The following is a 72089-nucleotide window of genomic DNA, read 5'->3' as shown; positions in this document are numbered from 1 at the left end:
TTCAATAGAAAATAAAATGAAATAAAAACGGTACTTACATTGGGTCTATATTATGAAATAAATGCACATTTCCAGATACCAATACAGACACAATTATTTTTTTTTATTTTTTATTTTTTCCTGAGGATAAAATGTGTAATTTTGGCCATTTACACTATATTTAAAAGTCATAATTAAAAAATTTTTTTTAATATTTAATATTTTATTTTTCTTTATCATTTATAAACAATTAAGATTTTCAATCTTTTAACAGATTTTAATTTAAAAACATTTATAGCAAACGTTGTGACTGAGCGCTGTCTTTAACTGCTTGTATCTTTCAGCATTTTTTGCACGTTAAGATGAGTGGAAAGAGAAATAGAAACGTAATTATAGTTCATTTTTGTCACTATTAATCTTATGAATGCAATAGTTTTCATGGAAAATAATAATAACATTTCTAGTTTAGTAAAATACCTTTCATTTAAATTTGTATGTATCAATCCTCTCGATACAACATCAGTATTAGAAGTATAGATACTTTAGGATTGTTCTGCACATTTTCTTTTCTTTTGGTTGTTTAATTTGCCTGTGAGGAAGTGCTGCTGCCATTTCAGGACTATTTATTAAAGCCTTTAGCGTTCACAAATCGATTGGCCTTTGAAAATAGAAGATTAAACTAACAAAAACATTCAATCTTTTTCATATAGATACATCTGGCCCGTGCTGAAGGCTTCATTAAACGCAGTCTGTCAGTGTTGTGATCTTAACCTTGTATTGAAATGAGTGAAATGCATGACTGAGTGTTAAAGACATTGTCTAGTTGATCTGAGCCCTACAGGGCTTGTGTGTCATGTCGGAAGTGACGACATGATGATTCTCACTGACAGTGAATTAACACTCCTCCCAGACCTCATCCTAAGATCAATAAAGATCAACATGCATCTGTGTGTCCTTTAAATCCCTTTAATTACAAGCGTAACTGGAAACATGCATATGTGCTGCGTTCTTTTCTTACTTGGAGATCTGTTTAAATAACATTCTTAAAGGAATAGTTCACTCAAAAATGGAAATTCTGTCATTGTTTACTCTTAAGCTGCTCCAAACCCGTATGACCTTCTTTCTTCTGTGGAACACAAAAGGTGAATGTTCCATAATGAAAGTGATGAGAACTGGGGCTGTCAAGCTTCAAAGTGACAGAAAAGCACTGTAAAATTATCCTAAAATTTGTCAATATGACCCGTGCAAGATATTTTAAGTAGTTCTGTGTGAAGAACAGAGCAAACCGATTCAAGACATTATTCACTGAAACTCTTGATATCTGCCCTAACTGTCCTACGCATGTTCATGCGAGAAGTAATATCGTCTGATTCATAAACATATCATTCTTTTAAGTCTTTTCAATGGTCCAGTTAACAAAGCCAGTCTGAAAGATCTATTTACAAATTGGACTGATTCAGTTCACCAGTTCGACTCACTGACTCGATCCAGTCACAGCGGTTAACAGCTCACTGGAGGGGAGGATTATCAGTGACTCAAATTTGGGTCTGTTTACCACTCAAAGCCAAAGGCGTAGATTTGGCTTGAACATTGGGGGTGTTGCAGCATGAAGGATTTACCCATGTTTCCATTGATCATGGGATAAATAATGGAGGGGTTGTACTTGCTTGTTTTGACTAGGAGGTTACTTCCCCCCGATTCCCCAATTTGGAGCTTGAAAGCCCCAGTCACTTTCATTACATGAAAATGTCACATTTTATGTTCCATATAAGAAAGGAATTCATATGAGTTTGGAATGACAAGGGTGAGCAAATAATGACAGAATTTTCATTTCTGAGTCAACTAACCCTTTAATATCAAGTAAGAAGAGTATGAATGTGAATGTGATGCTAATGTGTGTTTATGTGTGTTTATTTTTTTCTGGAAGTGTAAAAAGCAATGTCATCTCTTCCAGAAGCAGAGGAGCTCTATCAGAAACGTGTTTTGACAATAACAGGCATCTGCATCGCTCTTCTAGTGGTTGGCATCATGTGTGTGGTGGCTTACTGCAAAACAAAGTAATTCACACTTTCACTGGTTTTAGTTTGTACTAATGTTCCTGGAGTTTTACTGAAAAACTAAAATGAGCAATATGAATGATTGAAACTCCTCCACTGTGGTCTAAGAGCTATGTGTGTTTTTACCCATGTAGAAAACAGAGGAAAAAACTGCATGATCGTTTGCGGCAGAGTTTACGAGAGCGAAGTGCTGCAGCTAAAGCCCCTCAACACCCGCACCCTCCCCCTGAAAATCTGCAGCTTGTCAATGTGAGTATTATCACATGATGGGAATTATCAGATTTAACATTACATAAATGTAAGGTCATTTGGAAATGTTACTGCTGAACTGTCTCGCAATCATATTTTCTCACCTCAGGACCAAAGTGCAGGGCATGGTGACATTCAGGACGCATCAATATTCTGATTGGTGGTCCACAAAATTAATTTTTCATTGACAGTTTCTTAAACTTTTACCCCCAGTCAAAATTTGTGGTTACAGTCTTGCAAAGTACTGTCATTAGTTATTTATTGTTACTAAATGTAAGCCTAATACTTAATGTGACATTGTTTCAACCCTGTTCCTGTACGTTTGGAAATTATAGGGTACAGCGGTGCTAAAGGCACACCTTAAGCAAAATGTGCTTTTTTCTGGTCACAAAGTATATCAACATTTCTTTTTATTGAATATTGATGGAGCAACATAATTTGTGTGAAAATAAATAATAACGGTAGGTTGTTTATTAAAAAAAAAAAATTAAGGTGGCAAGGGAGGCTTTTACCACACACTATAAAAGGCCCCCAAAGGGGTTATAGTTGTATCGTGTAAATAACGGGACAGTAGTTGAACAACAGTTTGCTGTTAATTACATATGTAGTTCATCATGGCACCATTTCCTAAGAATGACAGTATACACAACATTTCAGGGAACATGATCTTGGGTTTGAAGTCAACAGTCAAATAACAAGTAAACAAAGATTTTTTTTTTTTTTTCAATAATCAATGTTAATGAAATGAAACAGAGTTTCCAGATAAGACCCTGTCCAACTGTGCATTAACATGTATTTCAGCATTACATGCCGAACAATATGATCCCTCCTCATGTGCATGTGATGGACAAAGAAGCAGAAACATCTCTGTCCACAAATGAGTTCACTTCAACATATCCGTCAGCCGCTGTCACTCGCTCCAACAGCCAATGGTACAGTATCTCAAAAACTCAACAACGTACACACTAGATTACTGGACTGAAATGAGAAGATATGAGAACAGAGTGCAACAGTAGAGATCCAGAAGTTACTCTAACATCTCAATCAAGTTCTACTCAGTGAGTTTGATTTGTTGTGATAATGTAGAAACTTTTCAAGACAGACCTACCATAAGCTCTGAGTTTATTAAGTGATGATATATGATTCTGTTGAAGCCACAAGCTTATTTAATTTTTGAAAACAATTGTTTAATTTGCAGGACTCAGTGTGAATTACACTGTAAAATTTACTGTAAAAAACTTGCAGCTGTCAATACATACATAACACATAATCAAATGTGATGAGTCACACAGGAACTTCTGGGAATGACCAATTATTGTTTTTCACTGTAATTTTAACAATAGTTTACTGTAAAAATAGATGCATTCTCTTGTTAAACATAATATAATTTTTTGCAGTTAACTACAAGGTAAATCTATTAAAAAATATTTTACTACATGCAATACCATCCTGGTTACTTGCGTAACCTCCGTTCCCTGATGTAGGAAACGAGACGTTGTGTCGATGTAGTGATACTAGGGGTCACACTTGGGAGCCTGAAACACCTCTGGTCTTTGATAAAGGCCAATGAAAATTGGCAAGTGGTATTTGCATACCACTCCCCCAAACATACGGGTATAAAAGGAGCTGGTATGCAACCATTCATTCAGGTTTTGTGCTGAGGAGCCGAGACAATGTCCCGGCCATTTCAGCAGGTAGTCCAGCGTTGTGGCAGGAGGGACACAACGTCTCGTTCCCTCCATCAGGGAACGGAGGTTACACAAGTTCCTTATCTGTCACTCACTCGACGTTGTGTCGATGTAGAGACACTAGGGGTCCCTATATGAAACGCCACAACTGGCTGAACTGTGTTACGTGAACTGGCGGTGTGTGACAGGCAGACCACTGTGTGCCTCGTAGCCAGCGCACCAGGCCGACACGTAACCTCCCCCAACACTGTTATGAGTGTCGAACGGCCCTTCGGGGACAAGTCGACTACCCAAAAGATAGAGACAGGCTAGCCCAGTCGTGGCCTCTTATCCTCTCTTTATTTTATTTTTCTCTCCCCAAAGAAAAGAGTGAAATTTGTTAACCGACTGGGGCCACCAGATCTACGTCGGGGGGGTGGGGGTTGCCACTCCCAAGGGGAAGACACAGCAGAGACCACACCCCGCCCGGGAGGGGGGGGGGTATTTTGAGTGGAAATACGTCACATGGTCTTGCTGAGCTTTATCGGAAATATGTCATGTGGAGAAGTCCCATTGTAGGTCCTACCCAACGGGGGAGGAGTTTCTACAAACATGGTGACTGGGGCAGAGGGGCCTCTGCCCAAGGAAGACGCAATTTACCAACAGGGAAACGTATTAGAGGAAGATATATGTCGCATGGGGTTACCTATGGGGATCCAACACATGCGGAGCACCTACCCCAGTACAGGGCTTAGTTAGCACATGTCTGATCTGGCAGCGAGTTTCTCCGCAAACTCGTCTGCCACAGGGCTCGGAGGAAGTCATCCAGGGAACACAGTTTGTGAACACTACTAGGAGTCAACAGCGCATGTCTTCAGCTCAGGGGAGGTGAAAGGTGCTATGCGCAAGCGATACACCTGGCCAGCTGTCCCGGACTTATCTGCTTGTGCCTGCCACTACACGGGACGAAACCGGTTCCACCCGGAGATTGTAGAACCTCGCAAAGGTGTTGGGTGTTGCCCAGCCCGCTGCTCTGCAAATGTCTGTTAGACAGGTCAAGGCCCAGGAGGCCGCCACACTCCTGGTAGAATGGGCTCGTAGCCCTGCCAGTGGCAGCACGTCCTGAGCATGATATGCCATTGCTATGGCGTCAATAAGCCAGTGGGTGATCCTGTTCTTGGAGACAGCGCTTCCTTTATGCTGTAAACCAAAGCAGACAAAGAGCTGCTCAGAGACTCTTAAAGCTCTGCGTGCAATCCAAATAGATGTGTAAAGCGCGCACTGGACACAGCAATGTCAGGGCTGGGTCTGCCTCCTCCTGGGGCAGCGCTTGCAGGTTCACCACCTGATCCCTAAAAGGGGTTGTGGGAACCTTGGGCACATAGCCCCGCCGGGGTCTTGGGATCACGTGAGAGTAGCCCGGACCGAACTCCAGGCATGTTTCGCTGACAGAGAACGCTTGCAGTTCTCCTACCCTCTTGATGGAAGTGAGCGCAGTCAGGAGGGCAGTCTTCAAAGAGAGCGCCTTGAGCTCAGCTGACTGCAGGGGCTCAAAGGGGGCTCCCTGTAGACCCTGAAGGACTACAGAGAGGTCCCATGAGGGAATGAGGCGCGGTCTGAAGGGATCTGCTCCTCGTCCTCCCTGACCTTGCACAGGGTCTGTGCAAGTAGGCTCACTGGGGGAAACGCATATTTGCATAGTCCAGGGGGCCAGCTGTGTGCCAGCATGTCTATATTGAGAGGTGCCTCGGTCAGGGCGTACCAGAGCGGGCAGTGGGAGGATTCTTGGGAAGCGAACAGGTCTACCTGTGCCTGCCCGAATCGACTCCAAATCAGCTGGACCACCTGAGGGTGGAGTCTCCACTCTCCCCTGAGGGTAACCTGTCGTGACAGCGCATCCGCTGCAGTGTTGAGGTTGCCGGGGATGTGAGTGGCTCGCAGTGACTTGAGGTGCTGTTGACACCAGAGGAGGAGACGGTGGGCAAGTTGTGACATACAACGGGAGCGTAAACCGCCTTGACGGTTGATGTATGCCACTGTTGCTGTGTTGTCTGTCCGAACTAACACATGTTTGCCCTGGATCAATGGCCGAAACCTCCGCAGGGCGAGCAGAATTGCCAACAACTCGAGGCAGTTGATGTGCCAACGCAGCCGCGGGCCCGTCCAGGAGCCGGCGGCTGCGTGCCCATTGCATACAGCGCCCCAGCCCGTTTTGGAGGCATCTGTCGAAGCACTTACCTGGCTCCTTGTGACCACCGCCGGAACAGCCTGGGACAGGGAGTGAAGAAGCCTGTCCTCGTGACCCATGGAGACCGTCACATTGGGGTTGGATTTGTGCCACAGCTGGGCGCGCAGGGGCGGGGAGACCACCGCTGGAGCGCCAAACCTGCCAAAATGGAATGGTGGACGGTGGTCGTGATGACGGCCGTGCGCACCAGGTATTTGACCCAGGGAACAAGGAAACTGCTCTTTTGCTGAACTCTTGGGTACTGCAGCCACTTGGGCATGCAGCGAAATTAAATGAAAAGGTAACAAAAGATTCTCCTCCCGGCCCTCCACCGGGGGATGGAGTGGTCTGCTTACCAGCTCCAGAGCAGCGGGTTTCGTCGTCCCTGGGTCGCCTGTCTCAGGGGTGCTTTGAAGCCTTTTGCGGGTTCTTGGCAGCCGGTCGTGAGATGGGTGCCGTCTGCTTCCTGCGGTGGGCTCCATGCTGGGGCCACAGGGGGACGCCCTTAGCGACGAGCAGATGGGGTGCGGGATCTTGAGCCACGCCGGGGCAGGATGTGCCGGATAGCCTCCGTCTGCTGCTTCACTTCCGAGAACTGCTGGGCAAAGTCCTCAAAGGTGTTGCCGAACAGGCCAACCTGGGAAATGTCGGCCTCTCCCATCTCTACCAGGTTTAGCCAAAGGTGGCATTCCTGGACCACTAAGGTGGACAAGGTGGACCTTCGTCGCCCGGAGAGCGAGGTCGGTCGCCGAGCGCAGCTCCTGCATCAATCCCGGGCGGAACTAACCTTGTGCAGGGACTTGCAGGAGAGCCATGGCGTGCAGGGCGGAGGTGGCTTGTCCAGCGGCACCATAGGCTTTGGCCGTCAAGGACGACGTAAACCTGCAGGCCTTGGATGGGAGCTTTGGGCGCCCACACCAGGTGGCGGCGCTCTGCGGGCATAGGTGCACCGCGAGCACCTTATCAACTGGGGGGATCACCGAATAGCCCTTGGCCGCCCCACCATCAAGGGTAGTGAGGGCGGGGAGCTGAAAGATCGGGACCGGGCAGTAAAAGGTGCCTCCCACGACCTTGTCAGCTCCTCGTGCACTTCCGGGAAGAAAGGAACTGGGGCAGGGCGTGGCTGTGAGAGGTGCCGCGGCTGCCCGGGAAAGCATGTCCGTCATCTCCATGTCAGCCTGTGACTGGGTGATTGTACCCGAGGGGGGAGCCCAGCTGAGGCTTCCGCGTCCGACTGGACGAGCCCGCTCTCCGATGCTGCGCTCGAAAGCTCATCACCTTCGCGAGCCACGAACAATTTTCATTGGCCTTTTATCAAAGACCAGATGTGTTTCGGGCTCCCAAGAGTGACCCCCTAGTGTCACTACATCGACACAACGTAGAGTGAGTGACAGATAGGGAACTTTATATATAATCAGCTCAACTGAACTGAGGCATTAGAAACTTGTGTAAATAATGTTTGGTTTTGTTGGGTTCTCACAGTTGCAGTAACGGGCAAACAGAAAGCATGGGTTCTGACAGTCATGCAGTCCTGGTGAAGTCATCACTGGAGAATTGCCGACACGGGACACCCAGTCACAGAGGGCGTCTGAACGCTACAGGAGGTGTCCACCAGCTCCATGATTACCTGAAGAGCTCCAGAGAAACCCAGAGCTCCTGCAAAGACTCGCCCTACAGCGAGAGGTACCGCACCATACTGTACTATCTCTTCACAAATACAGTATCACACCTCACACTCATGCTGTAGCAACTGATTGATGAAAGTGAGGACATGTAATGATGTAATGATCCGTTTTGGGGAGTAACTAAATAAAATAACTACTTGTGCATTGTTCAGTAGGTGACAGTAGCTCAGCTGTTTTTCTAAACAGTGAAGCTTTTCCAGTAACAAGCTGTGGTCTAGTGCAACAAAACGCTACATCACTGTTTTAAACCAATTATGTTGTGCCAAGAAACTGAGGCAACAATCAAACACACTCTCCTAAACTGTCAACAGAATTAATGCGTTAACACATGCGATTAATTAAAAAAGTTTAACGTGTACATTTTCCTTATTCGCAAATAACACATTTACTGTTAAAACAGCATAAACACTGGTGTAAAGGGCGGAACCTATGCAATGTGTCCGCCCGGAGTCATTACACTGACGCACACACCACTAACACACAACATCACCAGAGCCATTCTACCAAGGTGGGCCTACAAGCTTAGCATAAAATAGCATGTTGCGGTGGTCCCATAGACATTCTATGGGTGGAACGGTCTAGTTGAATGTTACGCTCTCTCCTATGATAGATCTGCGGAGGTTGTTATCTCAATAAATACAAGAATCTCTGACAGCGCTTCCCTGGCAGTGATAAAATGATGTAGAAAGGACCGCTTAATGTTATTTGATGTACAAACAAGCCCAGATGGGACTTGTGATAGAAATCAAGTATTTTTCAGCCTATGTAAGGCGCATTTTAATTACCACAGAAGCACGTCAAGTCTTAACTATCACTAAAATACAGAATGAGACATGTTTGTTTGCAAGCGCTTTTCATGGTGTTCAAAGCGGTGTTGATGCGAATCATGAATGCAGCTTTACAACTGCTGTAGGAAAGCGGATAGTCACAGTCTACCGACAGATTATTATTGCAGAGGATGAGAGTTTAAGAGATTTAATGCCCATTGCAATGAACATGCAACCTATGGAGAGACTGGTTCTTTCAATTATTCAAACTCTCACTTAGACTTTGGGAAACGTTTAATGTTACTTGAATTGGTGCTATTTTAGTACATTTCTATCTTTATATTGTGGAAGGCCTTGTTTGGAAAATGTTGATAAAGCATTATATTGCTACATATTGATTTGTTTTCTTTTGTAAGAAGGAAATAAATGCATTTTGACAAGAAAAGAAGTATATATAGTGTGTGTAGCAGCCAATAATGTAATAACTACCGTTAATGTAATAACTGCCAATAACGTAATAAATGTTCCATTCTTTATGTAATAAAAGTCAATAATGTAATAACTTACCAAAAATGTAATACATTTCTGAACCAATAACGTAATAACTTTTTGCCCATAATGTTATAAGTTCTTACATTATTGGCTGGGTTAATAAAAAAAGAATAAAAATGTGTTACATGATTGGTAGTTATTACATTATTGGCTGCTACATGTGTCAAATTTCAATTTATGGCTAAGGTCGCATTACTCTACATTAAGGAGTCCCTTAAAATAAAGTATTACCAAAAAATCTTCTTTAAATAGCTTCAGTATAGTCAGCTACTTTTTTATAAGCCGGTAGTGTAGCTAACTACTTTTTAAAAAAAGAGTATCTTTGCTGTAGTTTAACTACTTTATGTTATGAGAAGCTTATAGCTTGGGAAGTTACAGTTTCACAGTAGCTTCCCCAACACTGATGCTGCCAGCCTAAATAAAGTTGTTCATTCATTCCCAAAAATATTGTCACCTTTGCTTCCATTGAAGTTAGCTTCTTTTTATTACAAGTTTGTAGTTTAGCTAACTACTTTTTAGGGTTACTTAACTGTACTTTAACTATTACAGTTTCAAAATAGCTTCCCCAGCCCTGATAAGGATAGTACTACACTAGTCATGATATATAAACCAGGTGTGTGTTTCTTCCTCCAGGTACATCTCAGCCATGACCACACCCACCTGTCTGTCACCCATGGGGCTTCTCTCCACCGTGACTCCCTCCTCACCTCCCTCCGAGATGTCGGCTCCTCTCTCCAGTATTGCGACCTCTGTTCCGTCCATGGCAATGAGTCCCTCAGGAGAGGAAGAGCGTCCCCTGCTGTTCCGGACACCCCCGATCCTGCGTGACAAAAACCAGCCACTGAAGTCGGGCCATGCGCATCCTCTACGTAACTCTGCGCACTACAACCATGGCCTGGATCTGCTGAGCCCGCCACCTAGCCCCTTGCACATCACAGGAGATGAGGAGGACAAGCGTTTACCGCAGTACACGAGCAAAGCTGCAGCGGCTGCTTCGTCCTCACCCCTGCACAGCCCCCCTCACCAGAGTAACAGAACTCAGCAGGGCGGCCCGACGGAGCCGACCAGCATCAGTAACTCTGAGAGCAGCAGCTCTGAAAGCGAGACGGAGGACGAGCGAGTCGGTGAGGACACGCCGTTTCTAGGCTTACAGATCCCGCTGGCCGCCGGTTCCATGGTTCTGGACGGGCTGGAGGGCAACAGAACTAACCCTGCCCTGCACCTGTCGCCACACGATGACCTACAGTGTAGACTGAGCGCCATCATGGTCAACCAAGATCCCATAGCTGTGTGAGCGATGCATTGAAGAAAATTAACTACTAAAAAATCACCACCATTTTCTAAAATAAAGTATTGGAGGGAAATTATTGCAAAAAGTAAAACTTTAACTTTTATTTTAGTGATGTAGTGAAACAAAGACTTTTATAAATTCGTGTACAAAATGTGTTTGTGTCATGGAAAAAAGTGCCATTCACATGTAGCTGAGGTCACAATATTTCAATGGCAGAAAAAATATAATCAATGGTGCCTTTTAATTTCAGTTTTGGAAAAAGAGAAGCTGCATTATGACACTGGGCCATATATTCACGAAAAAAAAAAAAAAAAAACTCCACCAGCACTACATGTAGGAATCATTGATATCTGATTTAAACAGCTGTGGTAAAAAAAAAAAATTTGTTTTTATTCTCGCTGATCAAAATTCCTAGATTTTGACTTGAGTCTAAATATGTGCGGCTGCTGCATTACAACTGAAAATTGAATGTACTAAGTCACCCTGCAGTTCTTTATTTTACTTTTTCCACTGCAAGAGCAAAAATAGAATGAATCAAAAATGATATAAATGAAGAATTAATTAGAAAAAATGCTAAAAAAGACACAAATCATATCAAATCTGCTGTTAAACAAACATAATCATACCATAGACACTGTTGTTGTTTTATATAAAGTATATCAGACATTAGTTCTATGAGACAGTCATTAGAATTTTTTACATGTCATTTGTTGTTTTTCCATTTCTTTTCGATGACTCATATGGCTCACTTTGTCGATCATGTTCATTGGCTTCTCAAGCAATGCATCATGGAACGTTCTAGCACCAAGTTATGATACTGACTCTGTGTTATACAGCAGATGGCAACAGCTTTTTATTCATATTTCTTTTACTCTAATAATTATTGTCCAAATCTTTTTTAACAATGTCTTTTCATAACCATGTAGAATGTTACATTATATTCAAAATGTTCCTTTGTGTCATGTTTATGTGAATATGTGTTATTAGTTTAAGAAGAAATCACCTATTGTACAGAATTTTGTTATGTTCAGAGTGGTATATTTGAGAGACAGATGACGGGTGCGTGTGCTGTTTGCTTTAAAAGATTACTACAGTAAATTATGTATTCACTAGATTTTACTGACAAAAAAGTCTCTAACAATCTATCCAGCTTGCTGAACAGAAGACCCGGTTACACAAACAACACTTATAACCTAGGGGTTATGATGTTCACTGCTCTAGTGTGTGAAGGCCTTGTCCCCAAGTTTTATCTTTCATTAAATGTGGCCCATTTTGTTGTATTTATTTTCTTTATTTATTTGTTATTTATTTATTTATTATCTGGGCCTTATGTAATCTAGCATCTATAAATCTATATTTTAATAGCAATGAAAATAACAGATATTTGAAATATTTGGATACATTCACAAACCTTATTTTATAGTGTTTCTTTTTTTTTTTTTTTTTTTTTTTTTTTTTCATCATTCCATGATATTTCTGCATTGTTTTGCCATTTAGGCCTAGACTGTGTTGTTCAGTGTGTCATTCAAAACTCTTGTTCAAAAACAATAAATGTTCAACTTGACAAATATCCATGAACTTGATTGTACAGTTAAGCTGAACGGTTTCTGGGACACTTGAAAACACCCCTTATTCTGTTTGTGTTTTACCCAAGCCTTTATGTATGTTCTGTCCACCTTGAGAGCTGGTTGATTTTGGAAATGATATAATGTGATGATGGCTGCTTTAAACATGATGTCCTTTCTTCACGCCATACTTTTGTTTTCAGCTATGACTATTTATTTACTGTTTGGATATTCCAATCAAGGTATAAGTGTTCAAGCAGATATATTTTGGCCTAATCACATTGTCAATGAAGGAGAAGATACTGTCCATGAAAAAGAATAATAATGTGTTGTTCTGATATCTGCATGTGCACAGGAGGATGAATGCAGGCATGCATTGCACAACACAAACAAACAAGCATGGTCAGACATGTCAGTCAGACATGACAACAGTCAAACCATAAACAAATGTCCATTTCACCTGCTCTTGTGTGAAAAGCTCTATAAAATTTCTGGACGATATGTTTGATAGCATTTTGTTGTTTCATCTATTTATTTATTTTTTTACTATGTTATTCTCCACACACACTGTAAGCTGTTGAAGTTTAAAGTAGTTAAACTCTACTTTTGAATTGTATATCCTGCAATTATCTGTGACATGGTTAGGGACCAAGCACCAGTGGCACTGTTCGTTGGCACCTACTGTATCTGTTAGTTTTCTTATAATTTTGTCTACACCCATATGGTTAAAGTTGGTAAAATTTGGCACATTGATTTGAGTGTGTCTCAGTATTACTGATACAAATTTTGGGGTTGGTCTCTCAAACATTTTAGCACCTGCAACCATTCAAATTTTCATGCATATTTTAGCTAATAACTTTGAACCCAATGGTCTAGAATCAGAAATAATTTTTCCTCTGATTTCTTGGGTCTCTGAGTGTAGGAGAAGGAGTTTGTGTGGTCTAAAAGGAGAAATTTCTTCTTTTAGACCATACACACAATAAACTACAATATTAAAACTCAGTCTTGAACAACAGCGCTGTACTTAAAGAAAAAGTCACTGAACACTAAAATTATAAACATGGAATAATCAAGCATACTAACTTGATGGGTTTATATTCTAATAATTAAGTTCTACTGCTCAACTGCAGTCACAGTCAAGGAGCAGGCTAAACAGATGGCATATAAAATTAACCAATATGGTGCATAAGAAATGGTATGGAATGGTTTTCTGCCATTATACATGCAATTACAAAATATTTGTTTGAATAAACAGTATCTCATGAGATTAAAAATACCCAATGGAAATAGATTAGTATAATTTTATACATTAGTATAATAACTTTCCTGCTTGAGTGCATAAACACAACATGGAGGCTCTCACAAGGCTCCACTGAGTCACCCCTATTTTGCTGCCCTTCCTGCCGTGACTTATGTCTCTGCAGAACAAAAACTGGCTTTTCCCAGTGAGTGGGCATTTTCAAACCATTGAGATTCCCTACTTTCATTGGATAGTTTGCCCATGCTGGTATGGAAATGCCCATTGATTACTACATTGAGACTACATATTTTCATTGGATCGTTTAGAAATGGCCACCATGGTTTGAAAATGCTCACAAATTGGAAAACACCCATTACTGTTCTGCAGAGACCTATACTTGTTCCTACCTATTGCAGTTATCATCTGGAAAAGGTGGTAGTTTGATGAGGCAAGCAACAGTTCAAAGATAATGTTTATTCTTGATTTGGACATTTGCTGAATGAACACAGCCATCTTCTCAAAGGTAAATTGTTCCCACAGGGCTTAAGGGAGCTGATGGTCACTGGTGTCATTGGTCCACTTGTGGCTGTAGAGTGGGCAGGTGATTCTTCATGAAGCTGCTCCAAAACTAATCTGGCCATATTTGTGAGTGGTACCATCTCCTCCAGTTTAGCATCTCTGATACTGGTTAAACTGTCTGTGGTAGGGGTGTGTCTGGCTGTCCCATCAGCAGTTGGTGCTTACTGGGTCATGATCATTCGAACCAGAGCAGCAATACCCTATTATTTAAGCCCTGTGTATGGACTCAACCTGAGTCTTCTGTGAGTATCTGAACTCCTACTCTGGTGTGCAGAGCAGCCTTTACTATGTGGATTTCACATTACCAAAAAACTTGTTACCATTGGAGATTTGGACTCCTGGCACATAGGCTTTCTGAAGCTCTCTATCACCACTCAGAAACTGGTGTCCTGATCAGCCAGAGTTTTAAAAGAAGTTCCATATTAAGCAAACATACCTGAGAGCCATCAGAAAGAAGACTACTTCCATCTTAATCAGCACCTTCAAGTGAACACAATGAGTAGTCATGCAATTAAAAATTATACCCTAGCTCAGTTCATTGCTTCTCTGCCATTTCACCAGGAAAGGACCAAATAATCTACTTCTCTGGAACACTGGTTTCCTGACGCAGAGTCAGGCTGGTGGGAGATCTGTCATTGTTGTAATCCTCTCGTAACATCTGGCATTCTTCACAAGAATGCTGGTGGTGATATATAGCTTTTGTTCCAGTATGTTCTATAAATATCTGTGAAGACCAGAGCTTTCTGTCATAGAGTAATGGGGTGTTTTTGGATCCACGACTTAAGGATGTAAGGTGTCAGGACTCAGGTCTGTAGCATGCCACACATATCCTCCCACATGATTGAGTGCAGTCATTTCAGCAAATTCTGGTGATAGTGTAACCAGGCCTGATTCTCTTCTGGCAAGCTGTCAAACTGGGTTTGCCTTAATAAGATTACTTAAGCTTTCCGATATTCTAATGCTCCTGGGGTGCCTGTCTGTTCTGCTGCTTTGTACTGGAATCTTAAAGTGGCGTCTATAAAGTCTTCAAAGGTTGAATATTGACTCAGCTGGGGTATGAGTAATACGAACCATGTGTTCATTGAATAGATTAAGTGATGCATTTTTCCAATATGTTAGTAAGGCAGTGTTTAAACCTTTAAGGGTAATGATTGAACTGTAAAGTTAATGATTAGGAGTCTTTGAAGTCCATCCAAATATTGGCCATAGGGATGCAGGCAGTGGTCAGTAAAGTGTACTTTGCTGTTTGGCCCATATAGGATTTAGTTGGCAGTAGTTTATTGTCTGTGTATTGCAGTGATGATTACTCTTGGCACTAATTAAAATGTATACAGGACACCAAAGTATGTGGTGATTTTAGATCACATGTCACTTAATGTGTGTATGTGTTTGTGTTTATGAATGTCATATGGCCCCTCCCACCATGCTCAGGGCACCAGCTAAAGAATTTCACATTAACAGTAAAAGAATGATCCAAATGGATGATTCAATAAATTAGAATATGTACTGTAAATTGGAGGGAGTTGGTCATCTGATTATTCTGAAGGATTTGTGAGATTCAGCCTAACCTATAGAGCCCTTCAGCATCATCAACACAACGTGGACACAGTTGTAATAAAATGTATTTTATTTACAAAAAGATAAACAAGAACAACTAACAAAACTACGAAATGTACTTGTAACACAGTTCAATGGAAAGGAGGAGGCGAGAACCAGCTTAACAATATAAATAATATTTTAAAAATAAACTTAACCAAAAAGACAAACACACACACAGGTGTCGGACAGCTGCCCGTAACTCTCTCTCTGTTGCACTGCTGTCTCCGGTCGGCTTTATCCCTCTCGGGCTTAATCAGCTTAATTAGGGGCCGGGCCGTGATTCCGCACACCCGGCCCTGCCCTGCCACATTCCTCCCTCGTTCTCTCGGGCCGGGGAGCCCCTGGCATGACATACATCCCCCCCCCCTTTCCCTGGGGGGAGGCGTGCCTTTCCGGCCCCGTCTACCGGCAGGTCATCCCCGCCTTCCTGTATCTGGGAGGGTGACAAGGGGAGGGAAAAACAAAAACAAAACGAGAGGGAAAGGCCAACATGGAGCGACAGTGGGAGAGAGAGAGAAAAACAGTTATTTATTGTAAATACGGTTCTCAGATGCCGTAGCTTGGTCCTCGGCCACTCCTCCACCCAATAGTGGACAACAGCCGCACCTCCCCAGGTGGATCGGAGGCAGTCCACCGGCCCCTGGCGAACGGAACGCCCCACCGCATTTTTGGTGGACGGAAGGGGTCTCCCCTGCCCCTGGCAGCGGCCCTGACCACTCCAGGCGGTCGGCTAGGAGCTCCTCCTCCCCTCGCGGTTGGTGGCCGTTCCTCCGCTCTCAGGCGGCCGGGCTCCTCCGTCCCCCGTTGGATGGCCGCGGCTGCTCCGTTGGGGTGGATGATAGTGGCAAGGACTCTACTACGGCGCATCCCTCCTCCTTCCCGGGTTTTGGCACCAGTGTAACACAGTTCAATGGAAAGGAGGAGACGAGAACTGGCTTAACAATATAAATAATATTTTAAAAATAAACTTACTACTGCCACATTACTAATATGCTAAAAGATACTACGGATGGATAAGAAAAAGTGCATAGGATGGAAAGATGTAAATGTTTGACATGTAGTGACACTAAGGGTTTGATCTTGAGAGCCCCAATCACCTTTGCTTAAATTAGAAAAGGCCAATGAGAATTGGCGAGTGGAATTTGCATGCCACTCTCCGCCCCGGACATACGGGTGTAAAAGGATATGGTGTGCATCACTCATTCAGAATTTTTTCTTCGGAGCCGAATGCATGTGTGTTCATCCTCTCACTCTTTGCTACGCTGCTGGATTCTTATGGCGCATATCAGCGGTCACCCTCACATGGTTGAGTGCTGTGTTTCCCCAGGGTGCTACAGCAGCCTGAGACTGCAGGTGCTAAAAGAGTATATTAGAAAGAGTATATTTCCTTCTAAAAGAGCTCAAGCAAACGCTTGGCGTCTTTTTAAAGATGTCCTTCCGCGTTTGCGCTACTGGATGTGGCTGTTATCTCTCCCCTCCAGATACCCATGAAATCTGCCTCGAGTGTCTGGGGTACCAGCACGCCGAGGCGGCTTTCATGGAAGGGTTATGTTCTCATTGCGAGAACATGCCCATGAGAATGTTGCGGTTGCGGCTCTCTTCCTTCTTCATGAAGAAGCAAGGGGCCACCACGGCTGCTCCCCAACCCGGTCTGTCCAGGGCTGATGCTCAGCTGGCCGGGTCGGCAAGCACCACGGGCGATCTGGATGTGGACATGGGAGCATTTCCGCCGGCTCCCACCTCCCATCCCCCAGCACGCTCGTTCTGTCCGGACAAGCTGTCGAGTGATGCAGGTGGTCTGCCTCAGGGCGGGTTTAATGTGTTGTTCGCAGCTCGCGACGAGGATGAGCTTTCAGTAGCAGCATCAGAGTGTAGGCTTCTGCTATCGGAAGCGGACGAATCTTCTGAGCTCCCACCCATGGGTGGTAGAGAACAGGACGAGTCGGACGCTGAGATGGCAGCCATGCTTGCCCGGGCAACTGCGAACATCGGGCTGAAGTGGAACCCTCCACCATGCCCTGAGTGTTCGTGGGTGGATGATTGGTTTCTGGGCTCGGATCGAGACTCACGGCCGTGCCCCGCCCCGGTGCCTTTCTTCCTGGATGTGCACGAGGAGCTAACAAAGTCGTGGAAGGCAACTTTTACTGCCCGTACTTGCTTCGCGGGCTCGTCCACTCTGACTATCCTCGATGGCGGAGCAGCTAAGGGATATGTTGAGCTTCCCCAGGTAGAGCGTGCCGTAGCGGTGCATTTATGCCCGCAGGGCGCAGCCACCTGGTGCGACCGACCAAGACTCCCTTCCAAGGCCTGTAAGTTCTCTTCCTCTTTAATAACGAATGCTTACAAGGCCACGGGTCAGGCCACTTCCACCCTGCACACCATGGCCATCCTGCAGGTCCACCAGGCCAAGGCGCTAAAAGACCTGCACGAAGGTAGGACCGACCCAGGGCTGATGCAGGAACTGCACACTGTGACTGACCTCACCTTACATGCGACGAAGGTCACGGTGCGTGCCCTGGGGTGGATGATGTCTACGCTTGTGGTCCAAGAGCGGCACCCGAGAAAGTCCGCTTTTCTTGATCCCCAAGGGGGATTTTTTGGCGACACCATCGAGGATTCTGTCCATCAGTTCTCGACGGTGAGAAAGCAGACGAGGCAATTAAACACATCCTGCCACGGCCCGACCAGGCTGCCTTCAGGTCACCCCGTCTGCTTCTCACCAGAGCCGTTCCCCTGCGGTTCCGGCCCCGGCTCCTGTACCATCGGAGCCCGTAAGCCGGCCTCAGAGAAAAAGATCTTCCCGCGGGAAGTCGGCTCTACCTGCCCATCAGTTGGCCCCCAAGAACCCCAGAAGGGCTTCTAGGCAGTCCTGACATGGCCCGCCCAAGGATGAGGTGACCGCTCCTGACCGGTCTGGCCCGGGACATCTCTCCAGCCCCACCATTGCCCCTGGGCCAGCGTGTAGTGAGTATGACATCACTGAGTGCCCTCTGGGCCTTGTCACCCACATGGTCAATAAAAGAGCAGTTTCCTCATTCCCTGGACCATCGCACTCACAACGACCAGGTGCTGGAAGTCTTTCCGGTCAATCAGGCAAATGCGAGTATTTCCTGTTCCTTCATTCTCCGTCAACAGACAGCCGCAGAACAGGTATGTGTGCTGGTCTCTGAGGCCGCTCGCCCACCCCAGTCACTGGCCACCGTTGCGGGTTGTCTTCCAGGTGGGGCGCCTGCTCTGCCTTGCCGCAAACCACCATGCCCGGGCACGGTAAGTCCAGTCGTCCCCCTGGTGATGCTGTCACGGAGGCTGGAGGCTTGGTTAGAGCTCTCCAGCCCCTCACGGTGCCTCATCAGGACGATTCGCCTTGGCTACGCGATCCAGTTTGCCAGACGCCCGCCCCGGTTCAGTGGCGTCCTCTCCACTACGGTGCAGGGCGATGGTGCCTCCGTCCTTTGAGCGGAAGTTGCCACCCTTCTGGTGAAGGGAACAATAGAGCCCGTCCCCATAGCTGAGTTGCGCAAGGGCTTCTACAGCCCTTATTTTATCATTCCCAAGAGAGGGGGAGGGTCGCACCCAATCTTGGGCCTGCGTGCTCTGAACAAGGCCTTACACAGGCTTCCGTTCAGGATGTTAATGCAGAAGCGCATCCTGGCGTCAGTATGACATCAGGATTGGTTCACGGCCATCGACCTGAAGGACACATACTTTCACGTATCGATCCTTCCTCGACACAGACCCTTTCTTCAGTTTGCTTTCGAGGGATGAACATACCAGTACACGGGCCTCCCCTTCGGTCTGTCCCTGTCCCCTTGCATCTTTACTAAGGTCGCAGAGGCTGCCCTGGCCCCGCTGAGGGAGAAGGGCATATGCATTCTCAATTATCTCGACGACTGGCTAATCCTAGCTCACTCGTGAGATCTATTGTGTGCACAGGGATCTTGTGCTTCAGCATCTCGACCGACTTAGGCTTCAGGTCAACTGGAGAAGAGCAAGCTCTCCCCTGTGCAGATCATCTCTTTTCTCGGTATGGAGTTGGACTCGGTCGCTCTCAGGGCACGTCTAACGACCGAACATGCTCAGTCAGTGCTGACTTGCCTGAACGTTCGGAAGCAGCTCTTTGTCTGTTTTGGAGGACAGCAGAAGGGGAAAGCTGTCTCCAAGCAGAGGTTGGCCCATTGGATTGTGGATGCCATTTCTCTTGCATACCAGTCTCAGGAATTGCTGTGCCCCTTGGGGGTCCGGGCGCACTCCACTAGAGGTGTTGCGTCCTCCTGGGCACTGGCAAGGGGGGCCTCTCTAGCAGACATATGCAGAGCTGAAGGTTGTTAAGTTATAAAAAAGTTTTTAAGTTATAAAAATTGGGCTACGCCCAATACCTTTGCAAGGTATATAAAACCTTGCAAAGGTATTGGGCGTAGCCCAATTTTTATAACTTAAAAACTTTTTTTATAACTTACGCCTAGACCTGGTTTTGACCCGAGTGTACACCCAACGGGCGGCCGGTTGGGTGTACTGCTTGCATTGCGCCTTTCCCCTTTTTCAAAGGTGATAATGTGCACTTTTTGTCCACAACAGTTCCCCGTACCGGTGAACTCCGGACGCCTCTTTAATTCTTTAGCACTGTCCGGCGATGAACTCGGGGGAGGAGTAACGCCACCAAGCCCAGTACTTGTTCCCCTTTTCAGGTGAGCCCATGTGCTTGGGCTCAGTGCTCCATGCATGGTGATTCCCCTTTGGTAATCCCGTATGATGAGTTTCCACTGTTCGGTTTCCCCCTTAGGTGAAACCTGTGTTTCCCCTAGTCAGAGCTTTCTCTGTCTTGGCCACTGTGCTGCGTACCCTCTCTGTAGATAGGGTCCTCCTGTGGTATCATTCCATATGTGTACTTCCCCATTGGAGGTATGCTCCACATGTTTACCTCCCTCCGGCAGGATGTGGTCTCCGTAGTGATCTCCTTCCTGGAGAGGGAAGAGCACTTCCAAGTGCTATTCTAGAAAGTGCTCGGCGGGAGATTGCTTAACAGCAAATTAAGAAAGGCACCACCGGTAGCCTACTTGGGTGAGTGCCTCCTCCCCCCTTAACAGGGCTAGGGAGATGCCTTACCTAACTCACTGGAAGGTCACAACATGGTTGAGCACTCGCTGCGAGGCACGCAGCAGCTTGCCCATGTCCACTCTTCCACGCCTCGTGACACGGTTCAGTGCCTGCGGCATTTCCTATAGGAACCCCTAGTGTCACTACATCGACACAACTTCAAGTGAGTGACAGACAGGGAAAGTCTTGGTTACTGATGTAACCTCTGTTCCCTGATGGAGGGAACGAGACATTGTGTCCCTCCTGCCGCGGCGCTGAACCGGCCGCTGACATCTCTCTCTATCGGCTCCTCAGTTTCCTCAGTTTTCCTTTGAGCAAAGACGTTAGGGGGGCAGAGATGAGACTGTAGTTGTGGATAAACATCCTGTAGAAGTTTGCAAAACCCAGGAAACGTTGTAGCTCCTTAACAGTGTTGGGTCTTGGCCACTCTGTGACTGCCTTTATCTTGGAGTCATCCATCTCAACACCTCTATGGCTGATGATATACCCTAAGTATGGGTAACATGGAACTCACATTTCTCTGCTTTAACATAGAGTTGGTGTTTCAGCAGGCGGGAGAGGACCATTTTAACTTCTTTGACGTGTTGTGCTTTATCCTGGGAGTATATGTGTATGTCGTCAATGTAGGCGATGAAACATCTGTTGAGGAGGTCTTTGAAGATCTCATTGGTGAATGACTGGAACACAGCTGGTGCATTGGCCAGGCCATATGGCATCGCCTGGTATTCATAGTGCCCCCTAGTGGTGATAAATGCGGTTTTCCACTCGTCTCCCTCTCTGATACGAATCAGGTTGTATGCACTTCTCAAATCCAGATTTGTGTAGATGCGTGCTTCACGTAGTTGTTCTAGGGCAGATGGAACAAGAGGGAGTGGGTACCTGTACTTGACTGTTACTGTGTTCAATCCTCGGTAGTCTCATGGATGGAGCCCTCCATCTTTCTTCTCAATGAAGAAAAAGCCTGCTGCAGCTGGTGAAGTGTAAGGACGAATGAACCCTGAAGCTAAAGCCTCCTCGACGTAAGTCTCCATGGCCATGGTTTCAGGTCTTGACAATGGATAGGCTTTGCTCCTCGGGAGTGCCATGTTGGGTAGTAACTCAACAGTGCAGTCCCATGGACGATGAGGAGGTAGATGGGTTGCCTTGACTTTGCTGAATACCTCAGTGAATTCAGAATACTCCCTGGGGACCTGGATTTGAGCTTTGTTCTCAGGACTTTCGACACTGGTAGTCAAACATGACATGGTGACTGTGACATGAAGACAATTAGACTGAAAATAATCTGACCATTGTTTTAACTCACCCTGGTTCCAGGAGATGATGGGATCATGGATTGCCAGCCATGGGTGACCCAGGATGAGAAGATACTTGGGTGAGTCGATGATATAGAAAGATATGATCTCTGTGTGAAACAATCCAACCCGTAGTGTCACTGGAACAGTTTGGTGAGTGATACCTGTGCCTATAGGTGCATTATTTACAGCAGTAATGTTAATGGTGGGTATACAAGGTACTGTAGGGATATGGAGCTCTCGTACTAGACCTTGGTGAATTAAATTCACAGTAGCCCCTGAGTCGACAAGTGCAGAAACAGATTTCAGTTTATCATCAAAGGAGAGCTCAGTGGGAAGAGAGAAACTGTGGTTTGTGGGAGATTAAATGTTCATGGCACTCACAATAGTTAAGGAGTCTTGACATTTCTTGCCTTTGTGAGGGCATGTGGAGTTTCGATGATTCCCCTCACCGCAGTAATAACACAGTCGCTCCCAATGACGACGATCGCATTCTTCATCAGAAACTCTGGTATGTGTAGGTGATCTGCATCGGTTCAGGAGCTTCAGGGCATGCCTGGACTTGACTATGGACTGATTGTTGTGACTTGGAGCTAATATTTGAGCGTGGTGAATTGCGCAGTAAATTATCAATCCTTACTGCCAATGAAATTAATTCAGTGAGAGTTGAATCCTCACCCTTACATGCGAGTTTGACCTGCAGATTGTAGTTCAGTCCCTCTCTGAACACAGTCTTGAGTCCAATTTCATTCCATCCACTTTGGGCTGCTAATGTCCTGAAGTGTATGGCAAACTCAGCTGCAGAACGTGAACCCTGGCATACATGAAGCAGCTGAATAGAGACATCTTTACCTCCCTCTGGGTATTCAAACACTTCATGGATCTGGGAAGCGAAGTAATCAAATGACTTTTGAAGCCGATTATCACTCTCCCAAACAGCTGAGGCCCAGTCTAGCGCTTTACCGGTAAGTAACGTCATCATAAATGCACATTTCTTGGACTCCTGACTGAAAGACTCTTGTTGATTGGAGAAATAGTCTTTACATTGATGTAAAAATCCCTTACATTTCTGTGGCGAGCCATCAAATTTATCAGGAAGAGCGAAACTTACGGGTATAGCTTGTGGAGATGGAAGAGAACAGATATAGCGGGTTAGGTTCTCATGTGCAGCTCTTAGGTGGTCCAATTGTTCCTAGAAATTTTGGTGAGCGAATGCAGCCTGGAGCTGAGAAACTTCCGCTGGATTCATTGGTGGCGAAGTATTCTGTAAGGGACTCGACATGGAGGCGAAGGTAGAATCCATATGCAAGAAGTTTATTATAATCAGCAAACAAATCCAAGACACTAGGCAGAGACGTAATCATTGAAGCAGGCAAAGTAGTCGTTACACAGGTAATCAGTCCAACCAGGCAAACAGAGCAAAACAGTAATCCAATAATGGTAATCCAGTGAAACAGGCACAATGGTCATAACAAGTAGGCAAATAAACAGGCAATGAAAATAACGCTTGGTAAGGCAGTGAAACTGGCAATACTTCGCAAAGTCACAATGGAAGAGCATGGCTATTTATATGGTTCAAACAGGAAGTAACCATAGAAGAAACAGTACAGTGTCAGTATTCTGGAGAGGGCTCCCACTGGTGGTCGGATGAAGGGATACCAGCCTCATTCGTTACACACTACATTGGTCACTTACAATTATAACATAATTTTTTTAACCTAAAAAAAATATACTTTCAAAAAACAAGAATGCACATACACATCAAACTAAAAATTAAAAATCCCTCTCCACTGCCCCTCCCTGAGAACCCTCCAAAAAAACCAAATATCCACCCCACTTCCTATCAAACAAACCCCATTTTCCCAGCCTTCTAAAAATCACCTCCTCATATGCTGCCACCTTGCCCATATCCCCGCATGATCATTTGTCTGCCAACCATAACTCCAGCTAGGACCCAACTTTTCAAGTGGCAATCCCCAAAATTAGAAGAGAGAAGTTGAAGCTCCATCCCCCAGACTCTGAATTAACAGGGAGTAATACACTGATGCCTCATGACCTTTTCCAAAAGCAGTAATCACCACTTCTAGAGTATCTGCCCCTTTAGGAGGCAGATGATGATAGAGAGAGGGCCATGTCAGCGGCCGGTTCAACGCCATGCCAGAGGGACACAACGTCTCATTCCCTCCATCAGGGAACAGAGGTTACATCAGTAACCAAGATATACCCTGTCTGTCACTCACTCGACATTGTGTCGATGTAGTGACACTAGGAGTTCCTATAGGAAATGTCACAGGTGCTGAACCGTGTCACGAGGTACAGAAGAGTGGACACGGGCAAGCTGCTGCATGCCTCGCAGCGAGTGCTCAACCACGTCGTGACCTTCCAGCGAGTTAGGTAAGGCGTCTCCCTAGTCCTGTTAAGGGGGGAGGAGGCACCCTCACCCTGTGCAATAGTGGAAAGGATGCCATTGCCCAGAGGGCACCCTGCGATATAATACTTACCATGCGCTGGCCCAGGGCAATGGTGGGGCTGGAGTTCACCAGGGCCAGACCGGCCAGAGTCAGTCACCTCATCCCCGGGTCGCCCATGCCAGGGCCTCGAAGCCCATCTGGGGTTCTTGGGGGCCAGCTGACGGGCAGGTGGAGCTGACTTCCCGTGGGAGGATCTTTTTCTCTGAGGCCAGCATACGGGCTCCGATGGTATGGGAGCTGGGGCCGGCACAGCAGGGGAACAGCTCTGGTGAGAAGCAGACGGGGCGCGGGACTTCGGAGGCCTGAAGGCGGCTGAGTCGTGCTATGGCAAGATGTGCTTAATCGCCTCGGTCTGCTTCCTCACCATCGAGAACTGATGGCCGAAGTCCTCTACGGTATCGCCAAAAAGCCCCCCTTGGGAGATGGGTGCATCGAAAAAGCGGACTTTCTCGGCGTCACGCATCTCCGCAAGACTGAGCCACAGGTGCTGCTCTTGGACCACAAGAGTGGACATCGTCCGGCCCAGGGCGTGCGCCGTGACTTTCGTCGCCCGTAAGGCGAGGTCAGTCACAGTATGCAGTTCCTGCTTCAGCCCTAGGTCGGTCCTACCCTCGTTCAGATCTTTCAGCACCTTGGCCGATGGACCTGCAGGATGGCCATGGCATGCAGGGTGGAAGCAGCTTGACCCGTGGCCTTGTAAGCCTTTGTCATTAATGAGGAGGAGAACTTACAGGCCTTGGAAGGGAGCCTTGGTTGGTCGCGCCAGGTGGCTGTGCCCTGCGGGCATAAACGCACCACTACGATGCACTCCACCTGGGGGAGCTCGACATATCCCTTAGCCGCTCTGCTGTCGAGGGTAGTTAGGATGGACGAGCCTGTGAAGCATGTACTGGCAGAAAAAGGTGCCTTCCATGACTTTGTTAGTTCCTCGTGCATTTCTAGGAAGAAAGGCACCGGGGCGGGGCATGGCATTGAGTCGTGCTCCGAGCCCAGAAACCAATCATCCAGCCGCGAATGCTCAGGGCAGGGTGGAGGGTTCCACTTCAGCCCGATGTTCGCAGCCACCCAGGCAAGCACGGCTGCCATCTCAGTGTCCGCCTCATCCTGCGCTCTACTGCTCGTGGGAGGGAGCTCAGAAGATTCATCCACTTCCAATAGCATAAGCCCACCCTCCAATGCTATGACCAAAAGCTCATCCTCATCGCGAGCTGCGAACGACACATTAAATACGCCCTGAGGCGGACCGCGTGTATCGCTCGTCAGCTCTTCAGGATAGAACAAGCTTGCTGGGGGATGGGAGGTCCGCAGGGGTTGAGCTGGCGAAAACGCTCCCATATCCGCATCCAGATCGCCCGCAGTGATTGCTGACCCGGCCGGCTGAGCATCAGCCCAGAACGGAGCGGGTCGGGGAGCAGCTGCGGTGGCTCCTTGCTTCATGAAGAAGGAAGTGAGCCTCTACTGCAACGTTCTGATGGGCATGTTCTCGCAATGAGAACATAACCCTTACACAAAAGCTGCCTCAGCGTGCTGGTGCCCCAAGCACTCGAGACATATTCCAGAGGGGAGAGATAACGGCCGGAAGGACATCGTTAAAAATACAGCAAGCGTTTGCGCAAGCTCTTTTAGAAGGAAATATACTCTTTTGAATATTCTCTTTTACCATCCGCAGACTCAGCCGCCGAAGCGCCCAGGGGAAGCACAACACTTGACCGTGTGAGGGTGACCACTGATATGCGCCGTAGAATCCAGCATCGTAAGTGAAAGGTGAGAGGATGAACACAAGCATGCATTCGGCTCCGAAGAAAAAATCTGAATGAGTGATGCATGCCATCTCCTTTTATTCTCATATGTTCGGGGCAGAGAGTGGCATGCAAATTCCACTCGCCAATTTTCATTGGCCTTTTCTATTTTAAGCAAAGCTGATTGGGGCTCTCAAGATCGAACCCCTAGTGTCACTACATCGACACAACATCGAGTGAGTGACAGACATGGAACTCTTTCATACTGTTTTTGAAAGAAATGTTTTTTTGGAAATTTGTTCCACTATCACAGCTGTAGTGAAGTTGCTGGGAAAAATCTCTTTGAAGTGGAATAAGCAGGTCATTTCATGGCTGCTTGCAGCCACGCTACTCAAGTAGAAGCTGAGGACATTTATCTGAATTGAGAAATGGTCTCATGAAATATTAAAAGCCTCTAGAGGGTGTTCTCTAGAGGAAAATAGAAAAGATGACTAGCTGTGAATCCTAACATATAATAATATGTGTTGCCAGTACTCAATGTGGTAGTAAAATGTATTGTGTGTTCGTGTATGTTTGTCAAAGGGGGAGTTTCTTTCATCTTACCACAGCCTCTCTGGCGAGCCTAAGGGCTGACTCAGATGTTGACCAGCCCCAGCGTTATGTGCAGTTTAAACGGGAGAAGAATTAAAGTCCCAGAAAAGTCAAAAGTCCAATCCCTCCATACAAACGGAGAACAGGGGGAAGAGAGGAAAACAGATGGCTTTTCTGAAGGCACAGGGATGCACGTCCACTTCTCCACGGCTGGTTGGGAGCGTCTCTCAGCTTCACCACCTACTGACATCAACACTGGATTGGTGCCCCACCTGGTCAAAGTCCTCTCTTAAATAGGCATATCCTCTTCCGGCATACAGAACCACAACTGATATCAAGGTACTCCCCCCAATCGATGGAGAGTGTATTGTTTAAGTCTGTCTGAGCACCTAATCTATTCTTAACACAAGGCAACATAAAGAAATGTGGATGCTGGTGGAGTTTGTATGTTCTCAGACCAGTGGTTCCCAACCCTGTTCCTGGAGGCCCCCCAACACTACAAATTTTGGTTATCTCCATAATTAAACACACCTGATTCATCTCATTAGCTCGTTAGTAGAAACTCCACTTCCTGAATTGGGTCAGATAAGGGAGAGTTTTTTCAACGAGCTCATCACAGTGCCTTCTGGGATTGCCTTGTCTGTGAAGGACACATATGATAATCCGTTCTGCCAAAATGAGATATCTTAGAAGCCAGCTTACTTTTTGGAATAGACTTCATGGCAGAAGCACACCTGTGATGCCTTAAAATGCTGCCTCCAGAGGTAGCTTTCTAGGTTAAGAACAGAACCCTTTTCCTATATTTCCAGGGGTTATTGTTATTCTGTTCTCTTAGACATTTGAGACACTAATGCAGTTATGTGCATATTCTTCATTTGCATATATCATGTTTCAATATCTGTGAATATTTCCAGGTTTGCTTTTCTCCTTTATCTTTTCTAATTAGTATCTATTGGGACACCTTGAAGTGCATCTCTTGTAAACTTGGGTTAACCAAGAAGGGTTGAGTTTCTCTCATACTAATGACTGAAGTTTTAGCAAAGTGACTGTGCAATTTGCAGTGTGCAGTTATATTTAAATATATTTCTTAACATAGAACAAAGCTGCTGGAGGGTCCAGGGTTTCATGTTGAATATAAAATGCAGGAGTGGTGTGGTATGAAACCCTGGACCCTCCAGTTCAGATTGTTCAAAATTTGGAAACACAAGTGCTCTTTGTTATACTTTTTCTCTGTCCTTCAGCTTTAAGTAATTTTATTTTGCTTAAAATAACTACAGTGCCCACCCACTTTTTCAGCCGTCTTGTTTCCAGAAGTATTTTTCACATTAATTTTTGCAATAGGGATTTCATAAAATCCTTTATAAATGAGTTTTCAGCCATGAGCTAAACCAACCAGTTCCCAGGTAAGTCTAATTACAAACTTTGTTTTGAAGCAAAAAAGTATTTAAAAATGGACTAAATAAATTACTTAAAATCTTTCATAAGGCAATGAACTACAGTCCAAAGGAGAATTGCAAATAAAGCAATCAAATTAAAAATTATTATTTTTTATTTATTAAACTATTGATGAAGTTGTTGATTATAGGTATAGAATCAATATCTTTTAAAATTATTGCAAAATATTCAGATACATTTTTGATTTCATGTTCAGTCATGAAACTTTACATGGCACAAGCTGATAGATTCTTTGAACATGTAATCTGTTAGCCAATCAATTTGCACACTCTCTATTTATCTAACATTTAAATCGCCTTGGTTGTAGGTGAGCCAGTTTCACTGCAGTGTAATACAAGTGTTTTCTCTTTTAAACCCTCCTCCCCTGCATCACAGGTCTAGATCTGTATATCTTATGTCTTACATGCTCAACTTAGCATGTTTTTATATGTACTGTAAGAGCAGTAGCAAGTCTTCTTACTTGTTCTGAAGCAGCAGCGTAACCAGACCTAGTCTGCCAAGAAAAAAGCACCAACTTGTCATATCCATTATAATACCTTATTCAGAGAGTTTGCATGAGTTGCGGGTCACATCTGGGCTTCTTTTGTCGTGGTTTGTTTGCCACGAATCTCTGGTGGATTTTCCCCTCAGAATCAAAGGAAGTGTTGTTCTTCACCAGGAATTTTGCTATTGAACATGATTAAAAATAAAATAATTATAATTAATAATCAACTGCCCTGTGGAAACATTTAATGTGACTTTTATTTCCGACTACTGCACTCTATTGTGACTACAGTGGAGGTGGGGAGTAGGATTTAATGAGCATGCTTTCAAAGCATGTTCTTAAATAATTGATCTTTCTTTAGACTGAATACTACATCATTAGAAATGTTTTAAACATTTAAACTGTAGTAAATGTTTTAAACATTCTAAAAGCATTGTCACAGGCAAAGTACTTTATATTTTTGTTTGGTTTATGTTTACCATATTAACTGACTTGCCTTCAATTAGTAAATATAAACAAAGTCATAGAATGCATGGACATGATACTTACTACATATCACATACTACTTCTGATACTCATGTTGGCCCTGGACCCCTTGAGAACTACAAATGTAACTATCAGTGCTAGCGGTAAAGTTTTCAGTTAGGAAGACCTGGTGCTCACCAAGATCGTGAAACAACAGTTGATATAATCAGAAGTTCAGAAGACTTACCTAATTATCTCTAATGCAAGTTCAAATGAGACACTAACTAAGACACAACAAGGGTAACTTATTGAGGTGTTGCTTTCAGCCAATGGCATTCACCCACAAAATTAAAACTGGAGCAGTTTAGCCTGTTTGTTGGATACCACTTTGATTTCAAGAGGAAGAGGAGAGACTTTGCAAGGCCATGCTGGAAGCGCAAATTGTCCCACCTCTCACCATAGAGCGGATTTACTTTTTGTTCTTTTTTGTCTGTACAAAGAATGATGCAGTCCCATGTGGGTTGATTACTGAAGCCTCAAAGGATACCTATTCCTCCAACCAATGTCTTGATGTGCTTTGAGGAGCCAGCATCATCTTTACTTCAAGCCTACAGTCTGGATGCTGGCAGATTTCAGTGAGTGCACTGCATAGAAAAGAAATATCATTCATCACCTAGTGTGGTCTTTTTGAACACACTAATATACCATTTTGTTTGTGGAATGCACCTTGCAGAGGGTGATATTGCTTATTTGTTGTGGCCTTCACAACTGGCTGGGGTATTGGCTATTATGCGATACACACAACAATTTTGTCAGTACTTTCTTTGCAAGATGTTCCTTTCCACTTCCACAATATGGCGGGGTGCATGGGCTGAGTGGCTAATCCAGAGTCAAACAACAGTGATAAATTTATGTCTAAATTAGTAGACACTTTACTGTCTGTATTTATTATTCTATATGAAAGTGTTGTATGTATCTCATGTGTAAATTCCCATTTCTTTAGTATTTATTTACTGTACCCACTGGTCATGTACTGTATGTCAAGTGTTGTCCTTGCAAGATCTGTCGTGTTAAATGTTTCTGCATTGTGGCTCAGGAGACATGGAGTTTCTTTTCTACCCCTGCCTTGCAGGGAAACAATAAACACACTTGACTTTACTGCACAGATCACAACCTTATGTTACCTTATTCCTTAAGAAACACTTTGATGAATGACTGATGCACTGGCTGAAAGAGGTGAGCTAGTGTGACATTGAGCAGAGAGCTGAACAATACCTCTGCAATGCCAAGTCATGATGGTAAGAGACTAAAAGAATGTGACTGCTGTCAGGCAGGAAATAATGTCTCTGATCTGCCATGCAGGAGGACAGGCTTAAGGAATATATTAATGATGTGGTGCCACTTGTACAAAGGCACATGGCATTCAGTGGGGGGCGGTGCCACAAACAATGGTAACACAGGTGGAGAAGGCCAGCCAACTGCAAGTTGGTTAAAGCCCCAAGTGTGAACTGGCTGCCACCACTTACACTATCAATGAACAACTGTCTTGAGGACCAAAGAGTGATCCAGATACATCAACAGCATTGATGATCTTTGCATGCATCAGAGATTACACCAAAAACAATTTGGTCATATGCTTATTGTATAGTGGGAAAAGTTCCATTCTGTGCAAGGGTGAATGCACCTACCAGCAGCATCAACATAATAAAACAAGGACTTAAAGTTGTGTTTATTCTATGCCTTACTGTTTGTGAGTTTGCAATAAAAAAAAACTACAATTTTCTGGAAACCCATTTTCTTCCCATAATTGTAATAGTGCACATGTCCAATCTCCATGCTCATCACACATAATTCTAGCACATCCTCCATACTCATTTCTTTTACTTTTACTATTGTTTTCACCCATCTTTGCCAGGTATTTTAGCTTCAATTTAAACCAGTAATCACATACACCATACAACCTGTTATATATAATTATTTAAATCTATGCCATCCCAGACCACAACTCAAGTTTTGATATTCCAAACAGCCAGTTATTTATTTATTATTTCAATCTATTGGGTCCTGGACCACAACTTATACTGTCTCAGACAGTCACTTGACCAATGTGTCCCAGACCATCATTGGTAGCTCGTCAGCTCACACGAGTTTTCCCTATTGCTGGACTGTGTCCTCACCTGTGTCAGAATTCTTTTGTCCTCTGGATGCCGTATCAGGAACCCCACGATCTACACATTACAGGCATCCGTCTCCACAAACACCTTCGACTACATCATGGTGTGACAGACTCAGGGACCCAGTCCCTGGCTGCGTAGCTTTACCTGTTGTAATAGATCAGGGCGAACCTGAGTTAGCATCCCATCCTTGTCGCCAAATTGTCATGGAAATTCTCCACCTGGAATTCACATGAGTGAGAGTGTTCCAAACACACATAGGACACAGCGCAGTCTTTTCCTAAGCGCATTATTTGTTCCACCTGGCTGGGGGGAGAAGCTCCTGTGTCTTCTCCCCAAACACACACACATGGCAGGCTTATATAGGTTGTTAACATGTTACATGTGATTTGACTTCAGCAGATTTATCATGTGATACGAACTCAGCAAATTGTTTGTTATGGATGTATTGTATATCCTTGAGCAAACAAGTTGTCATATGATCGGACTTCAGTGGTATGTTCGTTTTAACAAGGAGATATTGTCTTTTGCTTAAAAAACAGATTGGTCATCCATTTCAACTCATAGGGCTGCTCTCATACTGCATTTTCTAGCTTAAAGTATGTTATACATAAATAATAATGTTCTAATATACCTAACTATTATAATTTCTTTCACACAATCTTTTGCAGAAAGAAAATTATAAACAAAAGAAAAATACTCAGTTCCAGCAGCAATCCAAGATGTATCCAAGCAGTATTCAAGCTTTGCTTAAAGGTCCATGCAATCTATTAATCCAGGCTATTAGATTAAACTCAGTGTGTCCAACAGACATAAACCATCTGTGTATAAACATAAAAAAAAACAACAACCAAACAATGACAATGTGCTAATACTCTTAATGCATGTAACACTATCTTTAAAGAAAATACAAATATACTTACATCGAGCTTTAGCACAAACATGTTCCTCAAAATAAGGTCAATGAAAGGAGATATCAATGAGGAGGAAAGCTTCACATTTTTAGCTTCTCAAACTTCCTACCTTCCACTCCTCAGCTACCTTATATTGGGTTGATACCTTACTCAAAATCTATCTATACATCCATCCACCCTCAACTTAACTTAACTGACTGAACAATGCAACTGAAAAATCTGTCAGTCTCAAAGTAGATGAAGCTCCAGGTCACAACTATTGGTGACGTGGAACAATGGCAGTAAGAAGGTGTTTAGCAGCCGGTATGAAATTGTCCTGAAATTTCGCCATGACAAGCTGTTACGAACCACCCCAACAAACTCAAAAACACATTCGTTTTGCCCAGAGTTTCTTCTAAATGATGTCACACTCGTTCGTTCTGCGATTTCGTATGAAGTGTGCCAGGGCCTTAAACCTGCATAATAACCTTAGCCTCTGAAATGTTTCTAAAAAACTAAAATTGTGCATTTATTAATTGCATGCCATCTGTAGGATTTCAGCTACATATTAGGGATGGGCGATACCACTTATTTTTTAATGTTTTAATTTTTTTGCAGTTTCTTGGGATAAAATGGGTAATTTAAAATATTATTTTTAGAAATAATTCATCATTATTTTTTTTTTACATTTGTGAGCCTGAACAGAAAATGATTAGACTTCTGTTTTGATTACCCTTACAAAAATTAACCATGGTTTTACTACAGTAACTATAGTTTAACCATGGTATTTAGTTAAAATATAGTTCCCTATCTGTCACTCACTCGATGTTGTGTCGATGTAGTGACACTAGGGGTCACTCTTGGGAGCCCGAGACACCTCTGGTCTTTGATAAAAGACTCCCGTTCAAGATGCTGACGCAAAAACGCATTCTGGCGAGCGTCCGGCATCAAGATTGGTTCGCGGCGGTAGACCTGAAGGATATGTACTTCCACGTCTTGATCCTTCCTCGACACAGACCCTTCCTGCGGTGCGCGTTCGAGGGTCAGGCGTATCAGTACAAAGTCCTCCCTTTCGGCCTGTCCCTGTCTCCTCGCGTCTTTACGAAGATCGCAGAGGCTGCCCTTGCCCCGTTAAGGGAAGTGGGCATGCGCATTCTCAACTATCTCGATGACTAGCTAATCCTAGCTCACTCTCAAGACAGGTTGTGTGCACACAGGGACCTGGTGCTCTCGCACCTCAGCCGACAAGGGCTTCGGGTCAACTGGGAAAAGAGCAAGCTCCTCCTGGTTCAGAGCATCTCTTTTCTCGGATTGGAGTTGGACTCAGTCTCCTTGACGGCACGCCTTACAAATGAGCGCACCCAGTCGGTGCTGGCCTGTTTGAAGGCGTTCAAACAGGGAACAGCGGTTCCACTGAAACTTTTTCAGAGGTTCCTGGGGCATATGGCATCCTCGGCGGTGGCCACCCAGCTCGGGTTGATGCATATGAGGCCGCTTCAGCACTGGCTCCAGACTCGAGTCCCGAGATGGGCATGGCACCACGGGACACATCGCGTAGCCATCACATCGGTCTGTCACCGTCTTTTCAGCCCTTGGAACGACCTCTTGTTTCTACGAGCAGGTGTTCCTCTAGAACTGGTCTCCAGGCATGTCGTGGTCACGACAGATGCCTCCAAAACGGGCTGGGGTGCTGTTTACAATGGGCACGCAGCCGCCGGCCTCTGGACGGGCCCGCGACTGCATTGGCACATCAACTGCCTCGAGTTGTTGACAATTCTGCTCGCCCCGCGGAGGTTCCGGCTGTTGATCCAGGGCAAGCACGTGTTAATTCGGACAGACAGCACGGCAGCGGTAGCATATGTCAACTGCCAAGGTGGTCTGCACTCTCGTTGTATGTCACAACTCGCCCGCCGTCTCCTCCTCTGGAGTCAGCAGCACTTCAAGTCGCTGCGAGCCACTCACATCACGGGTGAAAGACCTGTTCGCCTCCCAAGAATCCTCCCACTGCCTGCTCTGGTACGCCCTCACCGAGGCTCCCCTCGGCATAGACGTGCTGGCACACAGCTGGCCCCCTGGCCTATGCAAATATGCGTTTCCCCCAGTGAGCCTGCTTGCACAGACCCTGTGCAAGGTCAGGGAGAACGAGGAGCAGGTCGTCCTGGTAGCACCCTACTGGCCCACCCAGACGTGGTTCTCGGACCTCACACTCCTCGCGACAGCTCCCCCCCTGAGGAAGGACCTTCTTTCTCAGGGACGGGGCACCCTCTGGCACCCGCACCCAGACCTCTTGAATCTCCATGTCTGGCCCCTGGACGGGACTCAGAAGACCTAAGCGGTCTACCACCCGCGGTGGTAGACACGATCACTCAGGCTAGGGCCCCCCTACGAGGCACCTGTATGCCTTTAAGTGGCGTTTGTTCGCTAAGTGGTGTTCTTCCCGACGCGAAGACCCCCAGAGATGCGCAGTCCGATCAGTGCTTTCCTTCCTGCAGGAGAGGCTGGAAGGGAGGCTGTCCCCTTCCACCTTGAAGGTGTACGTTGCCGCCATAGCAGCACACCACAACGCAGTCGACAGTAAGTCCTTAGGGAAGCACGACCTGATCATCAGGTTCCTAAGAGGTGCCAGGAGGCTGAATCCCTCCAGACCGCACCTCGTTCCCTCATGGGATCTCTCTGTGGTTCTTCAGGGTCTACAGAGAGCCCCCTTTGAGCCTTTGCAGTCAGCCGAGCTTAAGGCACTCTCCTTGAAGACTGCCCTCCTGACTGCGCTCACTTCCATCAAGAGGGTAGGTGACCTGCAAGCGTTCTCTGTCAGTGAAATGTGCCTGGAGTTCGGTCCGGGTTACTCTCACGTGATCCTGAGACCCCAACTGGGCTATGTGCCCAAGGTTCCCACCACCCCTTTTAGGGACCAGGTGGTGAACCTGCAAGTGCTGCCCCAGGAGGAGGCAGACCCAGCCCTGTCGTTGCTGTGTCCAGTGCGCGCTTTACGCATCTATTTGGATCACACGCAGAGCTTTAGAATATCTGAGCAGCTCTTTGTCTGCTTTGGTGCACAGTGGAAAGGAAGTGCTGTCTCCAAGCAGAGGATCGCCCACTGGCTCATTGACGCCATAACTATGGCATATCTCACCCAGAACATGCCGCCCCTGGTAGGGCTACGAGCCCATTCTACCAGAGGTGTAGCGGCTTCCTGGGCCCTGGCCAGAGGCGCCTCTCTAACAGACATTTGCAGAACAGCGGGCTGGGCAACACCCAACACCTTTGCAAGGTTCCACAACCTCCGGGTGGAACAGGTTTCATCCCAGGTAGTGGCACGCAACACAAGCGGATAAGCCCGGGATAGCTGGCCGGGTGTATCGCTTGCACATAGTGCCTTCCACCTCCCTTGGAGCTGAAGACGTGTGCCATTAATTCCCAGTAGTGTTCACAAACTTGGTTCCCTGGTTGACTTCCTCCGAGCCCTGTGGCAGTCGAGTTTTCGGAGAGACTCACTGCCGGCCCAGTACACGTGCTAATTAAGAGTCCTGTTCTGGGGTAGGTGCTCTGCATGTGGCGGTTCCCTGTAAGGCTAACCCCATGCGATATATATCTTCCGCTAGTTCGTTTCCCTGTTGGCAAACTGCGTCTTCCTTGGGCAGAGCCCCTCTGCCCCAGTCTCCATGTTTGTAGTAACTCCTCCCCCATTGGGCAGGATCTACCTTGAAGACTCTCCACATGGTTGGAAAGACCATGTGACGTATTCTTCCACTTAAATATCCCCCCCTCTCTTTGGGCGAGGTGTGGTCTCCGCGGTGTCTTCCCCTTGGGAGGGACACCCCCCGACTAGACCTGGTGGCCCAGTCGGATAATCCCCCTTCTTTTTTAGGGAGTGGAAAAAAAGAAGTTGTTGAAATGTAATTTTGATGTTGGAGCAAATGGGTAAGCAAAAATGATATTTGCCGTGGTCTCCCATTCACCGCTATTGAAGTTTATCCTGCAATTGTTTACTAACGTGTTCCAAAACTTGGAAGTGTGAAAAGAGTCCATTGATGTCTCCACACTGCTGAGCTCTCAGTGAACCCTGATAACTCCTAAAGACAGCCTTGCTGCAGCTACTCTTCTGTGTAGGCCTACTGTGGACTAGGGGTTGCATGACTACTGATTTTTAAGTCGACTTTGTGCATTTTGCAAAACTCCACCTCTGCCTAATGCATAAACTTTTGAGATTTACATGTGCTTATAAAGCATTTCCATTCAGGTTTTCTAAGCACAAATTTAAAATTAGCATAAAACCAGTTGGATGGAAACATATAAAGTGTTGACTACATTAGCCTGTAAAGCCTTTAGTGTGGGCCTGCTTATATCCCCCACTTCCCAATCTCCCCATCCAATCTTGTGTATTTCACATTGTGACTAATTATCCTGTCAGATTTTGTCATATAGTCATCTACCATACCTCTGGCTTTTAAGACATGTCTGAACAATCATCTCAGCCTTTTTTCCGAAGACAGCACTCCATTCCATAAAATCTTATGATTTTAATATAAAGACATCTCATGTCCTGCAAGACCGATAAGTGACCAAGTCAAATTTCAGTTTTCATTAGACATCACACCAAGGCTATTATAGTTAACTGAGACTGAAACTAAAACTGAAGCGAAATTCCAAAAAATAACCTAGAGAAACAAAATTAAAACTAAAAGTTTCCAAAAAACTAAAACTAAACAGAAATGATCTTAAAATATTTTCAGTATTCATTTTTAATACTTTGACTTGTGTATGTTACAAAATTGTTTTTGTTTCTTGTAACGTCTCCATCTGTTGCATTGCAAACATGCCATCTACTGGCCATGAGTTTCGTGTGTGTGTGTGTGTGTGTGTGTGTGTGTGTGTGTGTGTGTGTGTGTGTGTGTGTGTGCCCACATTCGGTTATGTGCTCAATGTTTAAAGATAAATGGATTAGTTTGTTTAATCACATCATCCATTGCTGTTAAAAAAAAATAAAGGAAAATATTTAAATAAATTAAATTAAAATAGAAAATTAATTGAAAAACTAAACTAACAAACACAGTTGATAAAATAACTGAAAGTAAACTAAATAATAATTTGAAATTGAAAACTAAATAATAATGAAAACTAAATTAAAAACCCCAAACTATAATAACCTTGCATCACACTGCACAAAATCTTCATGTACTGGGGTTCAACAGGGATCAGTGTTTCCTAACCATTCCCCGTTCCAGCTCACATTTTGGATGTCTCCATAATCAAACACACCTGATTCAGCTCATCATCTCATTAGTAGAGATTCAGTCAGATAAGGGAGACATCCAAAATGCTCTGTTGGGGGGTCTCCAGGAACATGGTTGGGAAAAACAGTGTGAATCATGTTTTTCACTATCTATACCAAGTCACTCAGTATCGCTGTACTTCTTATTTGCAATGTCTCTGCATCTCAGAGGGAAACTCTGCATCAGTTGGAAATTGCTTCAAATTGGATATCTAACCATCAACTCAAGCTTAGCCTTGACATGCTAAATGTTTTACAACACTTCACAACTGGATTATAAGGCAAGCTCTGTGAATGAATACAAAAGATGCTTCTTCAAGAGTAAGACTGTAAAAATATTTAGTTCCACAGCTATAATTCCTGAACTTCACCAAAGAAAAGTACGAGATGATTCATATTGTCTACACTGTTTTGTTTTGCTTAGCAGAGATACTCACATGAATGTGGAATGTGGAGAACTTTCAGGTATCTAGAGTATTTGTCTCTCAGGTTCCTTACTGGTGTGGTACAGTATGAGAAGGCAAACTGAACTGCAACACTATACAAGATAAATGTGAAGCAAGAAATTTCGGTAACACTTTACATAAGGTTCCAGTTGTTAACATTAGTTAATGCATTAGGTATCATGAACAAACAATATATTTTTTCCAGCATATATTAACCTCATGCGACTCCTGCATCCACGTATGTGGACGTTGTATTTTGGCTTCGCTATACCCAATGCATAATTTAAATTAATAAAACCGTGGTCACGTGACGCCATGCGAGGCTCAGACGTGTGAATGGCGAGCTCTGCGCACTTTGTTAGTTTTAACTCTTTTAATGATAAAAACCGGTGAGATTCGATACTCTCTGTTCCATAACTGTTCTAGGAGGACAATATGTCAAAGAATTCAAAAACCTCGGACTCTGGAGACATTAAAAGACACTTACGTGCTCAAGCTGATACCCCTGAGAAGGCCGCAAGCCCAGGAGTCATTTTGGCCGGAGAAATGCGGGAAATTCTGCGAGAAATGTTGAACATGTTGGCAATGCTGACGAAGGTCATTGCTGACTTGAAGATAATGTAATACGTCAATCGATCACTGCCATGGAGACGAAATTCACTGAGGTGGTCACAAGAGAAGGGGATGTCGAGAAATGGATCGATTATCTGGAATCATCAGAGAGAGAATTAGCTGCTAATCCGCTAGCGACCAAGGTGGATTTGGAGCGTGTCAGGGAGAAATTGGAGGACGTTGAGAACTGTAACCAGTGGAATAACGTCCGAATCATTGGAATTCCTGAAGCCGAAGAGGGTCAGGATATGGTGAAATTCCTGGATGGGCTCTTTCCGATTCTGCTTGACATAACAGGCCATAAGCTGGAAATTGAGCGAGCTCACAGGGTTCCGGCTCAGCAATCCACTGAAAGGGACAGACCCCGATCAATTCTGGCCAAATTTCTGAGATCATCCGATAAAGATCTTGTGTTGCGTGAGGCGAGGACTAAAGGAAGACTTTCTTGGAACAACCACAGCATTTTCTTGTTCCCAAACTTTGCGAATTCAACGAGAGAAACTTGATGGATTCAAGGAATGCAAGAGACTCTTACATCAACGGAAGGTCACTTTTGCACTGATGTTCCCGGCCAAATTGAGAATAGATGCTAAGGATGGCCGTAAAACTTTTACATGCCCACAGCAAGCAATGTCCTTCATAAAAAGTCAATGGAGTGAGTAAGTTATTTTGTGGTACTCACGTTGTAGCCAAATGGAGTGACTCACTGAACATTCACTTGACTGTTCGAGGAACTGAGTGCCTTTTTTGTTTCTTTTTGTGCTGGTTCTGCCTAGCAGCTCGAGTTTGTTTTGTGGAGTAACACTCCTTCGGGACTGTTTAGTGGATGAATCTGCACGTTCGTTGTGCTTATGCCTCCTATTGGCTGGAGTTTGTTTTGTGGAGTATTTCTTGCAAGACATTGGAGTGATTAGGCCATTTGTTGCACTCATGTAGCAGCCGAATGGGCCAGCTCACTGAACATTCGTTTGACTGTCCGAGGAAACTAAGCACCTTTTTTGTTTCTTTTTGTGCTGGTTCCGCCTAGCGGCTGAGTTTGTTTTGTGAAATAACACACCTTTGGGACAGTTATGTGGATGAATCTACATGTTCTTTGTGTTTATTCCACCTATTGGCTGGAGTTTGTTTTATAGATTGTTGATGTGTAACTCTGTCTCACAAAATTGTTATAGAAACACTGGACTTGAGCAATCCGACGGCAAAGTTGTCATGGGGGCTCTCGTAGGCATGCATGGACTGTTTGAATTTAGAGGGATGGACGCCAGTTGGCGCTGTCGTGCGCAGGGTTAATGCTCACGTTTTTCTTTTTTCTGTTTGTTTGGTTCTGGGGGAAGTTCGGGGTTTGATTGTTGCACTAATGTTGGAATGTGGTCTTTATAATTTTGTTTTTGACACACAATCTATTTTTTCTAATGTGTCAAAATGTCAAATGTTAATATGAGCGGATTGTCTCTCTCCACGTGGAATGTGACTGGGTTGGAGCACCCCATAAAAAGAAGGAAGGTTATTTCTCTTCTTAAGCAAAATAAATATGATATAGTGTTTCTTCAAGAAATGCATCTTTCCCCGCAGGAAGCTGAAAAATTTGGGAAGATATGGGGTGGACATGTGTTCTTTAGTGCTGGCTCAAGTAAGAGTAGGGGAGTCATTACACTGATAAGTAAGCATCTACAGTTCAAATGTCTCAAACAGATTAAAGATAAATTAGGAAGTTATTATTGTTTTAGCAGAAATTCAGGGGCAAAGTCTTATTTTGGCTAATATTTACGCACCTAACATTGATGATCAGGGCTTTTTTTACAGAACTTGACGGGATGTTGCAAGCTGCTAGCACCCCAATGCTATAATACTGGGAGGAGACTTTAATTTTTTGATGGACTCAGTCCTTGATCACAGTGAAGCCAAAGTGTGCAAGCCCCCTAGAGCAACATTGACGCTTCACAGGATGTGTAAATATCTTGGTCTTACAGATATTTGGAGACTTTTTAACCTATCTGGTAGGGACTATACATTTTTTCATCAGTCCATAAGATTCATTCTAGAATAGAATTTTTTTCCTCACTTCATCTGTTGTTGATTGCTCAATTGGAAACATTTTAGTCTCAGATCATGCCCTGGTGAGTTTAGAGGTGTTGCCACATATGGAGAAAAGGAAATCATATAGTTGGCACTTTAATGTATCCCTTTTGCAAAACACTGAATTCCAACAAATGTTAAAGGCTAAAATCAATGTTTATAAGGAGACCAACTGGTCCCCGGTATCCTCTGTGGACGTGGCTTGGGAGGCACTTAAGGCGGTTCTTAGGGGCCGGATCATACAGTATGCCTCATTCACCAAAAAATCCAAAGCTCGAGAACTCGTGGAGTTGGAAGGGAATATTAAAAGTGCCAAGGCAGAGCTGAAGCGCCGAATGTCATCTGATGGCCTCAGAGAATTGACTCGATTGAAATACAGATATAATACTATTTAGTTGCGGAAGGTGGAGTTTTGGCTATTCAGGGCAAGACAGTCCTACTTTGAGTCGGGGGACAAGGTAGGAAAACTCTGGCTAGATATATAAAACAGAGAGAGTCTTTTTCTACCATTCCCTCAGTGAAATCTGCTGGTGGTGATATATTTACCTCAGCCATTGATATTAATAATGCTTTTAAAGAATTATATCTTGATCTCTATAGTTCCACATCTAGTATACTGATGAGGATATTAGAAACTTTGTGGAACCATTAGAACTTCCTAAACTGATGGCTGAGCAAAACAATTTTCTTGATTCTGAGATAACCTTGGAGGAGCTTGGCGAGATAATTAATGCCATGCCTACAGGCAAGGCTCTGGGGCCAGATGGATTTGCCACTGAATTTTTTTTGATCTTATGCTACAGAACTGGCTCCACTTTTGCTAGAAGTTTATACGGAATCATTAAAGAATGGAAAACTGGGGGACTGGGTAGCTCAGCAAGCAAAGACACTGACTACCACACCGGAGTCACAAGTTCGAAACCAGAGCGTGCTGAATGACTCCAGTCAGGCATCCTAAGCAACCAATTGGCCCGGTTGATAGGGTGGGTAGTGTCACGTTGGGTTAACCTCCTCGTGGTCGCTATTATGTGGTTCTCGTGCTCTGTGGGGTGCGTGGTGAGTTGTGCGTGGATGTCGCAAAGAATAGTGTGAGCCTCCACACATGCTAGGTCTCCACAGTAACGCGCCCAACAAGCCACGTGATAAGATGTGCGGATTGACGGTCTCAGACACGGAGGCAACTGAGATTCGTCCTCCGCCACCCAAATTGAGGTGAGTCGCTACACCACCACGAGGACATAGAGCGCATTGGGAATTGGGCATTCCAAATTGGGGAGTAAAAAAAAGAAAGAATGGAAAACTTCCACTAACCATGACGCAAGCCCAGATCAATCTGATTTTTAGAAAGGACAAAGATCCAAGCGAGTGTAAGAGTTACCGTCCAATTTCCCTGATCCAGCTAGACGTTAAAATATTGTCAAAAATTTTGGCTAACCGATTATGACATTTCTTATACATATAGATCAGGTGGGGTTTATTTGGGGCTGCAGCTCTTCTGATAACATTAGGCGTTTCATCAGTATCATGTGGTCAGTGGCGAATGATTAGACTCCAGTCGCTTCCATCTCACTTGACGCCAAAAAGGTGTTTGATATGGTAGAATGGGATTATCTTTTTAAGATTTTGGAAATGTACGGGTTCGGGAATACTTTCATTGGATGGATTAAGTTACTTTATAGACACCCGGTAGCAGCGGTACAAATGAATGGATTAATTTCAGATGATTTTATTCTGGATAGGGGCACCCGCCAGGGTTGCCCTCTTTTCCCATAATTTTTCTGTCTTGCCCTGGAACCATTAGCAGCCACGATAAGAAAGGAGGATGATTTTCCAAGGGTGGTGGCGGGAGGTGTGGCGCATAAGCTTTTGCTTTACGCAGATGATATTTTATTATTTGTCTCCGACCCTACTAGATCTATGCCTAGATCTATGCCTTGCCTCCACAGAATTATTAATTCCTTTTCTTCGAGCGGTGTGGGCAGGTGGGCTTCATTACATTTATCTATGATTGGGAAGGTTAATGTAATTAAAATTAATTGTTTTCCAAAATTCAACTACCTGCTACAGTCTCTCCCTACAGATGTCCCCCTCTCTTATTTCAAGCAATTTAATAGTCTTTCATTTGGAACGGTAAACGTCCCAGATTACATTTCAGTAAATTGCATAGGCCGATTGACAAAGGTGGGCTAGGCCTACCCAAGATTTTGTTTTATTATTATACATTCGGTCTCAGACATTTGGCTCATTGGTCGCTTCCACCTTAGAGAGCCCCTCCCTGGTTTTGTATTGAACAGGAAGTTCTTGCCCCTATTTCACCATTGCAAAGCCTTTCTATCAAACTAATCGGAAAAGTTAAGTTACACCCAGTTATCATGCTTTTGCACTCGGTATGGACAAAAGTGTCCAGAGTGTTTAATTCGAACATTTATTTAAATGTTGCCTCAAGCATATGGCTGAACCCAAAATTATGTATTAATAAGTCCCCTTCCTGCAGGTCAGAGTGGATTGTGAGGGAGGTTAATACACTCGGTGACCTATATGAGAGTGAAGTGTTGAGATCCTTTGAAAATTTGGTTCAACATTTTGGGATTCCCAGATCTCAGTTCTTTAGGTATTTACAACTGCGCCACCTGCTCTGTACTATTTTTGGGAGTAGCAAACACCCCCCTTAAGCGGCAGACACTCTGGGAGTGGTGATTACTGCTTTTGGAAAAGGTCATGAGGCATCAGTGTATTACTCCCTGCTAATTCAGAGTCTGGGGGAAGGAGCTTCAAATTCTCTCAAGAGATTATGGGAGAAAGATTTAAACTTGGTATTGGAGGAGGGAGTGTTGGCTAGGACTCTAAAAAACGTCAAGTATGCATCTAGAGAACCAAGGGTGCGCCTTTTGCAATTCAAGATTTTACATCGATTCTATTGGACCCCCTCTAGATTGTATAGGCTTGGTCCCTACCTGCTAGCGATGCCAATCAGAAGATGGAGACACAACCCAAGTTTTTTGGTGGTGTGTTAAGATCAAAGAATTTTGGTTGAAGGTTCAGAGTTTTATGTGTGATGTATTGGGCACTCAAATTTCATTTTGCCCCAGACTCTATATTTAAGGCGATGGGGCAGTCATCAATATAGGGGATAAACACATAAAAAAAGTGTCATGATCGGCTGGGGGATGGAAGTCGGCTGGAGCACCCTCATTTCAAAAATGGTGCACGGAGATAGGGAGGGTGGCGGCTTTTGAGGAAGCGTCATGTAGAAGGCTAGGGAGTTGGGATTCGTTTGATGGGAAATGGGGCAGCTATTTAGCGTTTTTGGAGGGCTCTCGGGGAGGGGCAGTGGAGAGAGAAGTTTAGCTTTAAATGTGTGTGATTATCATATTTGTTGTTGTTGATTTTTTTTTATGTTGTTTTTTTTTTTTTTTTTGTCTGTAATATGTGGCCACAGGGAAATTGTTGAGGTTCAGGGTGGGGTTGGGGATTGGGAGGGGTAATAGTGGCGGTTAAATGTTGATTCTGTGTATATATGTTTTGCTTTTCTTTGTTATCTATATAAATCAATAAAAAATGTTAATCAGAAAAAAAATTATAATAAAAACCAACTGAATACTGTTCACAAGAATTTAGACTGTCATTTAAAAGGTTAAACATCTGTCGCACAGAGTCACGTGACACAGCATGCTGTCGATTTCCATGAAGCGCTCCTACAGATGCAGCGCCAACAAAAGTGCCTCTGGTAAGAAATCTCTTTACGTTTTTTCATTGAAACCTGTTTAATTGTAAAGAGTAGCATCTCTAGTTTCATTTGATATGCCGCTTTAAAAAGCGCGTCAGCACGCTGATAAACATGATGTCCACATATGTGGAAACTCGTACTGCATTTCTTCAAAAGTATAAAAAACATGTTAGTTATTTTGTATAATTTTCAACTCTAACACTTCTGTGGGACATTTATTTTATTAAATTAATTTATTAATTATATTTTATTTTGTTATCACTGTACTATACAGTTCTATTCATGAACATTAGTAAATGCATTCCTATATTTACTGTACATTATCACATTGAGAATCAATCAGGATGAAAATAAGGTGCATTTCAAACTGTTCTGAGACCAGTGCAGACAGACAGCACACTGGAGGTTAAGTCATTCACTAAATAGGGAGCAAGGGAGCATCCTATAGCTCTCTATACAGCTAAGTGCAGTCACTCCTAAAATCTAATCAAAAGTTCAGTTTCAGGCTGCAGATGATGTTTGGATCACTCAGCATGTTTGACAGACATGGGACAATGATAATCAGTACATAGATTCAGAATTTATAATGTATAATTTAATTTTAACATGGTTGGCAGTGATTGGATGATGCTGAATCAGAATTACTTTGAATCAGAATTAATTATTCAGCTTTACAGAAAATCAGCTGTAACGTCTCAATAACATGAATAACCAACACTCCTGGATACATAAACAATTTGCTGAAAAAAATTTGGACTTTCTATAGCTTAGTGTTATTTAAAATTTCACAACGTAGTTTCACTGTCCACATATGTGGACACTCATTTTTAGGAAAACAATTTGCTCTAGAAATTTTTTTTTTTTGCTTATTAGGTGCTGCTAGTTACAAATCAAGAAGGGAAATGGAAAATGCACACAGCAGTCATGCTCAGGTATCAGGAGGATAATCTCAGTTAATGTTACTTGATAAAACAAAAATTGGTCATTGTTAGTTCATAGTGCATTAACTAATGTTAACTAATACAACTTTTGATTTTAAACATTTATTAAATATCAAGATTAGTAAATGCTGTAAAAGTATTGTTCATTGTTAGTTCATGTTAAATAATGTTAACAAATGGAACTTTATTGTAAAGTGTTACAGAAATTTCTGTTAACATTAATGTCTTTTTTACTTTCCTATTTTTATGTTCTATTCTAGTTCATGTTCTGCAACTTAACAGATTTATCATCCTGTATGAAAATAATGTTTATGTTGTAAACATTGTCTTTTTTTTTTAATATGTCTCAGGATATTCCAGTCAAAGCACTTTTATTTCATTAAAGTTTTAAACATATTATAGAATCAACTTCACTTTAAATAATTGAAATAATTACTTTATGTCCTTTCTCTGTCAAAAGTGCACTGGCTAAAATGGGAAGCTGACCTAGTTTGCAGTTTGGGATTGCAGATTTTGGAGCAGACTATTCGTATTCCCATTTTTGGACAGATTTCCATTTGCAGCCTCACCATAATTTATTGCCGCACTATACATTTCCAGTATAAAATTTTTTGTATAGGCCTAACATTCTAGACCCTAAGCCCTATTTAGATACTACCCTATAGTAGTCTGACAAATATACTCTTAATGCAGTATTTACATGTAATCCTGTTGTGGACAGTGCAATAATAATAATAAAATAATAATAATAAAACATTTAAATAAATAACTATATAACAGCACTACTGCAGTTATTAAATTATTATGTAGAAAATATCACTCACTACTTTATTTACATACAGTATTTGTTGTGCGTGTGCACATAAACTTTGTCTATGTGTGTGTGTCTCCATCTAGTGAAAACAATGTAAATTACAGACTAGACTCACTAAAGTAGCATCAGTGAAAGTGGGAATTTGATTTGTAAGAAACTGGACATATTAATATATACAGAGCATGTGAATCATATCCTCACTAGAAAGTGTGGTGTTATCCATTGCAAATGTCTCATTATTTGTTGTTACTACACAAGACTTGAGTCTGCTGCATTGAGTGCTGACTGTTAGAGGCTTTACGATGGAGTACAGTATCCATGAAACCTGCTCCATCGTCTGCCAGACTCACATAGAGGAGCTGCTTTGGACACAAAAGAGCCAACAAAAAGGGGTCTTTTCCCAATACATTTATTTTCGGTTTTATAATCTAGATAAAATACAACGTTCTGGCGAAGTTTGCTTGATCAAAATGCCTTATTCAAACAACAGCCTGTTTGAGAAATACTCTAGTATCAGCACAAGCAAGCTGCTTCATCCAAAATAAAAACTGTCATAATTTACTAGCCCTCATGTTGTTCCACACCTGCATGACACAAAATGAGATGTTTTAATGAATATCGCGGTCTGTCTTTTCAATGCAATGGCAATGGATAGCACCTCAACTTAAAGCTTAAACAACCACCCAAATGTATCATAAAAGTAGACCATGTGGCTTGTGGGTCATATTCCACGTCTTCTGAAGACATACAACAGTTTCGTTGAGGAACAACTAGAACTTATTGTCATTTTCAGTGAAAATCTTGATGTCCGTTGCACGTTCTCGAGTGCTTTGAGAGAAGCCTGTTCACAGTAGAAAGTGGAAAAAGACGGTGTGGTTGTTTCAAGGAGCACAATACTTGTTGATCCCTCTCCAAACATAGCGCTTATGGTTGTGATCATAAAGCTCTATTTTGGTCTCATCACTCCAAATTACAGTGTGCCAGAAGCTGTGAGGCGTGTCAAGGTGTTGTTGGGCATATTGTAACCGGGCTTTTTTGTGGCATTGGCTTCTTTCTGGCAACTCGACCATGCAGCTCATTTTTGTTCAAGTATCGTCGTATTGTGCTCTTTGAAACAACCACACCGTCTTTTTCCAGAGCAGCCTGTATTTCTCCTGAGGTTACCTGTGGGTTTTTCTTTGTATCCTGAACAATTCTTCTGGCAGTTGTGGCTGAAATCTTTCTTGGTCTACCTGACCTTGGCTTGGTATCAAGAGATCCCCGAATTTTCCACTTCTTAATAAGTGATTGAACAGTACTGACTGCCATTTTCAAGGCTTCTTCTTATATCCTTTTCCATCTTTATAAAGTTCCATTACCTTGTTACGCAGGTCTTTTGACAGTTCTTTTCTGCTCCCCATGGCTCAGTATCTAGCCTGCTCAGTGCATCCACGTGAGAGCTAACAAACTCATTGACTATTTATACACAGACACTAATTGCAATTTAAAAAGCCACAGGTGTGGGAAATTAACCTTTAATTGCCATTTAAACCTGTGTGTGTCACCTTGTGTTTCTGTAACAAGGCCAAACATTCAAGGGTATGTAAACTTTTGATCAGGGCCATTTGGGTGATTTCAGTTATCATTATGATTTAAAAAGGAGCCAAACAACTATGTGATAATAAATGGCTTCTTATGATCACTATCCTTAAATAAAAGACAGTTTTTTTGCATGATCAGTCATATTTTCAAAATCAATGACAAAATTTCACAATTTCTGCCAGGGTATGCAAACTTTTGAGCACAGCTGTACATGAAATCAGTCTCCACATAATCTGAAAATAGCCCCATGAAATGTATTACACTGATGTTCTGTTTCTGAGAGGAAGTTGGCACTGCTGGAATCTCCTCTTGAAATGCAGCCCATAAACATTTTCATTACTAAAAATCCACACAATTATTACACATCTGAACCTACTGTCAGTCTTCTCAGTCTTCTGCTGTATATCAGTCATTGAAGACCTCTCTCCAGAACTGTGCCACAGTGAAGTTTGTGTTCCTCTGAATCATGAGTCTGAGAGCTCGGGCTTCTCTCCTGGACTGCTCAAAACTGGCTCTCCAGATGTGCCGTAGAGATGAGCTGTTTGAGGTGTTTACAGTAAAGTCAAACAGCTTTGGAGATGGACACTTGAGATGACTCTCTTCAGCTCGCCACACTTTGGATGGGAGATTCTGTCATGGACCAAAGAAAAGAGATACAGTAAATAATAGTAAATACATTGACAGGCCAACAGCAAAATTGTCATAATAAAATAATTATCATTAAACAGATTCAGTTCCGACTCTAAATTCTGATAGGATGAGCTGTATTCAAAAGCATGGTAAAATGTTGATACCGCTGTGATTCTATATTAATCCACCAAATTTCTATATTACTTGTCAAAGAAATTGTTTATTCTGATAATTATTAATAATACGCTTCTTTTCAAACGCTACTAGTTTAATCTGTCAAATTAACAATAAAAAAAGAAAAAAGAAAATCATTTTGACTAATTTAATAGTTTATTAAGATAGAACAACATCCGAAAATTTTGTTTATTTTATTTATTTATTTTTTTTGGACCAGTGCCAGTTCAGAGTGGACAGAGTTACACCCGTGATGCCGAAAATAGCAAACAAGCGATCGACAGAATGTCCCGTCGCTCATCGCAGCTGGTTAGGACAAAACTCTTTTATCGCGTGTCGTTTGCTGTCAGGTTCGGACACAGTGTGTCGCATATTTTAATAATAGTGTATTTTAAAAATCAAGATATTACCTTTTTATTTTAATGTGAAAAATAAAGGTTTCAACATCTAGTTTCATCATTATTTGTACTTCAGACCTTTGTTTTGTTGGACAAGAAAAAATAGCTTCATACCATGTGACCCACATTTGGTTTTTAACTATTGAAAATGGTTCAAATTTAACAATTTACACATGGAGCCACATTGGTAGCCCCATGTCTCTAGGATTTAACCATATAGGGCCTTAAAAATTAATATACAAAAAGGAAAGTTTGTTCTGAACAAGAATCTAAAAGGACAGTAAGATATTTTTAATACTTAGTTATAGTATTAAACTGACATTAGTTTTTTCCATATTTGGACAACAAGAGGTGCTGAAGTCAACTGATTTTAGTAATAGACCTACCTATCTCTGTGTAAAAATAAAATCATGACACTGGCAACTTTCTACACTTATTTTCTTCACCTGTTTTGCTTTAAAATCATATGTAAAAATTGGCATTATGCCTGTTTTGGACTGTTTGAAATTTTTGAATATTGATCCATGGCATTTAATACTTTAGCTATGATAATCATTTATGTATTTCTTTCACAAGTAAAAACATTATTTAAAAAAACAGGAAAAAAAAGAAAAGATTTTTTTGAGATGGAGACCTCTGGTTGAGTTGATACAGAATGACCCTATTGTAAATGTTACCTGGTCCTGTCTGTAGATATTTTCCCAGACTCTGTTACACACCATACACTCAAAGACATCGATGAAGTTATCTTGAGTGAGATCCTGAACTCCCCAACGACGTTCCTTCAGTTCCTTTACCAGATTCACATTAGAGACCTCTTGCTTGTGTTTCCACTCCAGATATTTGAGATATTCCCAGTCATTCCTGTCTAACCTCTTTAAATACTGAGCCAGTCTCTCTGGCGCTTCACTGGGGTTCACCACGATTGCGCTCTTGTTATTTGGCAACCACATGCGAACGTTAGGAGCTCCATAGTACACCGGCACAACACCGAGTTTGAGTGGTCGCCACAGTTTTTCTGTGATATAGTCATCACAGATGGCATTCTCAAAAGCCAGAATGAACTTGTACTGAGCGAGTATCTGATAGAAATCCGGATGGTCCATTGCAGTGGAGTCTTTCAGGTGGGGCGGCAGCTCTTTATTATGAAGACACTCTCCGTATGAGTCTACCTGAATGTGCTTCATCAGCTCTTGAACGTAAACATCTCTATCAGATGGCGGATCGCAGTCTGACTGGACGTACACCACGGGCGCGAGGGTTTTCCTCAGGTGGTTTTTGTAGGCCAGAGGCAGCAGGTGTGTTTGCGTGGTGAGAGCACTGATGCTCTCCAGGTGTTGTGTGGTGAGGGGCAGGTGAGAGTGCTGACTGAAGGTGGCCGTGTGGTTGAACAGGCTGATGAGCATCTCATGAAAGAGCTTATAGTTGTTCTTGGGTGATTCCTCGTGAAACAGCGCCCACTGGTGGTGCTTGCTTCTCGGAAGAGGAAGACTTTCAATGCTGAAATCTGTACCTGAATAAATAGAAAGGATGAATAAATATTAAATAGTAATAATAACACTTTGACTGGCAAGATTACATTTGTAAAATTTCTATTACAAAAAAAAAAAAAAAAAAAGAATTTTTTTTGAAATACAACAAAGTCTTTAAAGTGGGGTCCAAAAGATTGAGACCACATTTTGAATATAAGACCCCCCCCCCCCACCATTTAAACCTAGAAATAAACAAAGTCGTAGGATTTTTGAAATTTCAGATCAAACAAAAAGGTATGATGTTTAATATCCAGTTTAAACCTGGAAGTATGTTTCATGTCAAAAGTACCCGGTTGAAATTTTTTGATTTTGTTAATACGTTTTCTGAAGATCAATAAACATAAATGATAAAGAAAGCCAAAATATCAAATGCCATGGATCAATATTTACTGAGTAATCCATTATTTTGTGGAGGGTGGTCAAAATGACAATTATCGTCTATGATTTTGGGGCAAAACTACAGGTCAAAAAATAACTTTAGGAAAGAGTCATTATTTGAGATATGTAGGTCTATTACTAAAATCACTTGACTCAGCACACCTTGTTGCACTCCAGAAGTATTAAAGATATCATAATATACTTTCATATTGTGATTTAGAACAAACTTTTCTTATGGTATCATCGTTTTTAAAGCTCTATATGGTTAAATCCCAGAGAACTGGGACTCTCAATGTGGTTCCATATAATTAAATATGGGACACATATGGCTCTTCATTTAATGCAATACCTATATCTCATTTTTGAATTTCAAAAATACACATCTACAAAGCTCTGGAATGCATCATTAGGAGTCCAAACACCAATGATGCTTGCGTTTGTACTGATTTCTTATTATACTTTTTCTGCCCTAAAAGTGACAGATTTTGATATTATTGTCTCTTTCACCAGTAATTTGTTTTATTTATATCAAAAACAACATTTTGGGTTGAGCTGACACGGAATATAACCATATTCTATAATGCAAATAGTAAGTATAAATAGTATAATTTATTGCACTAGGTTTCTAGACACACAAAGACTGACCATAGAGATTTTCAGTCCATTTAAACTGCACTGAAGAGTCATATACAGAGCCATATTATGAATATGACAGAAACTGGATGAAACTATAAAATAAATGCATTCATGGTTCAATCACACTCACCATAAAAGAGGAAAGCCTGTGTCAATGGATGTGAATGATAAGACTTGTTAACAGTAAAGAAACATCTGTTATGGCCGCACTCTGCAGTCCGACCCAGTTCTCCAGTCAATGGAGACCACCACACAATGACAGGGTACTTGACCGCTGACCACCCACTGGGTATCGTCACTTCAGTCCGTATGTGTGTTAACTGCCTCCTGTGTGCAGTCTGCTCAAACTGCCCTAACTGCTCAACATCCTACAGAGAGAATACATGACAGCTCATTCTGAAGAGATACAACAGAAGGTGTTTAGTCAAGAAGTGACATTCCATTGACAGTCCGCCCATATGTTTACATACCACATGCAGAATAGTGTTAGCAACAAGACGTTTAGAGGGATTATAAAAATCGCATTTTGTTTTTCATTTAGTATTTTTGCCCCAATTGAGCTATTTGTCGTAACAGATATAAGACAAAATAACAAAATTTCATGCCCTTGTATGTTCTGCACTTTTGAGTTCTTCCCTAAAGTGGCTAAATGATGTTCAGATCCAACTTTGCTAGGACAATTGAGAAACTCATACACAAGTATCAAAACAGGCTTCAAACAGTTATTGATGCTTGAGAAAGCAACACACGATATTAAGTACCAAGGGTGTGTAAACTTTTCAACAAGAATAATTTGTGTGATTTCAGTTATAATTCTGCATGGTGGAATGGGTAATTCTCACCTTTCAAGAAAATGTCCCAGTCATGTTTAACTCCAAATCAATTAAAAAAATAGATAATTATATTTCGCATAAAGAAAATGAAGCTTACATTTAGGACCATTAGGCTAATATTTTTTTTTTTTTATAAGTTTAAGGATTTTGGGAAAATGTATGTTTAGTATCCAGTTAAACTGGAAATATCAAAATATGTAGAATTTTCTGAATATTTTAAGTTAAAAATAAAAAGTTATGAAAAAAAAAAAAAGATTTTGCACTATTAAGTTATTCCGTTCCATTATATTTCAGTACCAAGAAAGTACTGCTATGATGTATAAATAATTCATAATGTAAACAATATTTCATTTTTACATATTGCTATAATGTAAATATCATTATGACCATCTTTTTTCACATTGCGGTAATGAGAATTGGAGGGTAAAATGTGCATAACTGTCATGCAAATGTACATCTACAGTTGAAGTCAGAAGTTTACATACACCTTAGCCAAATACATTTAAACTCAGTTTTTCACAATTCCTGACATTTAATCGTAGAAATCATTTCCTGTCTTAGGTCAGCTAGGATCACTATTTTAAGAATGTGAAATGTCAGAATAATAGTAGAGAGAATGATTTATTTCAGCTTTTATTTCTTTCATCACATTCCCAGTGGATCAGAAGTTTACATACACTTTCTTAGTATTTGGCATCATTGCCTTTAAATTGTTTAACTTGGGTCAAACATTTTGGGTAGCCTTCCACAAGCTTCTTACAATAAGTTGCTGGAGTTTTGTCCCATTCCTCAGAACAGAACTGGTGTAACGGAGTCAGATTTGTAGGCCTCTTTGCTCGCACACGCTTTTTCAGTTCTGCCCACAAATTTTCTGTCAGATTGAGGTCAGGGCTTTGTGATGGCCACTTGATGACTTTGTTGTCCTTAAGCCATTTTGCCACAACTTTGGAGATATGTTTGGGGTCATTGTCCATTTGGAAGACCCATTTGTGACTGAGCTTTAACTTTCTGGCTGATGTCTTGAAATGTTGCTTCAATATATCCACATAATTTTCCTTCCTCATGATGCCATCTATTTTGTGAAGTGCACCAGTCCCTCCTGCAGCAAAACACCCCCACAACATGATGCTGCCACCCCCATGCTTCACGGTTGGGATGGTGTTCTTCGGCTTGCAAGACTCACCCTTTTTCCTTGTGCATAAACGCACGTAATTCATTCCCCACCCCGTGTCCTCCCCAAAATAACAATATATGGAGTGTACAACACCTGTCTTTACTATGCATATCCTCATCTGTATACAATTACCATATGCATTTCACCTTCCAGACATGTGATTACTGCATTTAACGGTACGAGAAACTGTATTATAAGAGATAAGACACATGGGGTAACCTCCTCGTGGTCGCTATAATGTGGTTCTCGCTCTCGGTGGGGCGTGTGGTGAGTTGTGCGTGGATGGCGTGGAGAATAGTGTGAAGCCTCCACACGCGCTACGTCTCCGCGGTAACGTGCTCAACATGCCACGTGATAAGATGCGCGAATTGACGGTCTCAGACGCGGAGGTAACTGAGATTTGTCCTCCGCCACCCGGATTGAGGCTAGTCACTATGCCACCACGAGGACTTAGAGCGCATTGGGAATTGGGCATACCAAATTGGGGAGAAAAGGGGAGAGAAAAAAATAGATAATTGTTTTGAAGCCTATATATATTGGCTTTCTTTTCTATAAGCAAAATATAATTTCTTATTTGTTTCTTTTGATTTCGGAGTAAAATAGGACCAGGACATTTTCTTTACAAGTTTTGTGAGAATCCTCCATATGTAATTAAATCTGCTATGCAGCTTCTTCATGGCAGTACCAAGTAAGTATTTAAAGAGATAAAGAGATACACAATACTGTAAGATATCTGCACAAGAAATTTAAAGTGAGTTCTTCAAAAGTCTGTCTGCATTTCTTAAGAAACGTAATCCATCTATCAAAAAACAGTAGCCTAATAAATTTTAGTTTTAGAGTTTAAGTACACAGGTTATTACTATCATATGTCAGGATACAAGGATGGAAACCCCTGGAGATTTTAGTAAAAGGAGATACCGAGGAAGAGGAAATGGACAGAGATTCATCCAGATGTTAGTGAGAGTGTGAACACATCCCTGCAGTCAGAAGAAACACAGTATATCTGCAAACAACAAACACTGTCACACTCAATTCTACACAGAGCTTTCATTTAAGTTATCCAGGAGTTAAAACTACTTGTGTTGCTAAGGGAACAGTGTACACATATCTTGCTCGAAAGAACAATGTATGGTTGTGTCTCAAAACCTTGTGATCGGTATACCTAGACAGCAAGACTGTAGCTATTTCAAGTATTAGAATGCGCCTTCGATGCCCAAAAATGCTGTCTAGGTGGAGAGCTCACAATGATGTGAGACACAGCCTGCTGGATCGGGTTGCCTAACCTAAAACCAACATGTAATATTGGGCTACTAAATATCTGGATCAGAATGCAGCATAAATGAAGAGCTTTTAAAAATAGAGATGACATGTTTACCTGAAATGTTATGATTATAAAAAGAAACACAAACGCGCAGAGACAAAAAACGCTAAGTTTTTTAACAGCGATTCTCCTCATGTCAAAAAACACTCTGTGACTGCCGAATAAGAACTTTGCCCGTGAAGTTATTTGTATTCTCTGCGGTATGTAATGCAGATGTTTTCGTCATGTAGAGATTTTCTGATCCGTCCCGTTCCGTTGTTTTTATCGTCACTTCCGTAACGCGTCCCTGCTACAGGCCCTGTTCCAAATGCCATCCTAAAGGCAAAAGTATACTTCGGGTGTGCGCGTTGCGGATCCCTCCGCGCACAGTTTGTGTGACGCAAATTGCGTCATCAGCACAGCCGCGTTATTACCCCCCACCCCCCACCACCCGTATTCAGGCAGATCAGGTCCTGCCTCCTGCGTTCGGATTGGCTACTAAGAGCTACTTACAAGCGGTCTGCGATTGGGCAGTTGAGAAGTCGTTCATATCGCCTTTGTAACAATAGTAAACAGAGCAACATCATATGTGTAAGTTGCAGAAAAACAAACTGATAGACCTATTTACTATACAGTATATTCCATACAGCTAAATATACGATATGTAACATAATTTGTCATTTCTTATATTTAACTTCTTAGCAATTATTTAGCAATTAGTGTTTAATAATTTAAAACGTTTAACTATAGGTAGAGTGTTTAAACTTAAATTATCAAGATATGTGTTTGTGTAGCAAACTTAATATCAAGACATTAAAAGTCATGTAAATTACATATTTATTAAAAATTATATTATTTCAAATGAACAATTAGAACAAAGGGATAGTTCACCCAAAACTGAAAATTCTCTCATCATTTACTCACCCTCATGCCATTCCAGATGTGTATGACTTTCTTTCCTCTGCAGAACACAAATGAACATTTTTAGAAAATATTTCAGCTCTGAAGGTCCATACAATGCAAGTGAATGATGACTAAAAGGTCAGAGAAGCACATAAAGGCAGCATAAAAGTAATCCAAAAGACTCCAGTGGTTTAATCCATGTCTTCAGAAGTAATATGATCGATGTGGGTGAGAAACAAATCAATATTTATGTCCCTAAGTAAGTGAAACTGAACGTGTAGATTTACGGTAGAAAAAGGACTAAAATATTTGTCTGTTTCCAGGAATATGGTAAGAAATCATTGAAGTTTTTATATTTCTTATCTTACAGAAAAGTGAGAAATACACTGTCAACTGTGAATTTAAAATGTTGTTTTCCAACCTTGCTGTCTTATAATAATGGATCCGTCTCCATATATTATTCAGTCAATTCAAGTTCTGCTTTAAATTGAATAAAATTACTTTGAAATATTTTCAGTTCCAAGGGTGGCTATATGCTTACCATCAATTCACTGTACTTAGCAATATTGCAGTCAGGACTTTAAAAAAAAAAAAAAAAATATTTACATTACTGCTGCCTGGCTTCAAATTTAAGCTTCTCCCCCATGGAAATGAACAACTGTTTATTTTCACTTTTACAAACACACACACACACATATATATATATTTTCAGATAAATTAGTGATTCTGTAACTATAGGCACTTTATCTGATTTTTTTTTTTCATTATAATTTTTTTTTTCCATATGGCCTTCTTTCTATCTAAAACTGATTTTCTTAATATTCCATCTCTGCGCAATAATGTATTTCTTTTGCACAGCATTCTCAGAAAAGTCTGAAATAGTTAACTACAAGAAGTACACATTCTCTCATGGGAAGTGGTGGTTACCTTGATATTTCATATCTTATATTTGGCATACAGTGAAACCATAGATGTGGGATCGATAACCATCCAATCAGAAGGCGTCGTCAAGCTGGTGACCTGTAGACAACTTTCGTCCAATCATTTGACGTCTAAATATATTATCGCGAGAGCGGTCCTTGTCTGTGCACGTTGTCTTCGTATGCGCTGGTCATAGAGTGCAACAGTGACTGCCCACTTTTTCAGCCATCTGGGTTCCGGAAGTATTTTCCACATTCATTTCTTCCATAGACTTTTAATAAAATCCTTCATAAAAGAGTTGTGAGCCATGAACCAAACCAACCAGCTCCGAGGAGAATTACAACATCATTAACTTTGTTTTGAGTCAATAAAGTATTTGAAAATCGGACATAAAGCCAAAGGTACAAGACTGTGTACTTACCGTCTTCATGAGGGCACAAACTACAATCCCATGAAGCATTGCGAATGATGTCACTGAATAAAAAACGATGGGAATATATAAAACTATTGATTTTATGTTGTTGATTATAAGTATAGAAACAATATAATTTAAATTTATTGCAAAATATTCCAATATGTGCAAATATATAAATAGTTTAAGGGTAAAGAGACACAGACTCGACGTCATTCACAGTGTGTCATGGGACCACGCGATCGCTCTGAAGCACGTATTGCGTTTTTCGTTGGCCGCGGTTCTCTGATTGGATCATTCTCTGATGTACCATGGGTAATGTGGTTGTTTACCATGAATTCTGCTATCAAACACGATTTTTAAACAATGAAGTTGAGATAACACAGATGGATGGCTTCAACGGAAGCATAAACCATCGATGAACATCCTTGTAGCTCACAGTAGGTCTGTCTTTAAAGGTTTATAAGTTATCGTTGAAAATCAATTAGTCTATGGGATAAATGGATGGGATTTTTACTTCTGGAACCAGACGGTTGCGCTCAATTGACTGTACTAAAAGAGTGTCACAAAGCAGTTGTAGTGCGCATGCGTCAAAAGCATTCCTATTAGTTCGCGGTCAGAAAAGTATACTCACAAAGGCAACGTGGTCAACCAGGCGCGAGGCGACCCGGAATGTGCAAAAACGAAGTATACCTGGGCCTTAAGCCCTTGTCGTCCTCCTCTGAGTCCAGACTTTGGTGATGGGGCACTAGTTAGCAAGTCTATAAAGCCGCCTTTTCACTGTCTCCAACATTCACATATGCCTGTCGTATTTCTTCCCCTAGTGGCAGTCGTGTTGAACTGTCATTTTGCTCGCAATAAATTTTATTCATTGAGGGAGAAGCTACCAGCTACCAGCGGTTTGCCTCAGAATGACATTACTGTGTGTGATTTTGTTCACACACAATCTCAGATGGATGAATTCAATTAAAACAATACATGATTAATATTCATTCAGTATTTATCATTAATAGTATTATTTATTATTAACACTTTTTTATAGTTATTATTATTATTATAATTAACAGCAACAGCAACCCAAATTCAGCAATTAGGAAGCAGAAATTCATAGATGTGATTTGAAATATGTAGGTTGTGCGTATGCAGAAATCAATGACACATAACACATTTACTGTCATTACAAAAGCTTTTTGTGATATATTTCCAATGTAAACAATACTTTCTGACTTCTACATTCATAATGATTATTTTAAAAGTCATGGTATTGATAGAAAGGGTAAAGGAAAACACTTTATTTTTAAACCAACTCCTATAATTGTTTTGATTACTACAATACACTGACAATAAAGCATTTGATAATTTAATCAAGAACCTCTGAAAAAGAAAGCGCACATATAACAACAACAAAACCTCATCTTTTTAAATGTTTAGAGAACAAATAATCCTGATTCAGATACCTGGATGATTGCAAGCAGGTGCTTAAAACAGTCAAATGTATAGAAAGGAGAACAAACGTCTCACACACGCCATAGATCGCAAAAATCATTATATTTAAACACCCAGCCACACTTCTGCAGGTATACATATCGGCGGTATTCTAAACGTTAATTGCTAAATCAATAAATAAGTAATCCTACAAGCTACAGCATATCTACAGGCAGGGTTGGGAAGGTTACAGATGACAGAATACATGCTGTAAAATGTAATTTGTAACGTATTCCGTTAGATTACTCAAGGTCAGTAATGTTATCGAAATACTTTGGATTACTTCAACACTGGCAGAATATTTTCACTTGTTTTGACTATAAACAAGTTAATAACAAGTAAAAAAAAAAACAAATTTGCCAGTACAGTAAGACAAAATACACTTACACTACCAGTCAAAAGTTTTGAAACACTCATTCTTTATTATAATTTTTCTAAACATTTTTAAGTCATCAAAACTATGGAATAACATAAATGGAACTATAGGAATTACGTTGTGACTAAACAAAATCCAAAATAAATCAAAACTGTGTTATATTTTAGCTTCAAAGTAGTCACCCTTTGCCTAGAATTTGCAGACATGTACTCTTGACATTTTCTTCTTGGGATATCACCCTGGGATGAATTTTAAACAGTATTGAAGGAGTTCCCATCTATGTTGGGCACTTATTGGCTGCTTTTCTTTATTATTTGGTCCAAGTCATTTTTTTAATTAAATTGTAGTTTTATAATGAAATAAATTAATATGGTGGCACAATTATATTTTTGTCTACAAAACTAATTTCAAATTAATAATAGTAATTACTAATAGTGTATATATAATGAGTCAAGGATGAGACCAGAGATCCAAGTGTGGAGGCAAAGTAACTGACTTTATTATGTTTGAAACACAGCAGAGCTGGCGAAGCATGATGGAGACCCGGTACCGACTGCAGCGTGGAGATGGAGAGTGTGTTCGTAGGTTTGTGTGCGTTGTGGTAGTGTGGAGCGCAGATTCACAAGGAATCCTCTGGAGGATAGTGTGTTCGTAGGTTTGTACGTTGTGGTAGTGTAAAGAGCAGAGCCAGTGCAGAGGGGTAACCGATGAGGAATACTCAGGTGAAGCGTCAAGGCGAGCGATGCAACTAACAGAAAGGTAACCACAATCCGGGCGCTACGGCGAAGACTGGAAACCAATGCAGAAAACACGTAACAGGGTACATAACGAGAGAGAGAGGTGGTGGTAACTAAACACACAACAACAATCTACCAATGAACACGAAACAGAGTGGGGTAAATATAGGCAGAAAACAAACCACGGTCAGGTGCCGCTCACCAGCTGAAAGTTGGCATGATCAGCGTTCCCATGGAAACAATCAGGGTTCCCATGGAAATGCTGATTCCACATGCCAGCGGCACCTAAAACACATGAAGAGAATGTAAACACAATGGAACAAACCGGTCGGACTCACCGAGACCGTGATATACAGTATTTTATATATATATATATATATATATATATATATATATATATATATATATATATATACACTATAAGTGTGTGTGTACGTATGCATGTATGTGTGTGTGTGTGTATATATATATATATATATATATATATATATATATATATATATATATATATATACACACACACACACATACATACATACATACGTACACACACACTTAACGGCCATTTTATTAGGTACACCTGTACATCTACTTATTCATGTGATTATCTAATCAGCCAACCATGTTGCAGTAGTGTAATGTATAAAATCATTCAGATATGGGCCAGGAGCTTCAATTAATGTTCACATCAACCATCAGAATGGGGAAAAATGTGATGTCAGTGATTTAGACCATGGCATGATTGTTGGTGCCAGATGTGCTGGTTTGAGTATTTGTATAACTGCTGATCTCCTGGGATTTTCACGCACAACAGTCTCTAGAGTGTATAGAGAATGGTGTGAAAAACAAAAAACAACCAGTGAGCAGCAGTTCTGCAGATGGAAACACCTTGTTGATGAGATAGGTCAACGGAGAATGGCCAGACTGGTTCGAGCTAACAGAAATGCTACGGTAACTCAGATAACCACTCACTCGCTGAATAGCATCTCAGAATGCACAACATGTCAAACCTTGAGGCGGATGGGCTACAAAAGCAGAAGACCACGTTGAGTTCCACTTCTGTCAGCCAAGAACAGAAAACTGCGGCTGCAGTGGGCCTACCATTTATGTACCTCAGAAGAAATCCAGATTTGTCAGACCAGGCGATGTTTTTCCAATTGTCTACTGTCCAGTTTTAGTGAACCTGTGCCCACTGCAGCCTCAGTGTCCTGTTCTAAGCTGACAGTAGTGGTACCCAGAGGGGTCTTCTGCTGCTGTAGCCCATCCGCCTCAATGTTCGATGTGTTGTGTGTTCAGAAATACTTTTCTGCATAGCACTGTTGTAACGCGTGTTTATTTGGCTAACTGTCAGCTTCCTTTCCGCTTGGACCAGTCTGGCCATTCTCCTCTGACTTCTATCATTAACAAGACGTTTTTGCCCACAGAACTGCCGCTTGCTGGATATTTTTAGTTTTTCGCACCATTCTCTTTACACTCTAGAGACTGTTGTGCGTGAAACTCCCAGGAGATCAGCAGTTACAGAAATACTTAAACCAGCCCATCTGGCATCAATCATCATGCCATGGTCAAAATCACTGAAATCACATTTCCCCCCATTCTGATGGTTGATGTGAACCTTAACTGAAGCTCCTGACCCATATCTGCCTGATTTTATACATTACACTGCTACCACACGATTGGCTGATTAGATAATCGCATGAATAAGTAGATATACAGGTGTACCTAATAAAGTGGCTGGTGTGTGTGTGTGTATATATATATATATATATATATATATAAACATTTCTAGCTTACATGGAGTGTCTTCTCTTAAGATTTCCCATGACGTTGAGCGGGTAACTTCTCTCATGTCCTGTTTTGCCCAAGGAACATCTCTTGCGAGTGACTTGCAGTTGGACGAGCAGCTCTCTGCTTCTCAGCAGACCCGATCTCGCCTGAGTCAGACTGCCACACAACTTATAATTAAAAATATTAATTTCCTGTTAATTTAGTTGTGTTCTGGCATTAGTGAAAACATACTTCACTAATTCACAATACATGCTGTACACTTCCTTTATCTACTGATGGTTAATTAATTTTTATTTTTTTTTTTTAAGGCTGTCCTGTAGTAGAGCACTACATCCAGAGTTGGATTTCTGTTGTCTGTGAGCTTAAGAACTGTTATGTCTGTACAACAACATAAGAGGATTGTGAATTCAGTTAGTCTATTAAAAGACCAGTCTCCTGTTGTAGCAACTGTTAATATGATTCACAATTCTTATGTTAGAGATGTGCATCTGCTTCAATAGACAGGTTCACCAGGTCAAACTGTGAGTCATACCCGTTTGCTTCCATGGCAGCAACAAAAATACTTTGAGTGGCCGTTCTCCTCTTTCAAAGGAGAACTCATTCACTTTCATACAGCAAATGACTGAAACACACCAGTTCACACTAGATTACTCATCTGTCCAATACTAAGTGGATTTTAGTTTACAAAAGCAGTAATGCTTTTGATTTTTTACGTTACTGAACTATGTCCTCAATTCATAAAGCTTTTTTAAAGTGTAGTCAAACAGATGATCACTTCCTGTACATGCAACAAGATTAACAAAGTTAAAACCATATTTACAGATATGCATCTGTGTTTTTGTTTTGTCGTTGTGTTGTGGGTGTATAAAGGCACCATTATGTGATCTCCAGATTTCGGAATAGTGCTTCACTCACCGACAGTAAACAACTACTCACAAAACAAGACTAAATGGAATATGGTCTGGTTCACTTACACAGGAATAGAATGTTAAGTGATCAATCTCAGTTCATACTGATTCAACAAACGTGTTGAAGCTACTTCGAAAGTAGCTTCCTAAGCTACATGCTACTCATACGATAGTTAAACTACAGTCAAACTTAGCGATGCCAACTTTCTACCAGCCAAATATGGAACATTTTAGCTCTAAATGTGGTTAATTAAGCTTACAATGCCTACAACTCTGGTTATAGAGATCCACCAAGAGTTTAGCTCAATCAACAGCATTTGTGTCATAATGTTGATTACAACAAAAAATTCAACTCGTCCCTCATTTTCTTTGAAAAAAAAAAGCAAAATTATGGCTTACAGTGAGCCACTTACAATGAAAGCGAAAATGACGATTTAAAGAACTTTACACCTCAAATTATACACAAGTTGTAACAGAAGAATTAATGTAAGTGCTTTTATAAAATTATAAACTTCAGATTTCTGCTTTTGAACCCTGCAAAAATTGGCCACATTCACTTCCATTGTAAGTGCCTCACTGTAACCTCTTTTTTTTTTTTTTACCTTTCTTGATCTTAACAATAGTCCCTACTCTGTCCTTAAGGGTCAAATTGACCCTTTTTTTACGTTCAATTTCAAAAGCTTGTAATAAAGGCTCTGTTTGCTCTCTCTCTCTTTCTCTCTCTCTCTACTTTTGGTCTTAAATCGTTCATCTAGGTGTCAGCTAACACTAGAATTTTTTTCCCTCTATCTCCTATCACAATATACAGATCTGAAAGGCAGGGGACGCCCCAACACAGCTTGGTTTGAGGAAATATTTTTAGGTTACAAACTGGTAATTACAAGGGTATTATGCTATAAATGTGGTTTATGAGGACATTTCTAGTGTCCTCAATTCAAATCACTTTTAAATATTTTTTATTTTTTTTATTTTATTTTTTTATGTAAAAAATGCAGAACGTTGGGTTTAGGGGTAGGGTTAGGGGATAGAATCTATAGTTCATACAGTATAAAAGCCATTATGTCTATGGAGAGTCCTCATAAGGATAGACACACCAACGTCTGTATGTGTGTGTGTGTGTGTGAAATTATGAGTATGTGTGTTCTTATAATAACATTTACATGACCTTTTCTACAATTTTATGGTGAGGCTTCTCAAAAAAGACTGGATGTCTATGGGTGGAGTTGGGGCGTCCCCCTCCCTTTCAGATCTGTATATTGTCATAGAAAGTGATTTATTTTATTTTTCTAGTGTTTAATGCCTTCTAGTGGAATGATCAAAGACTAAAAGTAGGGAGATAGAGCCAACAGAACCTTTATTACAAGCATTTCAGGTTTTTTTAACATGATTTTTTAAGTTGTATTGGGGTGTCCTCTGCCTTTTAGATTTGTATATTGTCATAGAAGGTGATGGAGAAATTTTTTTTATTTTTATTTTTATTTATTTATTTATTTATTTTTTGTAGTGTTAGCTGGCACCTAGACGAACGATTTAAGACCAAAAGTAGAGAGATAGAACTAACAGAGCCTTTATTACAAGCTTTTGAAACTGAACATAAAAAAGGGTTAATTTGACCCTTAAATACAAAGTAGGGAATTATTTTTTATTTATTTTTTTGTAACTTTGTGTATAAATACATGACATTTTAAATTCATTGCCAGGTTCAGATCACCTCTGTGAAGAATGTCAAGACGTTTCAGGCCAAAAATGTAAGTTGATGTAAATCAGTGTTAAAAACTGCAAAAGGGTCTTCAATTAAAGAAACTTTAGAGCTCGGTCAATCAGACATTTCTTGGAAAATGTAGTAACTTTGTTTCATATAGAATACTGCTACTTTGTATGTGCACTATCCTGGGTGGGGGTGGGTGAGGGTTTGTTTGTATGTATAATATATATATATATATATATATATATATATATATATATATATATATATATATATATATATTTGTTAATGGCTCTGTACTTTAATAGTTTTGTCCTGTGTTTTTTTTTTTTTTCTTCTTTCTTTATTGTCTCTGTCTTTACCGTTCAAAATAAAAAAATTAAAAATTAAAAAAATGTGAAAGGGTCAAATTGACCCATAAGACCAAACAACAACAACAAAAAATATTTGTCCTTACTCACAGAAGATGCATGAAGCCAAACATTCACATTAGAGCTCACTAGATCAAAAAAGTGATTTCCAGTTTTGTGTGAAAAAATGCATCAAGCAGTTTGTGAACACCTGTGGGTTGTCTGTGGGTGTGCTTGATGAGTTTAGATAATACAAAAAATATATATATATATTTTAGATTTCAAAATTGCCTATTAACTAATTACTTGCATAACAAAGTACAAACAGATGTCACAGAATAGAGATTTAGACAAGCAAACACAACCAATAATATTAAAAACACACTCAAAAAAGCCTACATCATTTGTACATTGCCATCTGCTGAATACTGATAATCATCAGATCATTTAGCTACATTTACAGTGACACTCTGTAATATCATTCCAAAAATTGTATGAGAGGATTGTGTAGCATATACAGTTGACTGATATACACAACACTTGCATTGTGATTTATCACAGACAAGCTCAAGCTCTCTCTCGAGCAGATTTGTGAGAAGAAAGAAAGCACAGGATAAAATGTCATTTCTGCTAAGTATATCTGCAAGTTTATGGCTGCTGCTAATTATAACTATAGCAAATGCATGGTTTGGATTTGGTTGTTAGTGGCAATGTGTAGGTGGCCAAAAATGTATACACTGAAGAAAGATAGAAGGGTGTAATTATTAGTAGCACAATTGGGCACTTACATGAAGACCATTGAGCTGCTTAACTCTGATAGAGTGTCTGCTTTTGACACGTATTAATTCCACATTAAAAACTTGACAGATATTAGCAAAATCCCTGGTGTTAAATGTACACTCCTGATGTTCACTTGGGTCTCACCTGCTGCTGTTAAAAACTAACACTGAACCAGTGTTGAATCTACACTTTGTAGTGTTGAATGCTGAATTGCCCAACCAGATAATTAAATAAAGTAGGTACACTCTCTGAGTGATGACTGATCATTAGTGATGACACCTGATGTTAACAAGCAGAATCTACTGAAAGAAAGGATGAACAAGAACAGGAAAACAAGAAAACAAACCAGCAGACACCACAACAATTGAATCTGTCTTACAGGCTCACAGCATTAGATGTACATCAACTGCAAATAAAATATGTTATTGGACAACAAATTAAATGTCTCAATATCTCACAGGAGAACTCATTATTGTTCATAAATGCTAAAAATACAACACTGACATGTTCTATTATTGTATGGGATTTTTTTCATGTGTGCATAAGATTGAGAGTTAATAGAGCTTTAGCTCCATTAAGTGTTGCTGAATTTTTTATTGAAATATTTTTATTTTAGCATTATCTTTGGTTAGTCACTTGAACCTTGTTCTGAATTGAATAAATTATCTTCCAGCTAGTGCAATAATGTTTTAAAGAAACATGTTAAGTTATACAATGATGGAAGTGAATAAAGATATGTGGTGTCAGATTATTCCCATTATAATGAGTGCTTGATAGAAGTGTAATGCACTAAATTTTTGCACTACAAGTTCATGGTAAATAAAATGTAAGCTACATTAATCATGTAAATACATGCAATACATATGTCAGAAGTGTTACTGCAACAGTTATTTGTCAACTTGAGCATATACTTTCAGTGAAGGATAGAACAACCTCTTATGAACCAAAACAATTTGGCATAATTATACACACAGACATCAAGACTCAGCATACAAAACTCATCAATGGTGACAATCAAACAACTAATTTTCAGACACATAAATTAATGCTGCAGTGCATTCTGGGTGCCATTGTTGAGTTCGATACTATGCGGATACCCAGAATGCATTGCAGCATGAATCTGAAATTGGGTTTGTTGATTGTCACCATTGATGAGTTTTGTATTCTGAGTCTTGATGTCTGTGTGTCTAATTGACAACTCAGAATAGTGACGGGAAGATTGATCATTTTACTGACTTGAATCTTTGAGTCTCGTTCAGCAAAACCGTCATTTTGTTCATTTGAGCAGAATTAAATTAAAATGTGCCATTTTCAATAGCCAAATTCCCCCCAACACATCTACTTACGCAAACTTTGATTATAGTCCCAGTAAGGAAAAAAATGATAATGCAGCCAAGAACAAATTATGAGAAACAGAATGATTAGTTCACCTATGGAATCTTCTTGTCCAAATCGTTCGTTCTTTTGTCACATGACAGCCATATGTGCATAGTGTATATGGCTGTCACGTAACAAAAGAACGAACGACTCGGGCCAAAACAGTTGAAAGATGAACTAATCAATTCTGTTTCCTGTACAGCACCTGTGCGGTTTTTACGTAACAAACAAATGGAGGTTGCGCAATGCACATGCACGGTCAAAACAAAATGAACGAATCACTCTTTGAGACTACTCGTTCTTCTGAGTCACATAAAAGATTTGTTCAAAATGAATGAATCTTTCATGAACAACCCATCACTAACTCAGAATCTTTCCCTTAGAGGCAACATTTTCTCACCTGTTCAACCACATTTGGGTAGTCTTACTAAATTGTATTTCTAGAGTAACACTCAATTTCTTATTATGTGCTTTTAATAATAACAGTTTGGATGTGATCTCAATTAGAAATCATCCAGGTGTATCATCTCTAGTACAGTGTCTTGTGCTAGTTTTCTTGAACAATACTGCACTGCCCAGAAGATGATCATCGTAATTTAAAGCAAGGTTCAAGTGACTAACCAAAGAGAACAATAATCACCAAATTAAACAACAAAATGACATCAGCGACACTAACTAGAGAAAAACCTCTATTAATTCTCAGTGAATACATTTTGTACACATATGAAAAACAAACATCCTCACATGACATACTGAGCGATTGTTGTCCAATAACATATTTTATTTGCAGTTGATTTCCATCTAAAACTGTGTGGCTGTAAGACAGATTCAATTGTTGTGGTGTCTGCTGGTTTGTTCTCTTGTTTTCCTGTTCTTGTTCCTCCTTTCCTTCAGTAGATTCTGCTTGTTAACAGCAGGTGTCATCACTAATGATCAATCATCACTCAGAGAGTGTACTGTGGAAAATTTATTTTTATTAATTCTCATTATGCTTGGTTTCTCTTCTATTTTTTCTTATTAACTGTAAATTGTTTTCTGTAAATGAACCAAACATGTTCAAATGTTTAGATAAATAGTTTCTCTTTTTGTAGCTAAGTCAACTGAAGTTTCTTTGTATTGTCACCTCTGCCAAGGTCAGAGAGTTAAAGAGAGGCAGAGAACTGTGTCTTATCAGAGGACACAGCCGATGAGTGAAAAACATTTTATTATTATGGAATGTGCTGAGGAAGACTAGTGTGAATGAAGAGTAGAGCATTTCAGGACAGGAACCTGTCCTTGTGAGGTGAAGAAAGATAGGAGGTTCTATGGTAATTACTTTTTATATTTAGCCAGTCATTTAGTTGATTCTTTGTCTTCTGAAAAATGAATATGCATGATTGTGTTGGATAAATATTCTGTATTTTGAAACTAACCTTTGTAGCTCTCTGAGGTATACTTTGGTAGTAGGAGGGCTACCCGGGCTCGTGAGAAAGAATAAAGATTTTCTTTGCATAAGCTTTACCACTGGAGTGGCCTGATTCATTTTACAGGTGAATTTCCACCACAGTACCTACTTTATTTAATTATCTGTTTGGGCAATTCAACATTCTAAACTACAAAGTGTAGATTCAACACTGCTTCAGTGTTAGTTTTTAACACCAGTGGGTGAGACCCAAATTAACACCAGGAGTGTTAATTTAACACAGGGGATTTTACTTACAATACTGGTATTATTTGTCTATTATTGTATATTGCTGAATGTTATTTGAACAGTTAACTATGTTTATTCACATACTGCACTTAGCTGTGCATAAATTCCACTAACATGACATTAAATATTAGAATCATGGCATATTTTCATGTACTTATTTTGTATTTATTTCGATTCACACTACATACTGTTCTTTTTTATAGCCATTTGATTTGAGGTAAATATATGCATACAGACACTAAATGACTTTCCAATCCATAAATGTCAAAGTGCTTGTGGAGTGCAGTAAACCCACACAAATATACTTCCTGTCCATTAGCTCCTTGTCCCTCCTCGACTCGACTCCGCCTCCATCATCTGAAGAGCATCTCAGCAATTTGGTTTCCAAGCAACTGTTTCCAATCATCAGAGCCTTGCTTCATAAAGCATTCACTGACCCATTGAAATAAAAATTGAAGCTGTTCTGACCACAAATAAAAAGCATAATGGACTATTTTTCATTTGAATCTTTGATTTATTTAATTCTTGTTTTTAACAATGTTAATGACGATCATTAGGACATCATTCCCAATAACTGGTTTGGCTTTACATATTGGTCTAATCTGTTTGTTTTCCATACTGACGGTCAGTCTGAAGTCTTGGCAGACCAATGAAAAGTAGAACATCAGCTCTTGTTGTGTTGGATGGTGAGAGTGACATCATTGACAGAAAACCATTTCTCTTAAGTGGACCTTGCGGATTTTTGTACTTGTTTTGTGAAAAATTAAATTCCTGTTTATTGCTTTTGCCTAGATGTGAGGAAAGCCTAGTTTTGACAATGCATGGATTCAGTTATAGTGACTATAGCTTCCCCAGAGTTGCCCATCACTGCAGCATCCCAAGAGTCCCCCATCACTGAAGCTTCCCCAGAGTTGCCCATCACTGCAGCTTTCCCAGAGTTCCCCATCACTGCAGCATCCCAAGAGTTCCCCATCACTGAAGCTTCCCCAGAGTTCCCCATCACTGCAGCTTCACCAGAGTTGCCCATCACTGCAGCTTCCCCAGAGGGGCAGGTCACTGTAGCTTCCCTAACAGACTCTATCGCTGCAGCATTCCCAGAGGCACCAATCACTGCAGCAATCCTAGCTGCCCATTAATGCAGCATTCCCAGAGGCACCAATCACTGCAGCAATCCTAGCTGCCCATCACTTCCAGCTTCCCCAGAGTTGCCCATCACTGCAGGTTCCCCAGAGATGCCCCTTGCTGAAGCTTACGAAATAGACCCTATTGCTACAGAATCTATTCAATTGCACCCCTTCAAAGCCTTCTTTTTATATCCTGCCCAAAGTGCATAAAGATTTGATTAATCCACCAGGCAACCTATAGTGGCAGGAAACAATAGTCTCACAGAGCCACTTTCTAACTTTGTGGATTAAGTTTTGCCACTTCTAGTAACATCCCTTCCTAGCTATCTCAGAGATATGACAGATTTTCTACAGTGCTTGACAGCAATAAGTGATTTGGAGCATGATGTGATACTTGCTACAATGGATGTTACCTCCCTTTACACGTACAAGGGATTTTCTTGATCTGCATGCTGATAATAATGGCCTTTCTACTAAATTCATTATAGATATGACTGAATTGGTACTTACAAAGAACAATTTTCTATTTGAGAATAAGTATTATTTACAGATTAAAGGCACACAATGGCCCGGGATTAAGCTAATCTACATATGGGCTATTTGGAGGACAAATACAGTCATAAGAACAATCCCTTTTTGGGAAACATTATTCTGTTTAAGAGATGAGTTGTTACCTAGTTACAGTGATAAAACAGCTGGCGCTTATACTGATGTTGATGACGTAATCCAGACGTGGTTCAGATCCAAATTATATTATGTGAACAGACACCAGCAGGGACAGGAGGAAGTGGGGAAGAAACTAACTCAGGCTCGGTCCAAGCAATCGAACCAAGTGTAAAAAAAAATCCTAAGCGTCTGTCTCAAAACCAAAGTTTACTTTGGGCTTAAGTGTGCCCACCCCATCTCCTTAAAAACATGAGTTACCCTACAGCCAGTTTACAAGACTTTGTCGCATCTGATTTTGAAGCCAAAGCTCAGACCCTATATAGTGACTTCAGGGAAAATTGTTATTCCAGTAATAGGCTTGATGCTGCACTTGACAAAGTTTGATCCTTGTGTGATTTGAAATCCTCCAATTTGATTTCAAAACTAACTTCCGTGACAGGCTCTGGAGTTCCCACAGCACATCCCTCATACATGCCAAATCAGACAAACCTTTACGATCAGTTCTGAAATGTAATTTAACTAAATACCCCTACTGCACAGCTTTGAGGTTAACATTTCAAAATTACTGCAGCCAGATAAAGATTTTAAATAATTATATATAGCTTACTCCAACTGGTGAGGTAAGATATGGATGCTTTTTTTATTCTGGAAAAGTTGTGTTTTAGCTATGTAACCACTCCATTTTTTGGCCTGTCAAAACAATAGTAGTATCAGCAGCAATTCCAGCGAGACTGGATTTTCATCAGTCAGCTTCCTGCAAACTCCTCCTCGAAGCATTGTAGTGAGAAAAGCATCAGTCCTATCTTTAATTCAACCAAGTCTAAAAACAATGTTTTCAACATCACATTCTCCAGTGACCTGAAAAATATTTTAAAAATCAAATACAGTGCTCTCATCTATTGTTACACTCATGTTGGATTTCTTTGCTGTTATATGAGACACTACTTTTTTCTTAGTTTCTTTTGATATGTACACCATTATCTCAGCACATGGTTGATCTGAGCGGTGCGCCTGTCCCACAGCAGATCCTAGAGCTTCAGAGAAATCATCATTCTATATGACAACTCTTTTGCAATGTGTGTGGATTTTCAGTTATTTCCCTGGTTTTCATTATTTCATGGTCCTGCTACTGGTTGACTGTGAGCTAGTATTAGTTTACACATTTTCTGTTTCTGACCACAGCAGGATAATACCCATCACGTTATTGTTATTCAGTTTGTATATGTTTCAATTGTTGGTCATTAAGAGGCAAAAGGTGTAATGTATTTTAGGACTTCTAACTATAACTCTGTGTCATGTTCATGTATTTTGAAATGGTCTTATTTCTGGTTTTTGTTTTTATTTCCCAATGTTTACCCTAAGTGGTCTGTGTATACATATCCCATTTTTACCTAAGCCTTTGTCTGGTTTTAAAGTGAATGTGGCATTTTGGTGAATTTTGTCTTTTGCTTTCAACCAAAGGTGAGTAGCCCTTATTGTTATTTTTTATCTTTTTATTCTTGCTTCATGTGCTGGCAGTTGAAGTTGGTAGAATCACCATTGCAAACAAGTACAAACATGTAACGTTTTGTAGTGATGAGGCGAGAGAGCAATGGACCAAATCACAGGCTTGTTTAGTGAAGACGATGTGGAAGGTAATACAATAACAGATGAGTACAAAGAACAAAACAGACATTTAACGTTACATCTTGAGCATAAACTCATAAGAACAAGAACTGACAATAAGTGCATGAAACAAGAGGACACACACACACACACACACACAGGTGACTAACAGGGAATAGCTGAGGAAGATGGGGAAAAAGTGGATGTGATGAGGGCATTGCATCATGGGAATAGTATGGGCAAACTACAACAGAAGAGAATAATGGTATCAAAGAGTCCTTGTGAACAGAGGGGTGAAGACAATGACAATGTGACAGAACACCCCCCCCCCCAAAAGGCAATTCCTGGTACCCAAAGACGCATGAGGGGGGCAGGATGAAGCAGATGAGGAAGGATCCAGGGGACGATTATGAGGCCAAGGAGGAATTGGCGGATGATCAGGTGGCCAGGGAGGTGACCACAGGGCAGGGACTGGGTCAGGAGGTGGCCACAGAGCAGGGACAGGAGGCGGCCTCGGGAAGAAAATAGGATCCAGTGATTTGGTCGCAGGAGGTGGAGACTTAACGGGCAGAGCTATAGGCGGATCCAGGGGTGGAGCAGCAGGAGTAGGGATTAGGAATCCC

General features: G+C 41.6%; 2 protein-coding genes across 8 annotated transcripts in view; one reads left to right on the top strand and one right to left on the bottom strand.

Annotated features, from left to right (window-relative positions):
• Positions 1-12540, top strand: part of nrg1 (neuregulin 1) — an 80120-nt gene extending 67580 nt beyond the window's left edge. For 5 of the 6 annotated variants that reach the window (XM_051685218.1, XM_051685219.1, XM_051685214.1 and 2 more), the window contains 5 exons: positions 1934-2036; positions 2171-2285; positions 3087-3217; positions 7662-7862; positions 9817-12540. In XM_051685218.1, coding sequence (XP_051541178.1) covers positions 1934-2036; positions 2171-2285; positions 3087-3217; positions 7662-7862; positions 9817-10477 — 1211 coding nt within the window. In that variant the 3' untranslated portion in view covers positions 10478-12540. The remainder of the gene's footprint in view (positions 1-1933; positions 2037-2170; positions 2286-3086; positions 3218-7661; positions 7863-9816) is intronic. The other variant, XM_051685215.1, reaches the window with a different exon arrangement.
• Positions 12541-28332: 15792 nt separating this feature from the next.
• On the bottom strand, positions 28333-55005 carry fut10 (fucosyltransferase 10). 2 transcript variants are annotated; one of them, XM_051685228.1, is made up of 5 exons: positions 54715-55005; positions 51463-51700; positions 49464-50299; positions 47961-48214; positions 28333-28765 (listed from the first exon to the last, which is right to left on the bottom strand). In XM_051685228.1, exons 1-4 carry the CDS (start codon positions 54793-54795, stop codon positions 47990-47992), a joined length of 1380 nt encoding a protein of 459 aa, XP_051541188.1. In that variant the 5' UTR covers positions 54796-55005; the 3' UTR covers positions 28333-28765; positions 47961-47989. The 2 variants fall into 2 exon arrangements, with proteins under 2 accessions (XP_051541188.1, XP_051541187.1); XM_051685227.1 differs by lacking the exon at positions 28333-28765 and having other exon boundaries at positions 46397-48214; positions 54715-55004.
• Positions 55006-72089: the final 17084 nt, after the last annotated feature.

Source organism: Myxocyprinus asiaticus, chromosome 43 (genome assembly GCF_019703515.2).
Source record: "Myxocyprinus asiaticus isolate MX2 ecotype Aquarium Trade chromosome 43, UBuf_Myxa_2, whole genome shotgun sequence".
NCBI lineage: Eukaryota > Metazoa > Chordata > Actinopteri > Cypriniformes > Catostomidae > Myxocyprinus > Myxocyprinus asiaticus.
Note: the sequence above shows the minus strand (reverse complement) of the source record. Positions and strands in the feature narration are given on the sequence as shown.

Coding starts and splice junctions, on each gene's coding strand:
- fut10 (XM_051685228.1), bottom strand. CDS start 54,795: ATGAGGAGAATCGCTGTTAAAAAACTTAGCGTTTTTTGTCTCTGCGCG. Junction 51,701..54,714: donor TTATAATCATAACATTTCAG/GTAAACATGTCA, acceptor TTCTCTCTGTAG/GATGTTGAGCAGTTAGGGCA. Junction 48,215..49,463: donor ATATCTACAGACAGGACCAG/GTAACATTTACA, acceptor GGTCCATGACAG/AATCTCCCATCCAAAGTGTG.